General features: G+C 35.3%; 1 protein-coding gene and 1 long non-coding RNA gene across 2 annotated transcripts; both read right to left on the reverse strand.

Moving 5' to 3' along the window:
- Positions 1-12,776: 12,776 nt before the first annotated feature.
- On the reverse strand, positions 12,777-26,952 carry LOC140171747 (uncharacterized). The gene is made up of 2 exons (XR_011861640.1): positions 26,805-26,952; positions 12,777-13,193 (listed from the first exon to the last, which is right to left on the reverse strand). It is a non-coding gene; the product is annotated as an uncharacterized lncRNA (long non-coding RNA).
- Positions 26,953-33,108: 6,156 nt separating this feature from the next.
- LOC140171749 (uncharacterized) lies at positions 33,109-43,429 on the reverse strand. Its single transcript, XM_072195067.1, has 2 exons — positions 42,918-43,429; positions 33,109-35,618 (listed from the first exon to the last, which is right to left on the reverse strand). The coding sequence occupies exons 1-2, from the start codon at positions 43,065-43,067 to the stop codon at positions 35,439-35,441; spliced, it is 330 nt and encodes a 109-aa protein (XP_072051168.1). The 5' UTR covers positions 43,068-43,429; the 3' UTR covers positions 33,109-35,438.
- Positions 43,430-58,955: the final 15,526 nt, after the last annotated feature.

Here is a 58,955-nt window from a genome sequence, read left to right on the forward strand (position 1 = left end):
AAGGCGTCCAGTAGAGTTATTATATTAGCAATCATTTCATTGAGTAAATCAAGCGACCTACAATGGGTTATTGAGTTACCATTTCCTCTGGAAATTATGGTGGTTAACACCTGAGCAGGGTTTGTGGGAAGTCATTTCATTTGATATTTACATGGGGGTTAAAGTCACCTGGTACATGGTGTAAAGTAACTAAACATCTACCCCCCTCTAAATAAAGGCCATGGAATATGCAATCAAAGCAGAATTTATTTCTGCGCTTTATGACACCTCGTTTGTTGCAATGGTCCCAAAGTTATGTCGCAGCGTACATTTAAATGAAATTCAAACTCAAGATTTGAAAGTTGCAGCAAAGTCCTGTGGCCTTGTATTCAGTGTACATAGAAGAAATTGTTATCTGCGCTCATTGGATTAATCTTCTTGCGTGAATTTGGAGGAGGTCAAAACATGTAATAATCAATAAAAAATGTCATTATTCACATCAGTGGTCATTGTTTACTAAATCCTATATTAAACCTCTCAATCAGTAAATTTGAATCTAACTTTACCACTGAAAGGACAACTTGCAATTGTAGGCCATTTAGGACCTTGTTAGTCAGAAAACAACATTGAAATCTTTATGTTTCAATTATTTGACATTACGTGAATAATAATCACTGATGTGCATAATAACAATTGTTATTGGTTATCGCATGTTATGATCCCCTTGCATGAAACAAAAAAATAATCCAATTAGAGCTGAATCAGCTGATAAGATTTCCTTCAATAAATACCGAATACAGGCAATAAGATTTTGCTGCAACTTTCATTAAAATATAGGCTGCGGCATCAATATTGGAACCATTGGAACAAATGAGGTGGCATAATGCGCAGAAATAAATTTTGCTTCGACTGAAATATTCTAAATTTGGCGTACAATCAATGGTTTAGGAAAATGGCCATTATTTAAAGGAATGCAATTATGTTTGGTAGATGTTAATTTCATTGGTCAAAAAATTATGGTTATAAAGCAACATACATAGGTGGGTCCATTAATGCACCATTTCATTTGGGTGCTTCCTTTATAAGCGGTTAAAGCGACCTACATACTTACTGAAGTTACGAATTCATTGGCAGTATTACGTAATGTTAAAGGTGTTATTGCAATAATTTCATTGATTAAAGATTGTGAATCAAGCGACCTAAAAATGGTTACTTAGTTGGGGTAATTACCGTAAAACCCCGTCTACAAGCATATATCGCGTTTTTTATGAAAGCTAAATTAATTCGATGGAAGCGTTAATATACCAATATAATAGATTGGTCTTAAAATAATACTTGTTTGTATATGCTGAGATCCGTAATTTATTTGTTCAAATTCCATAATGGCGCCTGGATTAATGTAGCTTTTATCAGAGGCACTCTATATGCTTGTATGCTTGGGATTTTACGGTATATGGTAGTTAAGACCTGTGCAGGGTTTGTCGGGCGTCAATTTGATATTCACATGGTGGTGAAAGCGACCAAGAACATTGTATTAAGTAACCATTTGAGCCTTTGTGATTGGGTAAAGATTATGGTTATAAAGCGACTCACCTACACCGGTAGGCCAATCAAGTCACCATGTCATTTGGGTTCATATAATAATGATAGTAATTAAACGACTTATGTGGTATTTTACGTGGTAGAGATTTAGTTATTTTGGGTACACATACATGTTTATCAATAACTTCATTCACAGACCTGCTCAAGTTTCAGGGAAAATGCATTATAGTTTAGATATTTTTTGTATATTTCTCAATAGGACTATTATTGAAATTACAAATACCTTATTAGTACATTACAAGCAGAAAATAAAGTAATTTATTATATTTTATCTGAGGTTCACATATTTATTATATAATTATTTGATATCATAATATTGAAATCAAGTTCGAATTCAAGTAACCTGCATATTGCCAAGTAGTCAAATCTCCATTATATTTCAGATCAAACAAATCCTTGAGCTGTTGACATTAGATTAAAAGCACGAGATTCAAAAGAGGAAATTGTGAAGTGAAGGGTAAGCAAAATGAAAAGAAAAATGAGCCATCCCGGTATCACGTGTCATAGCTTTTAAGAATGACATATTCCGGTTACACAAGTGAGGCCAGGTACTCTACTGAGAGTGACACCAAATGGATATTGCTTACGTCTACTCCGTAATACATTCATTATTGAAACAACAAACGGTCTATTACATACGTTTTAAGCAAACATAAACCTCTTATTATGTTTATATTATCTCTACAATGTTATCTTTGTACTGAACCTAATAGCTATGGAGCTCTTTAAATGTTTTGTGAGTGGTAAACATTGATAATGTTGGATCTCGTTGATGAAGATAATGATAACGATGATGATGGTGAGGATCATGATGATCATGAAGATCATGATAGTGATGTTGTCAGGACAACTCCTTTTGGTCATCCAAAGTCAAAATTAGAGCTCTCTCTCCATCCAGCAGTCCAGTGGTTTTCCAATTAAAACTACCAGCGTCACATTGATTTTAATTCCACTTTGCGGAAATGTTGTATATTATTTTGTAAAAGATTGATTAAATGTACTATGGCAGTATTAGGCTATTATTGAGATAATGAGGTTACTTCCACCCCCCCCCCCACACACACACACACCCACACACTTGCGCTAACTGTGATCTAAGTGTTTTGCTTGTTTATATGTTTGTTTGCAAATATGTCATTAACATCGCTATTTGAAGTTGATCATTTTAATTTTGCGATCCCTCCCATTATTTCGCACAAATACGAAATAATGTAAAATAATGTTAGTTCTAGGACTGACTATCATTCCTGTATGATATCCGATAAATGGAAAATTAGAATCCGAATTATACAAGCAAATTGGTGAAATACTCAAAACCTTCGGTCTTCCACTTCTTTCTTAGTACACGTAATATCCCGAAGTATGCTGTTACTCATTTTATCCAGAGCTTTGATGCTTCTATCGGCAGACATATTGCAGAGAACGTAATAGTATAAAATCACAGTCATTGTCTTATGTTTATAAGGGCCTCACTTGCTTCTTTAATAAAATTAATACTGACGACATGACACTTGTCATTCTCTTCCATCTATGTTATATCCAATCAGTTTAAATGGCCCCTTGTTCAAGGCAGTCAGGTAAATTTCTTTAATTTAAAATTACCCACGAATACTTAACTAAAACAGGCAAGAACTAAAGAAAACGGTGTACTCGTAATGGTATGGTGGATTGTTATGAGGAACAAATTTCACACCTTATCTATGCTAGCTTTAGGAGCTACAGTAGCCTTATTTAAACCCGAATCGCTCATGTCTCAATAAACATTGTTAAAGGGAAAAGTTGTCCCACTGGATGCAGTATTTTGCATCCTGATTTTACTCACCTGTGCGGGTGGAGGAGGTCCTGTTGCAGGATACAAAGGACATTGCGGCTGTCCTATATTATAAGCTGGTGGTTGTGTTCTGGGTACCATCCCGGGGGGGGAGGCACCCAACCAGCGGGCTTAGGTCGTACATATAATTCTCCCCGGTGTAGTGTGGGTGTTAGTGGGTGTTAGTGGTTACGTATGGGGTGTGTATTTTATGAAACGTGGTGTGTCGGCTTTACCGAAAAAGGTAAACATAGTACATAACACACTTGATATTGTAACACACTTCACATCATGTTTTATTCTCCGTGTAAATCATTCTTACAACATTTATTGATTCAAACATTTAATTGAAACAAAATATAAAACTTTTTGTTTTGCTACTAACTTTTATTTTAAAAAAATTATGATACATCATAATACAGACTTGACATTTAATATGGAATACTTTTTCGCAAAATTCCAAGACTGGTCTGGTAGAGGTCTGCATAAACGGCACGGGCTAAATATTAATTGGGGTGTGTCGGGATATGGTGTAAAATAATTAGTTTGCATTATGGTGCTCACATTAGCCTAAACTGAATTGCACCTGTGATCTACCAGTTTTTAAAAGCGGGGGAGCTTTAAAAATATGGCTCTAAAAAGTGGTACGCACTCAGAAAATTTGAATGGTCCCCTGGGGCCAAATGTTATAAACTTACTGTACACACAGAAAACAGTGTGAGTTCATTTGACAACCAGGAATCCGCACAGTTGTTTTTGTACCGTAAGTTTATAATATTTGACCCCAGTGGGCCATTCAAACTTTCTGAGTACCTACAGCTTTTAAGAGCCCTATTTTTAAGCTCCTCCCCTGTTCAAAAACTTGGTACATTGTAAGTGTATTTCAGCTGTGATGAATGCCAATTGCTGACGAAGTTTAAGAAATGTCACCTCAAACCCCTATAAATTTGATAATAACAGAACCATGTTGTATAAAGTCCGAAATTGTGTACCCTACAAAGCTCAAATTCAGCCTTCCAAAATCCGCCATTTTAGGCAAATTTGCTACATTATGAGCAACATAATACAAACATATGGAAAGCACATGTTCTATCAAACAATTATCTTACACCATCTCCCGACACACCATAATTAATATTTAGCCTGTACGGTCTATACAGACTCCGTCCAAACCAGTCTTGGAATTTTGCGAAAATATTCCATATTAAATGTCAAGTCTGTACATCTAACGACTAGAAATTTACATGAGGCTGGTCCAATTTCGTCACTACATTTCAAGTTGGCATTTAAATCCCTCATTTAATACTGTGTAGATAAGTCGGTTAACACACTGTAGACTCAATTTGTATTGCTATATAAAAAACAAAACATTCAAACTTAATATTTCAAAGGGTCAACAAGAAATAATTTTATATAGGCTTCGTACTAATACCAACCCAACCATTTTGAAGTGGAGAAAATTTGTGAATGATGTTGTTGATTTGATCTTACTGTTGCACGAACATGCTTTTGTATTACATCTTTAAAGCTCTTGTTTCCGTAGTCAGATCGCCGGTCATATTTACCTTGCTTTTGGTGTCTTTAAGTTTTGTTTGTGAATCATATTGCCAGCATTTGTCAGCATTAGCCAACTCATAATTTATAATGTCAAAGTTCATAATTTATAGAGCTCAAAATTCAAATAATGTGGAATTATAAATTACTATAAACGGTCCAAATATGACTCTTAAAGCACCCTATGCGATCCCGTATGCGGCCATCTTGGATGTGACCAACAATTCAAATTATTATTATTATTTTTTATTTATTTATTTTGTTTGCTTGTTTGTTTTTTAAACATGTACTGCCAGCAATCATTATCAACGTATATTTGTTCAGCATATCATAGGCTAATTACATTTTCTGTGAACAAAATATTTAATTAAATCGGTATTTAAAAAATGTCTATACAAATCAATATCAAAAACATGAAGGGCTAGTATCCCAGTATAAGTATATAAAATAAATCTCCCGATTAGAATGCTAATATACCTATATAGTATTGTATAAAAATGTGTAGAATGGCAGCGCCATCTATTGATAAATTGGTGACGTTCTGTCTGCTACGGAATAAACTGCATATACCATTATATAGGGGTGCACTACACTAAATCCTTCCGCATTCGGTGTAACCCTTCATAGTTCCGGTAAAAAAATAGCGCCTATGCGAAATATATCGGCGTCCCGAGGAACCAAATTTGAGTGACTCTTGGTTGTTTTGATAAAAACGATAGAATAGGAGCTCAACATTACAAATCTGTTCAGAAAATGTTCCGAATCGAATGTGCATGGGTAATAGGCCCTCGGAACAATATCATGGCCGGAACTGGTAAGAAGGCGAGAGTGTCGACTGAAATTCGGGATGGTGCTGTTCAGGAGTTCGTATCTGTCAAGTTTGTCTTAACTTGTCCCAAAAAATCAAATTTAAATAAAAGTTTAATCTTTATTTAAGACGTTGATTCGATCAAAATATTAAAAATGTTGTTACATGGGATAGAAAAACAGACTTACTTTCTTGTATTTTCCCGTACGATTATTTAGTGGTGTGCGCCCTATTGATATATGGGTGATGGTCTGTCTGCTACGGAATAAACTGCACATATATATCATTATAGGGAGCACACCACTAAATAAACGTCCTGTTAAAATAATAATAATAAATAAATAATAATTCACAGATTTAGAGAGCGCTTTTTAAATGAAGAAACAAAGCGCTATGGAAATGGAAAAATGCAAGAGGGAGGGAACATTAGGTAAATAGGTGAGTTCTTGTAGAAATACAAGAACAGCGCCACCCATATATTTTCAGCTTGCACGAATGGCACGAATACCTCCTTAGTTTCGGCGCCCAACATTTTGACCAGTTCAAGATGCACTATTTTGTAAATTTTGTAATGTTCTAAACACTGATCAATTGTATATCTTTTAATTTACTGAGTATAATTATAATAAAAAATATGGCTAATCATCAAGGGTTACACCAAGTGCTTAAGGATTTGGTGTTGTACAGCCTATGCCAACCTACAATTTGTTATTTACCTTAATTTCCCTCAGTAGACAAGCTCCTTTAATACGTTGATATAATTTAATTAACCTTGATAATGATGGCGAAAATCCCGAAATCACCCCCCCAATTTAGAACTTAACTTATAAATATATTTTATGAGCACTTAAGATCTGATTTACATTAGCATTATAGTAGGGAGATTGGAGTTGTCTTATATATATTATTATGTACATGTACATTTGGCAACACACTTATAATTACATGTAAATTTTAAGATTTATTTGTCAAAATTAGTAGTAAGCATATAAAATCATTTCATCAAAATATATAGTAACATGATTAGACATCGGTGAGTATCTCGGATAAGAATTAATTCATTTCCGTAGTTCTCGTAATACGATAACTTGACGACAAGAGGGTTCCATCTATTGTTTCGGACCAGGTTATACCATATCCTACTGTAGGGGTGTTTATTGCTTCTGCGGTTTTAGGATGACAAATATAACTTCTTCTTAGGTTCTTCTTGTTCTGGTTGTTGTTGATATCTTCTTCTTCTTCTTCTTCTTCTTCTTCTTCTTCTTCAGATAAATGTATAATGATAAATATTTACTTAAAGCAAAGGACATGTGTATTAAATATCAATGTAGTTATTAACATAATATGTGATGCGATCACGCAAAATCAGTCGGAACACAGAAATAAAAAATTTTCACTTTCTTATAGGATAGTAAAAGCATTTACAAAGCTGGATTTGCAGAAAACCCCACTGAAATTGAACAACCAGTTCCAAAGATATCAGCAATTAAAGACTTTCCAAAACAAGAGGAAACAAAAGGAAATATTTTCTTTGTTGGCTATATCTCAAAATCAATATTTCCGAGTTCCGACTGATTTTGCTTGATCGCATCACATATGACAGTGTACCCGCTTTAATCAATTGGAAAATAACATTCAATCAGTAGCTCACATTTTTCGTTTTCGATGTTGGTCGTTGAGGGGGATAAAATAAGTAGATCGATAATTTACCAAATGTTTAACGCAGCTCTCTCATTTGAGTGTTACTTTATTTCAATGAATGAAGAATGAGACGATGTCACTTTCGAATCAGATATCCGTGTTAATATATTATATTATGTCATCCTGCCAATGGCCCATCCATTCTCTCTGTAGTTAATGACGTGGGAAAATATATATTATTTTCAGGCAACATGTTACGGTGAAACTTTCTATAGGGAATACCATGGCTTTCTTTTCTTAAGGCGTTTTGTAAAAAGATATCGGTTTGTTAACTGTGCTAGGTCAGTGACGTTTTAACGAGTGACTAGGTTTCCGTTAAGCATTATGAATAATGTATCTTGTATTCTCTTGAAGAGATTAACTTTAACAACAAAGTTAACCAGACCCATGAGGAAAGCTACTGTGCCCCATCTGTGAGGTGACACACATTTAAATGTTTTATTGGCGTTCTATAGACGTGTATTGTGTAAGAATTACATTCTTTTAAATCGACATTCTTGAAGAGTAATTATGTAAATGAATATCTATTAACAAAATAATAAATAAATAAATAAATAAATAAATAAATAAATAAATAAATAAATAAATAAATAAATAAATAAATAAATAAACAAATAAATAAATTCTATCGTGACTTCAGTTTCTCCTTATTTATGAAAGCTTGAGGGTATTATACATTTATCAGTGAATACAAAGGAAAATGTTTGGGATATATATATTGACCTATATGTATATGTTATATTGTGTATGTTATAGCTAGTAATGCTATTCTTCCCGCGACACTGTTGTAGAAGCTGTTTCTGCCACAGGTAACGACCCAATTAAAGATCCAATTACTGCATTACAATGATTAGCTCTACACATTAGTAGGATAGCACTAAGACAATATTAAGACCCGCGGTACTGAGCCACGCTGCCGATATTATACAAATGATGGGTCGAATCAAGTCGTAATTCTAATTTCCTATATGTAGGGGTACGTCAGTCCGAAAATGTAAAACAATGCGCTAGTACGAAAAAAAAACATGCACAGTCCGAAAATGAGAACCACTGCAACAGTCCGACATGCCGCTAGTATAAAAATCTAAAAGCACTTATTCCGACACGCCGCTGGTCCGAATCCGAAATACACTGCGCTAGTCCTAATCTGGAATCCGACACTGCACTAGTCCGAATCGGAAAAGCATGGCGCTAGTCCGAAACTAAAAAATATAGCGCTAGTCCGAAACTGAGAACCACAGTGCTAGTCCGAATCTGAAACACACTACACTTATCCGAATTTGAAAACACTACGCTAGTCCGAATTTGAAAAACACTGCACTAGTTCGTACCACTATTCGGACTTGCGCAGTGTTTCACAGATTCGGACAATTAGCGCATTGGTTCAATGTTTCGGACTAGCGCAGTGGTTCACAAATTCAAACTAGCGCCGTACTATTTGGACTTAAGCATAAATGATTAACAGTCACTCAACTTCAGCTTTAGGCAGGTATTTTCTCTAGTGTTTACATTTATATACACGTATTATGTAAAGTGGTATTTTCCATCTATCTGCCTCTCTGAAAATTATTACTATGCGTTGGCTGCTCTGGATGAAGATTAAAATTTGTTTATCTGCCTCTCTCTTTCTCTGTACTGCATTGAGGGGGGGGAGATGGAGATGGAGAATAAAACCATACCAATACCTGCAAGAATATTATGTAGCCTTAAGTTGAAGCTGAATCACAGTTAATAATTATTAGAAATGTTTAAATGCTTAGGTCTGAAAAAAATGCGCTCGTCCGAATTTGAAAAACACTGCGCTGGTCTGAATTTGAAAAACACTGACTGCGTTAGTCCGAATCTGGAAAATATTCGCTCGCACCTTTAGAATTAGTGATTGCACGTTATACACAGGTGATGGTGAGTGCAGCCTACTTTACTGCTGGGCGGGGAATGTAACCAGCTACGAGGTTGTGTAGACACATCGCTATGGTAATTAATCTTGCTACTTAACTACTTTTACTATAAATCACAAGTAGTACCATTTCAATCCCATTCATTGATGGTATAGATGTAATGGAGGTGTGTTGAAATCAATCAAAAGACGTGCTTTTCTGTTCATATTTCCCGGGCATATTTCAAACATTCTTATGTAAATGACACCACGAATCAATTACTTCTAAATGCATAAACTTTTAATTGGTGACACCAAAACACTTGGTGGCATGATATCAAAGCAGAAGCCATTTTTATAGTTTGGAAATGAGGCATGAGGCAATGAGGCAACATAATGTTATACGAGCGTATTTTCGTTGAAAGACGGACTTTTGGAATTGTCAAAAGGTTTGCTTCTTGCATAATTAGAAAGAGTTGGCACCATTAAAGTATCGGAAGCCTAAATCTATATGAGACGAAAAGATTGATTATGAGGAGGAGCAGAGTTTAAGTTGTTATAGATAAACTGTAGTGCACCAAACAGTATTCTTGTGTGCGCTCAGCCGTATAATTCAATATGCATGTAGAAATTCCGGCTGTCAAACGCAATCTTGCCCCAGAAGCTTTGATTGGTGTTCATAGTGTTTTTGATGCATATTGCTTCTGAAGACAAAAATAAGTTTACTGGACCTCTGTCAGCATTGGGAATTTTGAGCAGTTTGAATTTTGACCACTGTATGAACTTTGGCCTGCCATATCTTAAAATGCCTAATGCTGACAGAGGTAAGATAAACTTATTTTGGATGTTGGTGGCCTTGAGAAGCAATATCCATCAAAAACTAAACTATGGACACCAAAACAACGTCATATCCACTGGCAGCCGGACTACCAGGTTAGCTCGTAATCAAAATGGAACCTTATTTTAGCTTCAATGTGTCTTGTCCCCAGCATTTTATTTTGATCTCTCTGAAACGTACCCTTCTTGTGTTAAGAAACTGTCACTCCTTGGTTGGGATTAAGTATTTTAGTTTCGAGTACATAAGTACAAAGTTTAACATACTAATTACGAATAGTATGCTTGTTAATACAAAATATAACCTGGTTAAATGTTTCATCTTATTAATAAGTGTATACAGCACAATCCGTTGACATATTGCAGTTAGCCCAAAAGGATGACATATTCATAAGACATTCAAAGTGCTAGATGACTGACAATGCTTTCCAATTATATCAAAATACTGTCTCTGACCAAGTCTACAAAACCATTTTCATAGCAATATTAACTGCTTGTTCAAAATACTGTCTTTGACCAAGTCTACAAAAACCTTTTTCATAGCAATATTTTGTAAACTGCTTGTATATGATCTGCTGAGCGAATTGAAGTAGCTATTGCGTGGGTAAGACGGCCGAAGGTTACGTGATATGGTAGACGAAGCTGCTACATCTTGAAGGCAGCTCACATGCCCATCTAACAAAGCACCTGCTATTGTTTCGCCTCTAGGAAGAAATTGTTTCAGAAAATCCATCATCTGACCTACATGTGTCTTACTAGCTCTACCTGCATCGACGATAGCTCGCAGCAAAATATTACCTCAGTGGCTACCTAATTCCTTAGCAATTTGCAAAATTGCTAAGGTCTGTTTCTGTCAAGTTCTTTGTTTCTTTCTTTCTTTCTTTCTTTCTTTCTTTCTGTCAATCTTATAATGAGCCACCGTAGCCATATGCTTTGAGCCATGTTGACCATAATTGGTCATTAGGACCATTGGGTGGGGGGACAAATGAAACATGATCAACTACAGGTCAAAGGTCATCCACTTCCTGTCAATGGCCAAAAACGTGATTTCACTAAAAATACTACTTCTTCCACAAATTATACAGCACGATGATGACACTTGGGTACATGCATCAGCTATACCCAGTGTCTAAAAGTTATTGTCCAGAATTGGGGTCAAAGGTCATTAAGGGGATACTCCCGGTATATGACCAAATACCCTAAAATGCTGCTGCTGTCGCAAATATATATGGTACAACAATGTTACTTGATCATCAGGACCAATAGCTGGTGGCACAAATGTCACGTGACCAACTCAAGGTCAAAGGTTATGGAAAGGTCATTATGGCCGAAAATGTTATTTCCTGTTATTTTTACTATAAAAACTGCTACTCCTTACACGAATTACACAGCAAGATGATGTCACTTGACACATGCATTAGCCTTGAGGTCAAAGGTCATACGAAGGTCATTATGGCTGAAGTGATTTTCTGTTCTGTTACTAAAAATGCTAAGTCATTCCACAAATTATAATATAGCATGATAACATTACACATTGTATTCATCCATTGGGGTCCAAGGTCATTGGGGTCAAAGGTCATGCAGATATTACTTCCGGTATGTAGAAAAATACTCTAATAGCGCATGACCAACGTTGCACAGAAATATTTACATGAATATTGAATAATTTTTGGTTAACAAAATAATTTCACAACTATGGAAAATAATTATGTAATATAATTAATAATTATAAGGCCAAATAAAAAAATAAACATGTTTCACGTACCCTCCCGCTTCCTTTTTTGAGGTTTCTTCAATTATATATTTATTCAGTTATAACTTTTCAAAAAATATATCTAGGAAGCAGAAATATTTCTATAGCCTTGCTAATATACAAGAAACACTTTTGGAAGGTTTTATGAAAATTAGAGGGGCCGGCCTATATCCTCAGAACAAAAATAAAAAGAGGCCTCCTCCTTTTTCCAGGCATTATTGTGTATGCTAAAACAGCTCAAATTATGGGTATTCACACCGATTTTGCCATGAAAATATATAATAAAAAGCCCCCTCTTCCTCCTTTTTTCAAAAACCCGGACTTGAAACATGCTTTTTTATTTTACTTGGCCTAATTATATGATACTACAAACTTCTGTTCTTATACATGTATATTCCAATGAATTACACCAAACTGCTGGACCTTTTGAACTCACATATGCTATAGGTGAGCTAACAAATTAACCTTGCTCCCATTGTCCCTATGGTCAATTTCAAATTACAGTGCATTTCAAAAAAGACCTCTCAGTAAAATCAGCATATTATACTACTGCTGGCTGTTTATATGCCTTAATACATGCATGCATGCTAGATAGCTGGGCTAATTAGCCAAAGGCCTAGTTAATTAGCTATTGCTAAGGTCGCGTATATGTGTATGCGCAATTAGCTCTAGTTTTTACTCTTTTTCAAGACAGAAAGTCGTTAAGCCAATCGAATTTATAGATGTAACCTGTTATGAACTCTGCAAACAGCTCAGCTAAAATTTGACCCAATTTATATTCAAAGGAAATGGATCGGGTTTCTTTTCAATCTATAAACAAATACTAGAGTTTCAGAAAAATATGATATTTTACACGTAATAAATTTCGCAATTTAATGTGTTCATTATTGATGTTGCAGGTACGGATGGTTCTGTTCATAACCATGATTACAGAAGGTACTACAATAATATTTCGTGACCTTGGGTACACCTAGACCACGACTATAGCTATAAGTATTGTATAAAAATGAGTCACTAATTCCTCGGGCAGTGATAAATACTGCAGAGAACAAGTTCATGACAAATGTTTCTGTAGAGAAATAATTCTCCATTCAAATCAATCCAAAAGGCAACATAAACACAAGGCACATATTGTCATCATACAACATTGGTTTTTATCTTGCTGCAGTCTTTGTTGTTGTGTGTAGCCATCTATTATAACGACGGTATGTTGTCCTGATGCCGGTGGGTATTCGTCTTCTGGTTGATACACTGTAGGGTCCTGGGTATGAATGACCTGCAAGTATACAACAGAAAAGCAGAACAATCATGTCAAAATGGTACACCAACAACGTTAGAAAAACAAACACAAGTTTAAAACTTCGAGACGAGACTAATCAAGTTCAAAGAATGCGAGTTAATTCCACCGCATTATACATTCGAATGCCATTGGCGATTTTGTTGTTACTTTATTTTTTACTTGTACTTATTTTGCATTTCAAAATGTCCTCCTATGCATAATGCTATTATCTTTCCATTTACAAAGACCCCAAAGCATTAATAAGGCGAATCTTAGTTATATTTCATATAATGCGTGGTACACAGACAAACTATGTCCTTCTGTTACACACAGTATATTTTCCTTTAACATAACACCCGGCAGCAGTCAACTAAAAGCCTACCATTATGAGAATCTTATTTAGCGCTATCTACAGGAGATACTGAGTTCAGACAAGCATGGTGCTTTGAAGCGAGGTAATAGACCTTGTGGTCATAGAGAGGATATCTCAAATAAGTTAGCAGAAAGATGGTGAAAATTATAGTGTTAAACGATCAATGTAACAGGTTGCGCAAGGATAGGAGGTGTTTAAATGATGTTGGTTATACAGTTGATCAACTATCACACCTGTCTTATTGGTGATATTCCTTCAATCAATACATTATTAGACATCACACATTAAGATATGCATGTGGACAGCGTAAGGGTGAGTCGTTAATTCTATACCAAAAGAAACCCGAGCGGTTTTTACTGGTGCAACCAATTTGTAGGGCTTTGCTTTAATTATGCAGTTTTCTTTCTCATTGCACTAGAGACTACAAACAAGAATTCCTTGAATTAGACACCGTAATGATCTGAAGCAGGTATGACTTCTTAGGCTGTTTCAAGCTGATGGCACCCCTTGCTAACTTAACAACGGAATTGTGTTGTTCTGATATCAACTAATTAGGACGTTATTAAATTCATTTCATTTTACTTTGCAAATACCTTTGCTTGGAAGTGTTAATTAAAAGCAACAACATTATTAATACAGTCGATTATGGTGTCACCATATGGATTCAAAGAGTTTGCAAGTTAGGTTAACCAATTCATTCTTTTAATCAAAATCAAGTATGGCTTTTGCGTCTCCACGGACCGACGTATACAGGAACGAAATATTGATACAGTATAAATAAATAGACGTCAGTCCTACTGCATTATTGGCAAACAGCTTATGTTTACCCCACATTTTGACCGGGAAAGTGTTTCAATGTCTTGTATTTTACAAGATTGTATTATGGGACGGGTTTATTAATGCCAAATATGATTCATGTTGTTTATGTTGATCGACCCTCATGTTAATAAGTAAAGTGTTGATCAAACCAATAAATTATTTGTCTTGTTACGTATACAACGAACAGTAAGTAACGCGTTTGAAGCTGATGTAAAGATATGAATGTTTTTCACCGCAACCATACAATTTATGGTTGTCAAAAAGATAACTAAGTATGCGGGAAGCGTTATTAATGTCTATTCATATTCAAAATCCTACTTGGAATGCTCTTACTGTTATTTCTTATATCAGAAAGGGTTCCAACCACTTATGCGAATATTATCAGACGATTGCCATTATGAAGAGAACGTGCGATGAAAGCAAGAGCCTGCATAGAGTATTGGGTTTATCATTTTTCCATAGACATAATACAGTTTGGAATAAAATGTGTTGTGACCTTCCAGTGACTTATAGAAATGACTTTAAAGCAAAGCCACAATTGCAAACTCATAGCTAGAAAACCGTACACATATCCGAATAATTAAACAATATTTCCTAAGGGGTGGTGCAATAATTAATAATTATGTGTACCCCCGGGTGGTGAATTCTCAAATTGGTCTGCCAAAAATCGCCCCCCCCCCCCCTTTGAAAAGAAAATACACTGAAATATACTTAATGTTAAAGGATGTTCTGATGATTTTCTTCTTCTTAGCACACTCCATTTGTTTCGTAATCTTTGTTCATACATGTACTCTCATTTGGATACTCTTTGATAATAATGCTGAAAATTGTAAAGGATAAACTTTGTAATGACCCCTTTCAAGCACTTGATATTAGACTCAATATGATTTTGAACTAATCAACTTTCCCAAGCAGCTACAATGTATTATATTGCCTCAGTTCATGGTATTCTCGTATTGAGAATGCGATGTATTGATTTATTTGCAAGGGGATGCTATGAAAACCACCACGATCTGAGCAGGAATCAACATCGTTTGCGACTTACATAATTACATATCGCTTTGTAAGTATCGCTCTGTAAGCTACACACTCTGTTACCAAGAAACCACCTGGTTTAACATTGAATCCACCATATCAAGTTAGTCATATTAGAATAATGATATATTCACAATCACATATTTCAAGCACAATACGTACATTTTCATCTTATATTAAACTTGTTTGTTCAACGTCGTCAAGGATATTATCAACTTTCAGCGAAACTATGGGTACTATTTTGTACATAAATTTCTCTAGTTTAGGTACATGAAGGTGTGTGCGTGTCATTCATACTAAGACAATAACAATATCTCTTCTATATTAAACAAGACATTAAATGTCAAGGCGCAATTGAGTGTTTAAACATTGTTTTAATGGTCTCCTATGATTTAGTGATAGGATCATTTTACTGGTGTTGAGTATAATAGTGACTTTGGCCATTGGGCACGGAAAGTCAGCGTTATACAAGCCTAAATGTCCGTTTGTAAACATGGATAAAAAACGACGATATCAAGAAGTTAAATGAACACGCTAAGACGGGGCCATTGAGGAACGATGAACAAGCAAGCTCAGCTTTTATATATATTTGCCAATGGCTAAAAGTGGACATAATCAGTGCTTCCTTTATAAACATGAACACGAGAGGGTTATTAAGTCACTATTTTATTGGGCAGTAATTGTATGGTGATTAAAGTGAACCCGGGAAGTGAACTGCAGAGTTACTAAAGTTACAAATTCATACGTAATGGTAAAGGCGTCCAGTAGAGTTATTATAAGCAACCATTTCATTGAGTAAATCAAGCGACCTACAATGGGTTATTGAGTTACCATTTCCTCTGAAAATTATGGTGGTTAGCACCTGAGCAGGGTTTGTGGGAAGTCATTTCATTTGATATTTACATCGGGTTAAAGTCACCTGGAACATGCATGGTATAAAGTAACTAAACATCTACCCCTCTAAATAAAGGCCATGGAATATGCAGTCAAAGCAGAATTTATTTCTGCGCTTTATGACACCTCGTTTGTTGCAATGGTCCCAAAGTTATGTCGCAGCGTACATTTAAATGAAATTCAAACTCAAGATTTGAAAGTTGCAGCAAAGTCCTGTGGCCTTGTATTCAGTGTCCATAGACGAAATTGTTATCTGCGCTCATTGGATTAATCTTCTTGCGTGAATTTGGAGGAGGTCAAAACATGTAATAATCAATAAAAAATGTCATTATTCACATCAGTGGTCATTGTTTACTAAATCCTATATTAAACCTCTCAATCAGTAAATTTGAATCTAACTTTACCACTGAAAGGACAACTTGCAATTATTGTAGGCCATTTAGGACCTTGTTAGTCAGAAAACAACATCGAAATCTTTATGTTTCAATAATTTGACATTACGTGAATAATAATCACTGATGTGCATAATAACAATTGTTATTGGTTATCGCATGTTTTGATCCCCTTGCATGAAACAAAAGAATAATCCAATTAGAGCTCAATCAGCTGATTCAATTAATACTGAATACCAGGCAATAAGATTTTGCTGCAACTTTCATTAAAATATAGGCTGCGGCATCAATATTGGAACCATTGGAACAAATGAGGTGTCATAATGCGCAGAAATAAATTTTGCTTCGACTGAAATATTCTACATTTGGCGTACAATCAATGGTTTAGGAAAATGGCCATTATTTAAAGGAATGCAATTATGTTTGGTAGATGTTAATTTCATTGGTCAAAAAATTATGGTTATAAAGCAACATACATAGGTGGGTCCATTAATGCACCATTTCATTTGGGTGCTTCCTTTATAAGCGGTTAAGGTTATACTAAACTTTGTAATGATCGATCCAGAATGAGACTGCATGTAGCCCCCTTTAAAATTATCTATTTCTGGAAATAAATATCGTAGAGAGAAAACGCAAACTACGTCTAAAAGCTGAAAGTGTAAGGGTTATTATTATGCTTGAATTTTCCACTTGGCTCAAGAAGAAATGTACTTTTCAAACATTTCAATTTTTTTTCAATATCCGGAGCATCAAGATTTTTGGGAACAAGGCCATAATTTCTCAGTGGAAGTGGCGATTTTGTTGGGAACTACGACGCACATTACAAACAAGTCAATAAAAGAATGTGCATATTCATTCTTGATATTGCTTGTCTCGATTTGTTTTAGTAAGCTTACATGTTGGCCGAATTTGAAGTAAAATGGCCTCCACTTGTATGTCGTTTTGTAACCAGTAATAATAATTCCGTGCACGATTTCATAGACAAAATTCTGACCTACATTATTTCTATAAACCCTCTTCTATATGCAGGTGCTATTTAAATTTTTATTTCGATAGCAGAAAATTGAGATATTTGCTATTTTTCCGACTCGCTGCTGTCAAATTGTCTAGTTTCGCGATAAAAGATACAGCGAAATCAATATTTTTTAGAACCATTTCACCTCGTTTCGGCTTGTGCTTTGAAGTACAAACTTCAAAATTGATATAGTGATTCTATATTTCAAGCTGCGTCATACTGTGTTTTTCTTACCTCTGATTGTCGCTGCTCAAGGCCAAAATTCGAAATTTTTGGACAAAAGTGGCACTCTCATTTTTTTACACACGCTGTTTACGTACGACATGTACGACAGGCTCTATTTGTGGTGTTGCCGCCGGGTGTTGCCGAGTTTGGATTTTAAAATATTTAGGTATTTTCTAGCTTAAAATCTAGCGCCAATGAACCTGGTGCATGGGAGGGAAAATGTGGGGGGGGGTAGTTAGGGCGCGAAAAAATGTGCACATTTTCATGCTTGCTGCGCTTGCAACAGGTAGATATTTAGAAATCCATTTAAGGTATGGGTATGGAAATTGGGGATCCCAAAAATTGGCATATAGGCCTAGGCATATGCAAAGGGGTGGGGGCATTTTGGCAGGCCAAGGGGAGGGGGCCACAAAATTTGGCAGTCCAGGGGTGCGGACAAGCGATTTTTGGCTGGCCGAGACAGGAGGCAAGCGATTTTTAGCGAGTCGCTTGGAAATTTTGGCTTATAGGCCTAATTAGTAGGCTAATACCGGTACTGATTGCACAGCCTTTCGAGAAAGCAATTTTTTTTTTTTTTTTCCGGGGCCGGGGGAATAAATTTTGGCAAGTCGAAAGGGAGGAAGAATGACTTTACCTAGCACACATTAAAGGGGCATTTCGTGATCCACAGCCTCATACAACCCCATAGGCCTACGTCCTTTCTCACAAGTTAAGATTTGGATACCACTCATCCCGCTCTGGCCACATGTTTAGGCATTTTCACGCAGATCAATTCATTAAGCAATGGAAAATATTGCCAAATTTGAATTTCGTTTTAAAAGCCTACTCCCCATTAAAAAAAACACACTAATTATGGGGGATTAAAAAAGTTCTGTAAAATGAAACAAAAGGCTGCCTCAATCCTAATTATTCATTTAATAGGCCAGGCCTTCATTTCTGAAAATAGCGGGAGCTCAGTTAGTCACTCTCCTATGTGTACTGAGGAGCTTGACAAGGAGCTCAATTGTATAATATCAATATTAAACCATATAATTTTCAAGAAGTGAGCAGCTCAATAAATGCCAGTGGTAAAATTATTAGGCCTACGATATTTTATTTGACTGTGATCCGTTTTAATACACGGTTGTTTGATGCATATAGAATTGGCTTCATTATTAACTAAATGCAAACTAAAGATGGCGCTATTTATCCTTAATCATATTTCTTTATTTCCAAGGGGTAGGAGATTAATACCGCCATTAAAACAGCTGGATTAGGTGAAACAAGCAACAAGGAAATTTTATAAACATATTTTATCAAACAATAAAAGGAATTATCTGTATTAAAAGCTTGAAAGAGTAATTCCAAGTAACTAAATAGCGCCACCAATTTTGTCATTAATAGATACATTTTATATCCAAAAAAGCTATAAAAAATGCTATTAAATTGAATAATTTAAAAAAAAGAGGTGAATTCAAAGTTGAGAATGACTCAAAAGCATCAGTATACATTAGCATGATATCACATTTAGCTGTGTAAGCCTAAAATTTGTTGTACCTGATGTTTTGTTTGGAAAAACTAATAAATGATCCCATCAAACATCCGTGAATAGGCTATATACACTGTATATACCTTTAAAATTTCTAAAATTGGTGGAATTGAACAAGCTCTAAATTTCTCATACGTCCAGCATAACCAAGGGCAACTGGGGGTGGGGTGGGAAAGCCCCCTATCCTAGCTATGGCCATACCCGTAGTGGCGGAACCAGAATTTTTTCGCGGGGCATGGGGGAAGTGAATTTGAGACAGGGGCACTTGGAAATCATTGCACTAAATTGCCGCAAAAAGTGGAAAATTACATAATTGTGGGGATTTTGCCTAAAAAGTGAGTGGGAAAGAAAAAATATTGGGGAAATACTGCCCCCCTAGCAGGCGCACTGCATATCCATCCATGATGCTAGAATGACGGAAGTTCTGGCGCTGAAATTCAATTTCAATATCACGAGTTTTTATCAGGGATTTTACCAAGGGAAGGCGATAGGTGTAGGATTTTGCTGATATACCAGGCAACCCGAGAAAGGAACAGAGGTGTGGCTAAATAAGGGAGTGTTCATTATAAATATTTTCCATTTTCATACTTTCGACGCCGAGAGCATAATTATTTGAAGCGTAGGCCTACATCGTGTCAGTCACATGGTCACATATTTTCTGTTGAAAGAGAAACGCACATGTCTCTGATTAGCTCGGGGATTAGCTACTGCGCGCTGCGTGCTGGCCTGTTGTTGTCGAGTGGAAATGGGAAATTTATGAATGAACTTCCGCAACTTTGCAACATCATCACGCAGCGGCGTAGCTGGGATTTTTTCCAGGAGGGGCAAGACTGTAGGCCCTATGGGGCGGGGCCCAAATCCACCAAATTTTCCCACTGGGGGCAGGGGCCCAAATAGACAATTTTTGCCAGGCTTATTGATAAATAATATATGGTAGGCCTATTGAGCTGTATTGCATATCGTTTGGATTCCCCATCTCTCTGCCCCTCCTCTCACCCTCTCTTTTTTTCCTCTTCCCCCCCCCCCTCTTTCCCCTTTTTTTCCTTGCACTAGGGGCAGGGGCCCAAATAGGCAATTTTGCAATTGCCCCCCCCAACAGCTACGCTACTGTCATCACGGTAGACATACGCGGTAGCCTACAACTACAAGAAAGGTTTACAGACAAATATAGGCCTAGTAGGCCTATCAAAATGTTATATTTTTATATTTTCTGGTGGACTCGCGGAGAATATCATGTCATGGAGGTCCCGGCGCTGGGTTGGGGGGGTCTCAAGGCATTTTGGTATGCCTACCCATGCTTGATTCAGGAGGTTTTTAGCAGGCCCGACCATTTTTTTTATAAAAACACCTCAGGGCGGGTCTCTTCAAAACATTTGTACCGCGGGGATCAAAGTCACCCACATTTGGCCTAATTGGATGCTGTTTTAAGGGCACTTTTGCCAAAATGCGCCCAAAAGTTGGTCTTCGCTGTAAACCCACCCATCATAGTCGTTGAAAAGGTAGGCCTACCCCAAAACTGTGGCACATCCACGAACCCGAGGAGAGACCTCCGCGGGTAAAAACACACCTCTAGCGGGACCAGATTTATAATTTAAAATAGGCCTACATTTTGGAAGCCAGTCATCACGACAAAACGGGCCATGGTAGTGTTAATGGTATTAACACTTTGATTTTAGGCTTACTAATGATGAGTGTAGGCCTATAAATTGCAAATTTGCACACACCCCGGGGGAACCTTCTCAAGTTGGGTAAGGATGCGATTTTAAACCAAATTTGAATAAAACAGACCCAAAATTGTATCAACTTTTGGACTGAAAAAAGTCGCAAATTTTTACTTTTTCGAGAAAATTATTGAAAAATACCCTTCTTAAACCTAATTTTCATGACACTGAGGGTCAATAAAATCATGGCTAAAAATACAACAGAGTCTAAACTAAATGGCTGAAAATGCACCCCAAATCTGCCGCACATCCCCACGACACATTTCACCTTATAGATTTTGAAAATTGTCGCAATAAAATAGGCCCGAACTTATCCCAAATTATCCGGCCCCCGAAAAAAATATTTTTTTGCAGGTGAGGTTGGAGTCTTATTATTTATTTTTATTCTCAGAGAGGATAGGGGTTGATATTTTTAGCAGGGTACAGTTTGTCTTGTTTTTGTTTTGTTTTTGACGTTGAAGTTCCAGATTCTTTTTTCATATATTATTATTCATTTATTATTTATACCCTGTACGTGGGGAAAAAGACACACGACAGCTACAGAGAAGCCACGAAAAAACTCCTGTGAAGTGCATGAAAATGCCCCGAAAATGTGCCAACCGAAACACCCGAACAGGAAGATAAAATAAAAAAACAAAACCAAAAACCCAGGATATTTCCCGAAATAAGTTCCAAATTCTTTGTCCCCACTAAAATATATTATGAACACTCCCTTATGAAGTCTGCCCTCTTCCGGCTATTCTGGTAGTAGGCGTTGACAATTACCTATATTTTTGAAGCATGTTTGAACCCGATTTGTTCTCTATTCACATTTTAACGTTGCAAGTAACATTTCAAGACCTCTATTTGTGACAGGTATTTAATTATCTTGCTAGAGATGTGCCTAAAGTTGAAATTCAATATTTCGGATCGCAAAGATCGAGAGATATAAAGTTGCTGAATATCAGTTTAACACCATGGATCATATGGGCGTCTTATATGAACGATTATGATAGCTAAGCAAAAATGGCTGGGATACAGGTTGTATAAATACTACATGAATATTCATGAACTATACAGATTCCATTCTTCTCTAATAATAAAGATGTCAATCACTCTCCTTGACGACAGTTGCTTGGCGCTTGTAAACAAATCGAATAATAGTGCTTGAAAAAAAAAAAAAAAATAGGCTAAAAACACATTTTCACACATTTTTTCCGGATTTTTTATTTCACATGATAAGTAGACATATTTTCTTACGTATAAGGTAATAATATATTTTTTCTGGAGGTAAAGCCCTTCAACACTTTGTTTAACCTTAAAGCGACCTACATACTTACTGAAGTTACGAATTCATTGGCAGTATTACGTAATGTTAAAGGTGTTATTGCAATAATTTCATTGATTAAAGATTGTGAATCAAGCGACCTAAAAAGGGTTACTTAGTTGGGGTAATTACCGTAAAACCCCGTCTACAAGCATATATCGCGTTTTTTATGAAAGCTAAATTAATTCGATGGAAGCGTTAATATACCAATATAATAGATTGGTCTTAAAATAATACTTGTTTGTATATGCTGAGATCCGTAATTTATTTGTTCAAATTCCATAATGGCGCCTGGATTAATGTAGCTTTTATCAGAGGCACTCTATAATGCTTGTATGCTTGGGATTTTACGGTATATGGTAGTTAAGACCTGTGCAGGGTTTGTCGGGCGTCAATTTGATATTCACATGGTGGTGAAAGCGACCAAGAACATTGTATTAAGTAACCATTTGAGCCTTTGTGATTGGGTAAAGATTATGGTTATAAAGCGACTCACCTACACCGGTAGGCCAATCAAGTCACCATGTCATTTGGGTTCATATAATAATGATAGTAATTAAACGACTTATGTGGTATTTTACGTGGTAGAGATTTAGTTATTTTGGGTACACATACATGTTTATCAATAACTTCATTCACAGACCTGCTCAAGTTTTAGGGAAAATGCATTATAGTTTGGATATTTTTTGTATATTTCTCAATAGGACTATTATTGAAATTACAAATACCTTATTAGTACATTACAAGCAGAAAATAAAGTAATTTATTATATTTTATCTGAGGTTCACATATTTATTATATAATTATTTGATATCATAATATTGAAATCAAGTTCGAATTCAAGTAACCTGCATATTGCAAAGTAGTCAAATCTCCATTATATTTCAGATCAAACAAATCCTTGAGCTGTTGACATTAGATGAAAGCACGAGATTCAAAAGAGGAAATTGTGAAGTGAAGGGTAAGCAAAATGAAAAGAAAAATGAGCCATCCCGGTATCACGTGTCATAGCTTTTAAGAATGACATATTCCGGTTACACAAGTGAGGCCAGGTACTCTACTGAGAGTGACACCAAATGGATATTGCTTACGTCTACTCCGTAATACATTCATTATTGAAACAACAAACGGTCTATTACATACGTTTTAAGCAAACATAAACCTCTTATTATGTTTATATTATCTCTACAATGTTATCTTTGTACTGAACCTAATAGCTATGGAGCTCTTTAAATGTTTTGTGAGTGGTAAACATTGATAATGTTGGATCTCGTTGATGAAGATAATGATAACGATGATGATGGTGAGGATCATGATGATCATGAAGATCATGATAGTGATGTTGTCAGGACAACTCCTTTTGGTCATCAAAGTCAAAATTAGAGCTCTCTCTCATCCAGCAGTCCAGTGGTTTTCCAATTAAAACTACCAGCGTCACATTGATTTTAATTCCACTTTGCGGAAATGTTGTATATTATTTTGTAAAAGATTGATTAAATGTACTATGGCAGTATTAGGCTATATAATATTGAGATAATGAGGTTACTTCCACCCCCCCCCCCCACACACACACACCCACACACTTGCGCTAACTGTGATCTAAGTGTTTTGCTTGTTTATATGTTTGTTTGCAAATATGTCATTAACATCGCTATTTGAAGTTGATCATTTTAATTTTGCGATCCCTCCCATTATTTCGCACAAATACGAAATAATGTAAAATAATCAGTGGACTTCGGGTATATATATAAATGCGCATTTATAAATGCGCACGTAACATCTACAAGTCGCCATACCGTGTTCAACGATGTAAGGTACCCGGATGTGCACAAATTCCACACGCAAAAGTATAGGCGAAAATGACAGGTTACAAGGAAAATTGGTTTTGCAAAATAGTGGCATTGATTGCAAAGGGCAAAATAATTTGACCCGAAACATAAACTCTTTATTTGGATTTTCCATTACGGAAAAAAAAAAAAATTTATGACGGAAAAGCTAGATATAGCTGATTTAAAAGTTATATTTCATTATTTCCGTGCTAAATGGGCGTGGCAATTGGCCATATTGATGACGAAATGTGATTCTTACTGGCATTAAGGTCAGAACTGGGTAGCTGCCGATGATGTTATTTGATAATGTTTGCACGTAGGGAACTTAGGGGCTGTCGTTTTCTTCGGAAGAAAGGGGTCATGGATTTATTTATTTGGGAGTCAAGATAAGTATCCCCCCCCCCTAGCGCCGCCAATGAACATAACTCTGACCCTAATTTTAACTCTAATTATAACGTAAATTGAGGAAACTATAACTTTAGCCCTTTTCGGTATAATGACCCTCTCAAACTAATATGCTAGATGTCCCCGCCCGACCTCCTCAATTCTAACTTACTCATTCGCTCGCAAATGGACAAAAAACAAATTCAAAATGTGTTTTTAAGCACCTTTTTGTGTCCCCCATGCTAAATCGGTAATCTGTACGCCCTTTGTCACCCTTTGACGTACAATTTAGAGTATAAACACGTAGATGACTGTACATGATCTAATCATCCCGGCTGGAAGACTCGTATACTATACATCACGCTCATACGGTTAGTAATGTTACAGATTTTCAAAATAGGTTGCGTTGTCAAAACTTAGAATTCACCATTTTTACGCAATCTTCTATAACTTCTACTAGAAACGTCCAATTTTTAAAATCTAAAAAATCTGAGAAAGCTAAATATATGTAGAACTTAAAATGCAAAACAATATGACCATTCAACATGCCCTTCATACCTAAAAAATTCAATCTTTCCCGGTATAGATTATTCTGGGACACCCTGTATGACAATATGACGTACAATCACGTATGTGATCCATGGTTTGAGGTTTATTCAGCTAGTAAGTTAGATCTCGTCATACACATTATTGTCGTGGTATATTGTAATTGTATACGTCAATTTTGTTCAGTTTGATTCAACCGGCTTATAAAGTTTTACTTTACACGGAAGGGAAAGTTAGCAAAAAACAATTAATTTATGAGTGTAAAAGGGGAGGGGTGGTTTTGGGGGAAGGGGGGACAAATAATATTTATAAAATTATAAGTAATGCGAGAAAAAGAGAAACCCTGCTCTACCGGCGAACGGACTTTTCAAGTAGGGTCGGTCGGTCGGTTGGTATTTAAAAAAAAAAAATTTAAATAACCCAAAAATCACAAAAATCTGTAAATAAATTTCAATTTGAGAAAATACAAAAAAAAATTGTCCTGAAATGTCCGAAATTTGGGGTCGGCATTCATTTGTACAGGAATAATTTGTTTCCCAATTTGTTCAAAATAGAACAGGGTTTTCGTTTTTCGTCAAATAAATAAATAAATAAATAAATAAATAAATAAATAAATAAATAAATAAATAAATAAATAAATAAATAAATAAATAAATAAATAAAATAAATAAATAAACATTAGTTATGTTTGTACATGGGGGTGCTGTGCAATAATCATGATCCTTTGATATCCATGATTTATCCTTGCAAATTTATAGCATCGAACCTCCAGCCAATGTTCCTTGCCAGTGCTAGCCACGAAACAAGGTCACAACTGTAGCCACTCCTTCAATGGTCGCCATTTCAGTGATTGACAGTGATGTAATGCAAATATGGCGCTGGCCATCTGGTCACGTGCGCATTTATAAAAGCGCATTTATATATACAACCGAAGTCTACTGATAATGTTAGTTCTAGGACTGACTATCATTCCTGTATGATATCCGATAAATGGAAAATTAGAATCCGAATTATACAAGCAAATTGGTGAAATACTCAAAACCTTCGGTCTTCCACTTCTTTCTTAGTACACGTAATATCCCGAAGTATGCTGTTACTCATTTTATCCAGAGCTTTGATGCTTCTATCGGCAGACATATTGCAGAAAACGTAATAGTATAAAATCACAGTCATTGTCTTATGTTTATAAGGGCCTCACTTGCTTCTTTAATAAATACTGACGACATGACACTTGTCATTCTCTTCCATCTACGTTATATCCAATCAGTTTAAATGGCCCTTGTTCAAGGCAGTCAGGTAAATTTCTTTAATTTAAAATTACCCACGAATACTTAACTAAAACAGGCAAGAACTAAAGAAAACGGTGTACTCGTAATGGTATGGTGGATTGTTATGAGGAACAAATTTCACACCTTATCTATGCTAGCTTTAGGAGCTACAGTAGCCTTATTTAAACCCGAATCGCTCATGTCTCAATAAACATTGTTAAAGGGAAAAGTTGTCCCACTGGATGCAGTATTTTGCATCCTGATTTTACTCACCTGTGCGGGTGGAGGAGGTCCTGTTGCAGGATACAAAGGACATTGCGGCTGTCCTAAATTATAAGCTGGTGGTTGTGTTCTGGGTACCATCCGGGGGGAGGCACCCAACCAGCGGGCTTAGGTCGTACATATAATTCTCCCCGGTGTAGTGTGGGTGTTAGTGGGGTGTTAGTGGTTACGTATGGGGTGTGTATTTTATGAAACGTGGTGTGTCGGCTTTACCGAAAAAGGTAAACATAGTACATAACACACTTGATATTGTAACACACTTCACATCATGTTTTATTCTCCGTGTAAATCATTCTTACAACATTTATTGATTCAAACATTTAATTGAAACAAAATATAAAACCTTTTGTTTTGCTACTAACTTTTATTTAAAAAATTATGATACATCATAATACAGACTTGACATTTAATATGGAATACTTTTTCGCAAAATTCCAAGACTGGTCTGGTAGAGGTCTGCATAAACGGCACGGGCTAAATATTAATTGGGGTGTGTCGGGATATGGTGTAAAATAATTGTTTGACAGACAATGTGCTTTCCATTAGTTTGCATTATGGTGCTCACATTAGCCTAAAATGGCGGATTTAAGGAGACTGAATTTGATTTTTGTGGGGGTAAAATTTCTGAATTTTAGCAAAACTATTCTGATATTATCAAATGTATTGAGTATGAGGCCATTTTACTGAACCGAAATACCAATAAGTGTTCGTCAGAACTGAATTGCACCTGTGATCTACCAGTTTTTAAAAGCGGGGGAGCTTTAAAAAATATGGCTCTAAAAAGTGGTACGCACTCAGAAAATTTGAATGGTCCCCTGGGGCCAAATGTTATAAACTTACTGTACACACAGAAAACAGTGTGAGTTCATTTGACAACCAGGAATCCGCACAGTTGTTTTTGTACCGTAAGTTTATAATATTTGACCCCAGTGGGCCATTCAAACTTTCTGAGTACGTACAACTTTTAAGAGCCCTATTTTAAGCTCCTCCCTGTTCAAAAACTTGGTACATTGTAAGTGTATTTCAGCTGTGATGAATGCCAGTTTGATAATAACAGAACCATGTTGCATAAAGTCCGAAATTGTGTACCCTACAAAGCTCAAATTCAGCCTTCCAAAATCCGCCATTTTAGGCAAATTTGCTACATTATGAGCAACATAATACAAACATATGGAAAGCACATGTTCTATCAAACAATTATCTTACACCATCTCCCGACACACCATAATTAATATTTAGCCTGTACGGTCTATACAGACTCCGTCCAAACCAGTCTTGGAATTTTGCGAAAAATATTCCATATTAAATGTCAAGTCTGTACATCTAACGACTAGAAATTTACATGAGGCTGGTCCAATTTCGTCACTACATTTCAAGTTGGCATTTAAATCCCTCATTTAATACTGTGTAGATAAGTCGGTTAACACACTGTAGACTCAATTTGGATTGCAAAATCAAAAACAAAACATTCAAACTTAATATTTCAAAGGGTCAACAAGAAATAATTTTATATAGGCTTCGTACTAATACCAACCCAACCATTTTGAAGTGGAGAAAATTTGTGAATGAGGTTGTTGATTTGATTTTTATGTTGCACGAACATGCTTTTGTATTACATCTTTAAAGCTCTTGTTTCCGTAGTCAGATCGCCGGTCATATTTACCTTGCTTTTGGTGTCTTTAAGTTTTGTTTGTGAATCATATTGCCAGCATTTGTCAGCATTAGCCAACTCATAATTTATAATGTCAAAGTTCATAATTTATAGAGCTCAAAATTCAAATAATGTGGAATTATAAATTACTATAAACGGTCCAAATATGACTCTTAAAGCACCCTATGCGATCCCGTATGCGGCCATCTTGGATGTGACCAACAATTCAAATTATTATTATTATTTTTTATTTATTTATTTTGTTTGCTTGTTTGTTTTTTAAACATCTACTGCCAGCAATCATTATCAACGTATATTTGTTCACCATATCATAGGCTAATTACATTTTCTGTGAACAAAATATTTAATTAAATCGGTATTTAAAAAAATGTCTATACAAATCAATATCAAAAACATGAAGGGCTAGTATCCCAGTATAAGTATATAAAATAAATCTCCCGATTAGAATGCTAATATACCTATATAGTATTGTATAAAATGTGTAGAATGGCAGCGCCATCTATTGATAAATTGGTGACGTTCTGTCTGCTACGGAATAAACTGCATATACCATTATATAGGGGTGCACTACACTAAATCCTTCCGCATTCGGTGTAACCCTTCATAGTTCCGGTAAAAAATAGCGCCTATGCGAAATATATCGGCGTCCCGAGGAACCAAATTTGAGTGACTCTTGGTTGTTTTGATAAAAACGATAGAATAGGAGCTCAACATTACAAATCTGTTCAGAAAATGTTCCGAATCGAATGTGCATGGGTAATAGGCCCTCGGAACAATATCATGGCCGGAACTGGTAAGGAGGCGAGAGTGTCGACTGAAATTCGGGATGGTGCTGTTCAGGAGTTCGTATCTCTCAAGTTTGTCTTAACTTGTCCCAAAAAATCAAATTTAAATAAAAGTTTAATCTTTATTTAAGACGTTGATTCGATCAAAATATTAAAAATGTTGTTACATGGGATAGAAAAACAGACTTACTTTCTTGTATTTTCCCGTACGATTATTTAGTGGTGTGCGCCCTATTGATAAATGGGTGACGGTCTGTCTGCTACGGAATAAACTGCACATATATATCATTATAGGGAGCACACCACTAAATAAACGTCCTGTTAAAATAATAATAATAAATAAATAATAATTCACAGATTTAGAGAGCGCTTTTAAATGAAGAAACAAAGCGCTATGGAAAAGGAAAAATGCAAGAGGGAGGGAACATTAGGTAAATAGGTGAGTTCTTGTAGAAATACAAGAACAGCGCCACCCATATTTTCAGCTTGCACGAATGGCACGAATACCTCCTTAGTTTCGGCGCCCAACATTTTGACCAGTTCAAGATGCACTATTTGTAAATTTTGTAATGTTCTAAACACTGATCAATTGTATATCTTTTAATTTACTGAGTATAATTATAATAAAAAATATGGCTAATCATCAAGGGTTACACCAAGTGCTTAAGGATTTGGTGTTGTACAGCCTATGCCAACCTACAATTTATGGTGTTTGTTATTTACCTTAATTTCCCTCAGTAGACAAGCTCCTTTAATACGTTGATATAATTTAATTAACCTTGATAATGGCAAAAATCCCGAAATCACCCCCCAATTTAGAACTTAACTTATAAATATATTTTATGAGCACTTAAGATCTGATTTACATTAGCATTATAGTAGGGAGATTGGAGTTGTCTTATATATATTAATATGTACATGTACATTTGGCAACACACTTATAATTACATGTAAATTTTAGGATTTATTTGTCAAAATTAGTAGTAAGCATATAAAATCATTTCATCAAAATATATAGTAACATGATTAGACATCGGTGAGTATCTCGGATAAAAATTAATTCATTTCCGTAGTTCTCGTAATACGATAACTTGACGACAAGAGGGTTCCATCTATTGTTTCGGACCAGGTTATACCATATCCTACTGTAGGGGTGTTTATTGCTTCTGCGGTTTTAGGATGACAAATATAACTTCTTCTTAGGTTCTTCTTGTTCTGGTTGTTGTTGATATCTTCTTCTTCTTCTTCTTCTTCTTCTTCTTCAGATAAATGTATAATGATAAATATTTACTTAAAGCAAAGGACATGTGTATTAAATATCAATGTAGTTATTAACATAATATGTGATGCGATCAAGCAAAATCAGTCGGAACTCGGCAATAAAAATTTTTCACTTTCTTATAGGATAGTAAAAAGCATTTACAAAGCTGGATTTGCAGAAAACCCCACTGAAATTGAACAACCAGTTCCAAAGATATCAGCAATTAAAGACTTTCCAAAACAAGAGGAAACAAAAGGAAATATTTTCTTTGTTGGCTATATCTCAAAATCAATATTTCCGAGTTCCGACTGATTTTGCTTGATCGCATCACATATGACAGTGTACCCGCTTTAATCAATTGGAAAATAACATTCAATCAGTAGCTCACATTTTTTCGTTTTTGATGTTGGTCGTTGAGGGGGATAAAATAAGTAGATCGATAATTTACCAAATGTTTAACGCAGCTCTCTCATTTGAGTGTTACTTTATTTCAATGAATGAAGAATGAGACGATGTCACTTTCGAATCAGATATCCTTGTTAATATATTATATTATGTCATCTTGCCAATGGCCCATCCATTCTCTCTGTAGTTAATGACGTGGGAAAATATATATTATTTTCAGGCAACATGTTACGGTGAAACTTTCTATAGGGAATACCATGGCTTTCTTTTCTTAAGGCGTTTTGTAAAAAAGATATCGGTTTGTTAACTGTGCTAGGTCAGTGACGTTTTAACGAGTGACTAGGTTTCCGTTAAGCATTATGAATAATGTATCTTGTATTCTCTTGAAGAGATTAACTTTAACAACAAAGTTAACCAGACCCATGAGGAAAGCTACTGTGCCCCATCTGTGAGGTGACACACATTTAAATGTTTTATTGGCGTTCTATAGACGTGTATTGTGTAAGAATTACATTCTTTTAAATCGACATTCTTGAAGAGTAATTATGTAAATGAATATCTATTAACAAACAATAAAATAAATAAATAAATAAATAAATAAATAAATAAATAAATAAATAAATAAATAAATAAATAAATAAATAAATAAATAAATAAATAAATAAATAAACAAATAAATAAATTCTATCGTGACTACAGTTTCTCCTTATTTATGAAAGCTTGAGGGTATTATACATTTATCAGTGAATACAAAGGAAAATGTTTGGGATATATATATTGACCTATATGTATATGTTATATTGTGTATGTTATAGCTAGTAATGCTATTCTTCCCGCGACACTGTTGTAGAAGCTGTTTCTGCCACAGGTAACGACCCAATTAAAGATCCAATTACTGCATTACAATGATTAGCTCTACACATTAGTAGGATAGCACTAAGACAATATTAAGACCCGCGGTACTGAGCCATGCTGCCGATATTATACAAATGATGGGTCGAATCAAGGCGTAATTCTAATTGATTGCATGGATACTAAGCAAGATTCGTCTGCGAACACACCAAATGAAAATGAAAAATTGCTTCATAATAATACAAAAGTCATCTTTATCTGCAAAACACATACTGATCTGGTTCTGAGAGCCTGTGAATTTCAATTTGCACTGATCGTGGATCTGCTGCTCTGGGGTCTGGAAATTGTTTATCGACCACGCAATGCAGATTTGACAATCTTGAAAATATTTTGCTCAATGCGTTTTGTATTATTAACATTATATTACTCGTAGATGGGAATTTTAGAATGTAGTGTGAACAATAGGTATCTGCAAAACAAAGTAATTTTGGAATCATTCAATTAATGAATGAGAATTCTACATCTAATATTCGCTGTAGTGCACCGCTCAGTCCGACACGCCGCTAGTTCGACATGCCGCTAGTCCGACTACACAAATTTCCTATATGTAGGGGTACGTCAGTCCGAAAATGTAAAACAATGCGCTAGTACGAAAAAAAAACATGCACAGTCCAAAATGAGAACCACTGCAACAGTCCGACATGCCGCTAGTATAAAAATCTAAAAAGCACTTATTCCGACACGCCGCTGGTCCGAATCCGAAATACACTGCGCTAGTCCTAATCTGGAATCCGACACTGCACTAGTCCGAATCGGAAAAGCATGGCGCTAGTCCGAAACTAAAAAGCATGGCGCTAGTCCGAAACTAAAAAATATAGCGCTAGTCCGAAACTGAGAACCACAGTGCTAGTCCGAATCTGAAACACACTACGCTTATCCGAATTTGAAAACACTTCGCTAGTCCGAATTTGAAAAACACTGCACTAGTTCGTACCACTATTCGGACTTGCGCAGTGTTTCACAGATTCGGACAATTAGCGCATTGGTTCAATGTTTCGGACTAGCGCAGTGGTTCACAAATTCAAACTAGCGCCGTACTATTTGGACTTAAGCATAAATGATTAACAGTCACTCAACTTCAGCTTTAGGCAGGTATTTTCTCTAGTGTTTACATTTATATACACGTATTATGTAAAGTGGTATTTTCCATCTATCTGCCTCTCTGAAAATTATTACTATGCGTTGGCTGCTCTGGATAAAGATTAAAATTTGTTTATCTGCCTCTCTCTTTCTCTGTACTGCATTGAGGGGGGGGGGGGGAGATGGGTGTGGAGAAAAAACCATACCAATACCTGCAAGAATATTATGTAGCCTTAAGTTGAAGCTGAATCACAGTTAATTAGAAATGTTTAAATGCTTAGGTCTGAAAAAAAATGCGCTCGTCCGAATTTGAAAAACACTGCGCTGGTCTGAATTTGAAAAACACTGACTGCGTTAGTCCGAATCTGGAAAATATTCGCTCGCACCTTTAGAATTAGTGATTGCACGTTATACACAGGTGATGATGAGTGCAGCCTACTTTAGTGCTGGGCGGGGAATGTAAACAGCTACGAGGTTGTATAGACACATCGCTATGGTAATTAATCTTGCTACTTAACTACTTTTACTATAAATCACAAGTAGTACCATTTCAATCCCATTCATTGATGGTATAGATGTAATGGAGGTGTGTTGAAATCAATCAAAAGACGTGCTTTTCTGTTCATATTTCCCGGGCATATTTCAAACATTCTTATGTAAATGACAGCACAAACTTACTTCTAAATGCATAAACTTTTAATTGGTGACACCAAAACACTTGGTGGCATGATATCAAAGCAGAAGCCATTTTTATAGTTTGGAAATGAGGCATGAGGCAATGAGGCAACATAATGTTATACGAGCGTATTTTCGTTGAAAGACGGACTTTTGGAATTGTCAAAAGGTTTGCTTCTTGCATAATTAGAAAGAGTTGGCACCATTAAAGTATCGGAAGCCTAAATCTATATGAGAAGAAAATATTGATTATGAGGAGGAGCAGAGTTTAAGTTGCCATAGATAAACTGTAGTGCACCAAACAGTATTCTTGTGTGCGCTCGGCCGTATAATTCAGTATGCATGTAGAAATTCCGGCTGTCAAACGCAATCTTGCCCCAGAAGCTTGTTTTGGTGCTCATAGTTTTGTTTTTGATGCATATTGCTTCTGAAGACCATGAACTTCAAAAATAAGTTTACTGGACCTCAATAGCATTGGGCATTTTGAGCAGTTTGAATTTTGACCTCTGTATGTACTTTGGCCCGCCATATCTTAAAATGCCCAATGCTGACAGAGGTCCAGTAAACTTATTTTGGATGTTGGTGGTCTTGCTAAGCAATATCCATCAAAAACTAAACTATAGACACCAAAACAACGTCATATCCACTCGCAGCCGGACTACTAGCCCGGGACTACTAGGTTAGCTCGTAATCAAAATGGAACCTTGTTTTAGCTTCAATGTGTCTTGTCACCAGCATTTTATTTTGATCTCTCTGAAACTTACCCTTCTTGTGTTAAGAAACTGTCACTCCTTGGTCGGGATTAAGTGTTTTACGATAGTTGAAGTTATGAGTTTCGAGTAATAGTACAAAGTTTAACATACTAATTACGAATAGTATGCCTGTTAATACAAACTATACCCTGGTTAAATGTTTCATCTTATTATTGTATACAGCACAATCCGTTGACATATTGCAGTTAGTCCAAAGGGTTGACGTATTCATAAGACATTCAAAGTGAAAGATGACCACAATGCTTATTAAATTAAAATACTGTCTTTGACCAAGTCTACAAAACCTTTTTCATAGCAATATTTGTAAACTGCTTGTTCAAAATACTGTCTTTGATCAAGTCTACAAAAACCTTTTTCATAGCAATATTTGTAAACTGCTTGTAAATGATCTGCTGAGCGAATCGAAGTAACTATTACGTGGGTAAGACGGCCGAAGGTTACATGAGATGGTAGACGAAGCTGCTACATCTTGAAGGCAGCTCACATGCCCATCTAACAAAGCACCTGCTATTGTTTCGCCTCTAGGAAGAAATTTTTTCAGGAAATCCATCATCTGACCTACATGTGTCTTACTAGCTCTACCTGCATCGACGATAGCTCGCAGCACAATATTACCTCAGTGGCTACCTAATTTTTACTCTTTTTCAAGACAGAAAGTCGTTAAGCCAATCGAATTTATAGATGTAACCTGTTATGAACCCTGCAAACAGCTCAGGTAAAATTTGACCCAATTTGTATTCAAAGGAAATGGATCGGGTTTCTTTTCAATCTATAAACAAATACTATAGTTTCAGAAAAATATGATATTTTACACGTAATAAATTTCGCAATTTAATGTGTTCATTATTGGTGTTGCAGGTACGGATGGTTCTGATCATAACCATGATTACAGAAGGTACTACAATAATATTTCGTAACCTTGGGTACACCTAGACCACGACTATAGCTATATGTATTGTATAAAAATGAGTCACTAATTCCTCGGGCAGTGATTATGATAACTACTGCAGAGAACAAGTTCATGACAAATATTTCTTGTAGAGAAACAATTCTCCATTGAAATCAATCCAAAAGGCAACATAAACACAAGGCACATATTGTCATCATACAACATTGGTTTTTATCTTGCTGCAGTCTTTGTTGTTGTGTGTAGCCATCTATTATAACGACGGTATGTTGTCCTGATGCCGGTGGGTATTCGTCTTCTGGTTGATACACTGTAGGATCCTGGGTATGAATGACCTGCAAATGTACAACAGAAAAGCAGAACAATCATGTCAAAATAGTATTGTACACCAACAACGTTAGAAAAACCAAACACAAGTTTTAAAACTTCGAGACGAGGATAATCAAGTTCAAAGAATGCGAGTTAATTCCACCGCATTATACATTCGAATGCCATTGGCGATTTTGTTGTTACTTTATTTTTTTACTTGCACTTATTTTGCATTTCAAAATGTCCTCCTATGCATAATGCTATTATCTTTCCATTTACAAAGACCCCCAAAGCATTAATAAGGCGAATCTTAGTTATATTTCATATAATGCGAGGTACACAGACAAAATATGTCCTTCTGTTATACACAGTATATTTTCCTTTAACATAACACCCGGCAGCAGTCAACTAAAAGCCTACCATTATGAGAATCTTATTTAGCGCTATCTACAGGAGATACTATTTGAGTTCAGACAAGCATGGTGCTTTGAAGCGAGGTAATAGACCTTGTGATCATAGAGAGGATATCTCAAATAAGTTAGCAGAAAGATGATGAAAATTATAGTGTTAAAAGATCAATGTAACGGGTTGCGCAAGGATAGGAGGTGTTTAAATGATCTTGGTTATACAGTTGATCAACTATCACACCTGTCGTAATGATGATATTCCTTCAATCAATACATTATTAGACATCACACATATTAAGTATGCATGTGGACAGCGTAAGGGTATGTCATTAATTTTATACCAAAAGAAACCCGAGCGGTTTTTACTGGTGCAACCAATTTGTAGTGCTTTAAGGGTATACGAGGTATTGTTGGTAGAAGCAGCCAAAAAACCGATTTTCATTATCTGAATCAATATATTATTGAAAAATCACACTTTGATGTTTTGCAAAAGTTCATTCTACAAATCATATACTTTCAAAACTTTTATTGTTGTTAATGAGTTATGTACGTTTTACAAAAGTGTTGTTGTTTCAGCCCTCATTACAACATATAACTCAAGAACCACAGGACCTACAAAAGTATTATCTGTGATATTTGAATTCTTCTACACGCTCGCTGTGAATTGAGCAATGCAATTTTTGCTAAAGCTCACGACCATTCGCAAGATGCTGCGAACTACATTTTTTTGTTGCTGCTTCGAGCAACAATACATCGTATACCCTTAATTATGTAATTTCCTTTCTCATTGCACTACAGACTTACGATCAAATCAGTAAAATTAAGTCGCAGATATGATTGATGATTCAAAACAACAATGATTTTAAGCAGGTATGACTTCTTAAGATGTTTCAAGCTGATGGCACCCCTTGCTAACTAAGCAACGGAATTGTGTTGTTCTGATATCAACTATTTTGTACTTGTAAAAAAATGCTGATTGTGACTGAACATGAATAACAATAATAATAATGATAATTAATTGTGCTTCATCGGTAAAAGTTGCCAGTCACGATATCTATCCACCTGTTTTTCTCGCAAAAATAATTTGGTCGTAAACTTGAGTTTATATATTTATTTAGGTTATTATATTCATTTCATTTTACTTTGCAAATATCTTTGGTTGGCAGTGTTAATCAAACGCATATCAACAAGTTTACGAACAGTACAACATTAATACAGTCGATTATGGTGCTACCATATGGATTCAAAGAGTTTGCAAGTTAGGTTAACCAATTCATTCGTTTAATCAAAATCAAGAACGGACCGACGTATACAGGAACGAAATATTGATACAGTATAAATAAATAGACGTCAGTCCTACTGCATTATTGGCAAACAGCTTATGTTTACCACACATTTTGACCGGAAAGCGTTTCAATGTCTTGTATTTTACAAGAATGTATCATGGGACGGGTTTATTAATGCCAAACATGATTCATGTTGTTTATATTGATCGACACTCATGTTAATAAGTAAAGTGTTTATCAAACCAATTAATTAATTGTCTTCTTACGTATACAACGAACATTAAGTAAAGCGTTTGAAGCTGATGTAAACATATGAATGTTTTTCACCGCAACCCTACAATTTATTTACTTGGTTGTAAAAAAGATAACTAAGTATGTGGGAAGCGTTATTAATGTCTATTCATATTCAAAATCCTACTTGGAATGCTTTTACTGTTATTTCTTATCAGAAAGGGTTCTAACCACTTATGCGAATATTATCAGACGATTGCCATTATGAAAAGAACGTGCGATGAAAGCAAGAGCCTGCATAGAGTATTGGGTTTATCATTTTTCCATAGATATACTACAGTTTGGAATAAAATGTGTTGTGACCTTCCAGTGACTTATAGAAAAGACTTTAAAGCAAAAAACACAATTGCAAACTCATAGCTAGAAAACCGTACAAATATCCGAATAATTAAACAATATTTCCTAAGACCAATAAATAAAAATCATTGGGCTTCTTTATCACACTTATTCTCAAAGTTTTGCATATCCATATGTTTTGCAACAAAACGATTCTCGTAAAAATGCTTCTACCTCCATACACCTGAGTAAACATATTTCTCAGGTGAGGAGTTACCCTAGCATTGCCTTGTCTCTACACAGTCTGTGTTTACACTACACGGTTGAGTGTATAGCATCATAAGAGCTTCGTGAGCTTGTAGCTGGTGACTAGTAGAAAATATGGCATCTGTGATTGGTTTTGTGTCGAAACCCCGAATGTTCCCTTCATCCAATCAGAAAAGTTTTTATATCGAACGAAAGCTAACACTTCCTGCTAAAACTTTTTTATTCATTACGTCAACAGATGACGCAATCCAATGTTTTATAGCAAAACGAATGTGGTAAATCTGTATAAAAAGTTTTTGACCAAGATGTAGGTTTTAAAAGTCAAAACCCCGGTTGACCCTTATTTTATGACGTTGAATGAAAGAGCACACTTATATTGTCCATATACTAGATTCATTGCAAAGAACAATGACCAATTCTCATTAAATTGTAAATCTTGTGCAAAAAGTTACTATTTTCACCTGTTTTGTCATAAGGTTGTAAAGTCAATGAACAATGTCTTTGCTTAAAGAGGGCTTAGAAATTGATACGACCCTCTTAACCCTTTGCAAAGAATTGTACCTCAATTACCTCAAGTCAATTGGTGCTGTATTTAGTGATAGTAAACGAATTGGGAGTGTACCTGTAGCGCATATAGTAAGAAAAGGGTTAACCTAATTTCTTTCTCCCACTTCGGAGCCGACAACTAAAACAAATATACTTAATGTTAAAGGATGTTCTGATGATTTTCTTTCGTCTTCTTAGCACACTCCATTTGTTTCGTAATCTTCGTTCATACATGTACTCTCATTTGGATACTCTTTGATAATAATGCTGAAAATTGTAAAGGATAAACTTTGCAATGACCCCTTTCAAGCACTTGATTTCAGACTCCATATGATTTTGAACTAATCAACTTTCGCAAGTATCTACTATGTATTATATTGCCTCAGTTCGTGGTATTCTCGTGTTGAGAAATACAATGTATTGGTTTATTTGCAAGGGGATGCTATGAAAACCACCACGATCTGAGCAGGAATCAACATCGTTTGCGACTTACATAATTATATATCGCTTTGTAAGTATCGCTTGGTAAGCTACACACTCTGTTACCAAGAAACCACCTGGTTTAACATTGAATCCACCATATCAAGTTAGTCATATTAGAATAATGATATATTCACAATCACATATTTCAAGCACAATACGTAAATTTTCATCTTATATTAAACTTGTTTGTTCAACGTCCTCAAGGATATTATCAACTTTCAGCGAAACTATGGGTACTATTTTGTACATAAATTTCTCTAGTTTAGGTACATGAAGGTGTGTGCGTGTCATTCATACTAAGACAATAACAATATCTCTTCTATATTAAACAAGACATTAAATGTCAAGGCGCAATTGAGTGTTTAAAAATTGTTTTAATGGTCTGCTATGATTTAGTGATAGGATCATTTTACTGGTGTTGAGTATAATAGTGACTTTGGCCATTGGGCACGGAAAGTCAGCGTTATACAAGCCTAAATGTCCGTTTGTAAACATGGATAAAGAAACGACGATATCAAGAAGTTAAATGAACACGCTAAGACAGGGCCATTGAGGAACGATGAACAAGCAAGCTCAGCTTTTATATATATTTGCCAATGGCTAAAAGTGGACATAATCAGTGCACCCTTTATAAACATGAACACGAGAGGGTTATTAAGTCACTATTTTATTGGGCAGTAATTGTATGGTGATTAAAGTGAACCCGGGAAGTGAACTGCAGAGTTACTAAAGTTACAAATTCATACGTAATGGTAAAGGCGTCCAGTAGAGTTATTATAAGCAACCATTTCATTGAGTAAATCAAGCGACCTACAATGGGTTATTGAGTTACCATTTCCACTGAAAATTATGGTGGTTAGCACCTGAGCAGGGTTTGTGGGAAGTCATTTCATTTGATATTAACATCGGGTTAAAGTCACCTGGAACATGCATGGTATAAAGTAACTAAACATCTACCCCCTCTAAATAAAGGCCATGGAATATGCAGTCAAAGCAGAATTTATTTCTGCGCTTTATGACACCTCGTTTGTTGCAATGGTCCCAAAGTTATGTCGCAGCGTACATTTAAATGAAATTCAAACTCAAGATTTGAAAGTTGCAGCAAAGTCCTGTGGCCTTGTATTCAGTGTCCATAGACGAAATTGTTATCTGCGCTCATTGGATTAATCTTCTTGCGTGAATTTGGGTGAGGTCAAGACATGTAATAATCAATAAAAAATGTCATTATTCACATCAGTGGTCATTGTTTACTAAATCCTATATTAAACCTCTCAATCAGTAAATTTGAATCTAACTTTACCACTGAAAGGACAACTTGCAATTGTAGGCCATTTAGGACCTTGTTAGTCAGAAAACAACATTGAAATCTTTATGTTTCAATTATTTGACATTACGTGAATAATAATCACTGATATGCATAATAACAATTGTTATTGATTATCGCATGTTTTGATCCCCTTGCATGAAACAAAAAGAATAATCCAATTAGAGCTGAATCAGCTGATAAGATTTCCTTCAATAAATACTGAAGACAAGGCAATAAGATTTTGATGCAACTTTCATTAAAATGTACGCTGCGGCATCAATATTGGAACCATTGGAACAAATGAGGTGTCATAATGCGCAGAAATAAATTTTGCTTCGACTGAAATATTCTACATTTGGCGTACAATCAATGGTTTAGGAAAATGGCCATTATTTAAAGGAATGCAATTATGTTTGGTAGATGTTAATTTCATTGGTCAAAAAATTATGGTTATAAAGCAACATACATATGTAGGTCCATTAATGCACCATTTCGTTTGGGTGCTTCCTTTAAGTTTATAAACGGTTAAAGCGACCTACATATACTTACTGAAGTTACGAATTCATTGGCAGTATAACGTAATGTTAAAGGCGTTATTATGCAATCATTTCATTGATTAAAGATTGTTAAATAGAGTTATTTAGTTGCCATTTCCTGGGGTAATTGTGTGGAGGTTAAGACCTGTGCGGGGTTTATCGGGCGCCAATTTGTGATTGGGTAAAAATGTTTATAAAGCGACTCACCTACACCGGTAGGCGAATCAAGTCACCATGTCCTTTGGGTTCATATAATAATGATAGTACATGTAGTTAAACGACTTATGTCGTAGTTAAACCTGGTAGAGATTTTGTTATTTTGGGTACACATACATGTTTATCAATAACTTCATTCACAGACCTGCTCAAGTTTCAGGGAAAATGCATTATAATTGGGATTATTTTTGTATCTTTCTCAATATGACTATTATTGAAATTACTAATACCTTATTAGTACATTACAAACAGAAAATAAAGTAATTTATTATATATTATCTGAGGTTCACATATTTATTATATATTTGATATCATAATATTGAAAAAATTGCATTCAAGTAACCTGCATATTGCAAAATAATCAAATCTCCATTATATTTCAGATCAAACAAATCCTTGAGCTGTTGACATTAGATGAAAGCACGAGATTCAAAAGAGGAAATTGTGAAGTGAAGGGTAAGCAAAATGAAAAGAAAAATGAGCCATCCCGGTATCACGTGTCATAGCTTTTAAGAATGACATATTCCGGTTACACAAGTGAGGCCAGGTACTCTACTGAGAGTGACACCAAATGGATATTGCTTACGTCTACTCCGTAATACTTTCATTATTGAAACAACAAACGGTCTATTCCATACGTTTTAAGCAAACATAAACCTCTTATTATGTTTATAATACCTCTACAATGTTAACTCTATTTTTGTACTGAATCTAATAAATATGGAGCACTTTAAATGTTTTGTGAGTGGTAAACATTGATAAAGTCGTTGGATATCGTTGATGGCGATGATGATCATGATCACGCTTTGTGGAAATGTTGTAAATTATTTTGTAAATGATTAAATGTACTACAAAACTTATACTATGGCAGTATTAGACACTTTTTTTAAATATATATAAAAACACAATAATATTGAGGAAAAGAGGTTGCTTCCACATCAACACACACACCCTACTTGCGCTAACTGTGATCTAAGTGTTTTGCTTGTTTATATGTTTGTTTGCAAATATGTCATTAACATCGCCATTTGAAGTTGATAATTTTAATTTTGCGATCCCTCCCTTTATTTCGCACAAATACGAAATAATGTAAAATAACGTTAGTTCTAGGGCTGACTATCATTCCCGTATGATATCCGATAAATGGAAAATTAGAATCCGAATTATACAAGCAAATTGGTGAAATAATCAAAATCTTCGGTCTTCCACTTCTTTCTTAGTAGGCCCTACATGTAATATCCCGAAGTATGCTGTTACTCATTTTATCCAGAGCTTTGATGCTTCTATCGGCAGACATATTGCAGAAAACGTAATAGTATAAAATCACAGTCATTGTCTTATGTTTATAAGGGCCTCACTTGCTTCTTTAATAAATACTGACGACATGACACAGTCTGTCATTCTCTTCCATCTACGTTATATCCAATCAGTTTAAATGGCCCCTTGTTCAAGGCAGTCAGGTAAATTTCTGTATTTTAAAATTACCCACAGTTACGAATACTTAACGAAAACAGGCAAGAACTAAAGAAAACGGTGAACTCATAAGCGTATGGTGGATTGTTATGAGGAACACATTTCACACCTTAGCCATGCTAGCTTTAGGAGATACAGCAGCCTTATTTAAACCCGAATCGCTCTTGTCTCAATAAACATTGTTAAAGGGAAAAGTTGTCCCACTGGATACAGTATTTTGCATCCTGATTTTACTCACCTGTGCGGGTGGAGGAGGTCCTGTTGCAGGATACAAAGGACATTGCGGCTGTCCTATATTATAAGCTGGTGGTTGTGTTCTGGGTACCATCCCGGGGGGAGGCACCCAACCAGCGGGCTTAGGTGGTACATATAATTCTCCTTGCTCCATTTTGAACGGCTACAAACAGCGCTGGATTAGTTACTAACACATTCAACGTTTTTATATTCCCTTGCAGCAGACAGATCCATACAATAACACATGGAGCGAAGTAATGATGATTTATTTCCTTGCTATTTTGCTTGATAAGTTCCAAAATCAATCAGTTGGTCCCTGCAGTGAGTCCGTTCGGTCAAGTGGCAATGGTGTGCCTTATGGCATTAATTCTCTATGGCACCAAAGCAATCGACTTTGTCCTGCCTAGCTTTATGCTTGGTAACTCGGAGTAATAAAACTGAGGCCTTGTCAAGATATAGATGCAGTCAATCAACTTGTGGCCGGCGCTCCGCGGCTAGCGAGCTTCCATCCTATAATAGCATAGACTCTAGAAAGAATCCAATCACAAATCGTCTCTCTATAATATAAAACAAACACGATAAAATATATACATTTAATCAATTAAATTACATACAAGTGATCACATACACATACAGTTTTAAATTCAATATTATAACTCTCATAAATCCGTCTACATGTCTTGAAGATTCCCAATGCTATAGTGATGACAGTTCATATTATTTTAAGTACATTTCACGACGCGTGTTTATTAAGTCTCGACCTATAAATACAATATTAAAATGTCTTTTGGCGACATTTTTGACGATATCAAAAACACGAATCTTTCTTTTCTTTTAAGATGTCACGAAATAAATTGTGCGCATGTAACGAGTATTTCTAGAATACATATATCATGGGACAGGCTCCTTTGTGTGACATGTTTGTGTCTCATTGTTCCCGTTTATGGTTTGCAGCACACGCGTGAATGTAGAAGCTAGGGGCCAATGATTCGTGACTGCATAGAGACAGACCAGCTAACATGAAGTGCAAACGTCACACTGATATAGGATATTGTACAAATATACCAAGAACATAAGAATTATTGAAAAGACTGCCCAATAATTGGGACCCAGCAACAGAGATTTGCGAGGTTGCTTACAAAATCCTTGCACAGATGATAATTTCCAAAACGGTGCTGCATGCTTTCTGCTTTTCACACGCTTTCTTCAAGAAACAGGTCTCGTTCCACACTATTCCACTTACTCTTTGGGAATTATCATGGACAGGATTTTTAGATATGACCTTGTGAAAAATATCAGTTTCTTTTTGAGCTCAGTTTACATATGGTCCTACAATAATTTTGAATTTATTACTCTATCACTGACTGTACCCGGTATATCCCCTACTCAATACTTTAGTCAGTTTGTTACATTTTCTTAATACAGGTGCTGATGTAATACAGAAAACATTGGTAACATCTTCAAACACGTACTTTTTAGATCGAAGTGGGTCTATAAATGTTATGTACATACGAGCGTAGTATAACAATTACTGTGTTTTTACTTTGCGCGATATTGATGCAACTACGTTGGTTTTTAATATCAATAATTGAAATTATCAAACTGTAAAAATTCTCTAATCAAAGTTGTCATTTCGCAGGTTTCATAGCGACTCATTTTTATAAAAAAATTTGGTTTTAAAATTAATCTTAATCCTTTTCATAAAACAACGCAAGCTATAATTAGCCGAATAAATACCTAAAATATAGATTGTCTGAAGAACAAATTTGAATGAGATTTTAAACAAGCCATGATGACTTTAAGACGACCCACCCATTTTATTACGTGTATACTATATTTTGTGTGTTGATTCCACAAAAACACTAAACCAAGTAACAATATCGCCTCTGTCAATCTATTATGCTGTATTTTGAACGATTCTTTCAAGCAAATATATAGCGACAAGATTCCCTTCGGCTTTATAGAAAGGTCTGCAGTAGACCATGCATCATTATCGCTATGCATACCCTCAAAATATAGGTGACAACTTTAACAATTTAGATGCAATTTAGCCTAAACTTTTCTGCTTATAGTCCTTTATCGGAAATTTTACATTTTTGAAGAATCAAATAAAAATTGTTATAAAACTTGACAGTTTTAATCTCAAGTTGGTCTCTCCGGAAATACACACCAGGCAGAGAGACGCATCAAAGAGGCGTACGAAGTCTTAAAGTGATGAGATAATAATGGGATACGGAGAAAAACACTTGTCAACGTATAAGCCTTCTTATAGATTGAGACCCTTATTTAGAGACAGAATAAAAAAATGTATGAAAGATCTGAAGATGGTGTTCAAAGAAGAGAGAGCAATGCTCTATATAATATAATTTTGCGATGATGTAAACATCTACCAAAAAGTAATTATCCCCTTGTAATTCAGTGTCTGATAGGATCAGACATAATTAAATGCAATAGAATATCGTGTCCATGCTTGTTCAATAATCTTTACCCCAGCTGGGTCATTTCAATTTACTATAATTTATCCTCATATTGATTTGTTTTTGTTTTCTGTGAATTCATAGCGCTGCAGGTTACTCCCAGCATCTAGGTTTTGTTTTAACAAACACAAAACACTTATTGTAGTACAATTGTGGGCCATGCATCCTAATGATGTCTTGTTTACATCGTTTCCCCTACGACTCAGATACAGAGAGAGATACAGAGAGAGAAAATGTGAGCAAGAATGAGAGAGATGAATTCGCTTATAATTTATTGACCACTTTTAAGGAACAGGAATTATTGATGATCACAGGAAGTGATGCGTGCAAGAACACATCTCCAAGAGCAAAATTTGACCCGTCAATGTCATAAATAATTCTATGCATGCAAGGGATAAACTTTCATGCACAGACACAAAGTCATTTAAATATTTTATAGATCAAGCTTTATAGCAAAGTTGGGAGCTGTTAGGGCAACATGCTTCAATATTCTTATGAACTTCAATTATCGCAATCTATTATTTTGTACATTATCATAATCAAGGTCACTTGCAAAAAAATAGGCAATGCAATCTTTCGATGTGAAATTACTTTCTTGGATCACTAATCGGCGTTCATATGGTTTTAAATGAAGCAGTTTCAAAAAGTACAGGGTGTCCAAATAAAAACACAACTCAAAGGTTTATTTATAGTCAAATATTTACATAATTGTATTGTCTTAAAAATGTTTGTCAAAACAGTCGTGAAATTAGTATCTTGCGTTATTAAGGTTATGACAATTTCGGCAAAATAGGTCCAAGTTAACTTACGAGATGGGAAATCATGAGAGTCCGAGTGAGTGTTTTACAAGACCTTTTATCAGTGGCGTAGATTTCTTTTTGACATTGGGGGATGGGGTTGGAAAACAATTATAGATTATAGAAAAGTATAGTGAATCCAGCACCTTCGTGGCACAGAATAAGTTTATGATACAAATGCGAGCGCGCGAAAAAATTTGCCATATTGAAGCTTAACTGTTGAAATATGGTGCAAAAGTGGAATAAATTTGCGCGAAGCGTGCAAAAATTTGAACTTTTGGGGCTAAAATTGCCCAATATGAGGTTAATTTGGTCAAAAACCACATACATCTGTCAACATTGGGGGATGTTTTGTATGGACCATCTCCTCTGGCAAAATGTTGGGGGATGATCGATTGGGGGATTGGGGGATGTCCCCCCGATCTACCCCCATGCCCCCCATGCCCCCGATCTACGCCTGTGCCTTTTAGCCGTACTTAAGTCGGCAGACTCAAAGCTGAAAGTCATAATCCATTACAATATAACAGCAAAATACAGATAAATTGCGGGTGATCCACGCCTATTTTCATTAATGATGAATGTATTTACCGTTGGTGCACCTGTGTATAATTTGTTACAAAACAACGCTGACGCCCTGAGGAAGGATCACAGATTCGCCTAGTGCTTCGCTAAATAGAATAACATAGCTCTGAAAAAATTTTCGCTTTATACAATTTAATGACATTTGAACCACATGACATGCTGAGATAAGTGGATCTTAATTTTATGTACATAAAAGCAGCGACATTAACAAAATTACATCAAACAAAAATGGTAGCCAAAACTATTCCTATCTTATCTTCTATGTGACTATAGATGCCGCACAATATCATCCGATGGCGTTAGTTTTGCCATCAGACGAAGTGCTCTTTATAACCTGGATTGCAATAATACTAAAGAAAAAGAATATTTTCTCAAACAATGTTAATTGCAAACCGTTTATACATTTATACATTGTCACAATTCCCTTCCGAATCAGACTTTTTTTTGTATAATGGTAAGTGAATCCCAATGATATGAAGGTAGTCTATAGATTGAATTTTTAGACTTTGTCCTAGCAAAGAAGAAGGCGGAGGGACTTAGTCTCAACGCTCGCAGGCATGTTCTATATTACTGGGCCATCTTATATAAAATCCTCTCCTCTGAAAATGTTAATTAGACAAATAAGTTCTATCGGATTTTACCATCAGCGGTTCAAGCCGCGAGGTAAACGGGAAGCTATTACGGTGAAATTCAGTGGATGCTCCATTCACATACGCCAGTAATTTACTCAACGCAATTGGCAGAGAAGATTAGGAGACATGCAAGTAAAATAACATGCAAGAAATCGCCTCAACCAATCCCCCGTGTGTGTTTGTGTATAAATCAAGAATATATTGCATACTGACCTTATCCAAACAACAGACTTACAATATCAGCTGCCACAATCAAATGGAATAAACGATACTAAATTGTTCCTTTTTCTTTTCAAAGGAAATTCTTTCAAAAGATGATGTTGAAAAAGCAGTTGTGATTTAGGGTTATATTATATTAGTGTAATTTACACAGGAATGGGTGACATTGAAATACAAAATAATAGTTGATTAAGAAGTCAATAAAATAATCGAATATTAACATTCTGCAATAACAGCTTCGGCGAAGAAGATAACGTTATTTTAATTCTAATTGGGTTCCTATACGGTAAATCTAGGAAATACGATACACACAGGAGATAGGGATTATCTAATCATAGGATTCAAACTCGGTTAGACTACTTTAAAATGTTTGGAACCAAAGAATCATATAATAATTATAATGATGACAGTAAGCAATAAATCAACTATAAAATGATTTTAAAATGTGTTTTTAATGCATAAATTAATTTAAGGATCCGAATGCTATAAATCATATAAAGACAGTCTTACAACTAAAGCCTCTAAAATGTTGACTCGTGCAATTATGGGGCTATTGTGAATGTTTTTTATTTATTTATTCTCGCTCCTTCAAATATAATACTGATAGCTGAAAGACAATGATTGGTCAAATCACTATAAGGGTATTAAAGAAGGACGTCGCCTTGATAAATAGATAAATGGAAATTGCACTGATTATAAGCTCACAACTCCTGGAAATAGGATTATGTAAAGCGCATGTGCAACAGTCTGTTTAGCACAGCTCAATTTAGCTTAATGAATCATTAGTAGATTGCATTAACTTTGACCATTTACTACCTGAATGTAAATGGAACTAATTCTCAATGGAAATCTTCTGGCTAGTATAATGTCAGCTATCTATTAGTTAATGTACAAGCCTTCGGTTAGTACAGCTGTAACAGTTACATTGTCCAAAAACCCATACAAAATAACGAAAATGTGAAATTGCGTATATCAATATGCACCAAGGGCACTTATTTTGGACTGATTAAAGTTAACCCTGAGCAGTCCGAGTTGTCAACCATGTATGGATTTTGTTATGTAAACCAAGAGTACTTCACCAGTTTAAATAATTAATATTATTCATCATTTGTTTTTAGGCTTTTTAAGTTTTATTTCACCTGGTGACTTTGCACCAATAATGATATTCTCTAAAATTGGTGTTGAAAGATATTCAAATCATAATCGTTATTTGTTCCCAACTGTGTAAATTAAACCCTTCATCTAAATGTCATTGCGTTATTGTTGTAAAATATAGAAAGTAAAGGTAAGTAACTTAAATCATATGATCGCACAAAATCACGCTTGTATATTTATATAAATATGCCGGTTCTTTTTATCCCTAATAATACTTTTTATCGGGCAGTGAAGTAAATAATACTAGAAATGAAAAGATCACCTTTCAACACAAGGAGAGTACTTTTTTTCATCTTGAAAGCTTGAAATTTTAAAACATGTTAAATTGCTTAAAAGCAAGAATTTAGCCTTAAGCTCTACGCTGAGCTGAATGGATGTATTGAATTCGTACTTAAGAACGTTGAGAGTAAATTATTCACGCATTCCTGTTTCATAAATCGTGTCATTTTTGTCCAGATGTGTAATTTTTCCGTCAATGTATTTACTACTTGAGTGAGCCGGAGAAAAATTCAAGGAATTATCATTACTAGCAAACTCATCATTTTCTTTAGTGATATAGACAATAAGCATTTGGCAAGGCAATAATTTTTGCTTGAGGTGGGTGCATACAACGTCGTGATGACGGCAGATTCCATTTCATTAAATTCAATTTCAATTCCGCGACTGAGAGGGCAACGAATTACTTTCACTCTTGAATTTAAGAACAGAAAGGTTAGAGGTTTTCAAAAACATATTTTTGACACATTAATGAAATTAGATGAGAGACTACAGTGAGGCAAAAGGGGTTATGGCGAAATGCATAAAATCTAATCAAATATATACTGCTTAGATTATTTTTATTAACATTGAACTATTTGCCATTATGAACTGTACTTTGCATGTTTTTCACTTTCCCGCAGATTTTTCACTTTACGCGTATGTCCATTATACTGTTCAAATAGCATACAACCATTATTAGTACACTTTTCTATTGTACTTTAAAACGAGCCTGATAAAATATTATTTCTAAAATACATGGGTCAAAAATAAGTTTGCTACTTATGCTTATTTGGTGAATTAAAAAACACAATTATTCTCCAATATGGTGAAAGACTGATCTGAATGAAAGCTATTATAAAATATTTATTATCAAATTGAATAATATAGCACATACTTTATCAAAGGTGTTTTGAAAAGACAAATACTATTTTCTCCTACGTATATAGGAAGAACCGGCATTAAATTGAATATATGAATACAAAAGCCACCTAAGTCCATACTTTGGCCAAATTGAGTTAAGCATGGGAAATTGTTGCTATACATAGGCCTGTTATATGCATGAAAGAACAACTCAAATTCATCCTCTGTGTCTATTGGGCATGTGAAAAATAGCATGTATGAAAGAATCACCCAATTCCATGATTTGAGTCTTGTAACACATTGATTGAAATCCAGTATGTATAAAAGTCCACTTGTAACACATTCATTGCTGGATAATGACTTTTGAACAAAAAATGGGTTTAATAAAGGAAAGTGTGTGGTTTATATTACATGGCAGAATATGCTTATCAACATTATACATACCTGTGTGCTTTATTTTGTATTATCTTACTAGTGGTAATCTCATTCTAACATTGTTGTCTTTGTATATGATTCAAAAAACCACCTAAGTCCAAAATTTAAAATGAACCCCACGAAGTCCCTGAAATGCTAATCGTCATACCTAATACAGGTTAATCCACTCATTTGCACGTAAAACTTACCATATTGACCAGGTAAATCTAACTGAAGGAATTAAAATGATACACAGGTTTTTCTTTCAAAATAACTTCGCATGGACTTAGGTGGCTTTTGTATTCATGTATTCAATTGTAAACTCAACTAGAGGCAAATGGTGGTCATAGACCACAAACCTAGCTGGGGCATGTTGGTGTTGTGGAGGTATCTGACCCCTGCAAAATGTTCCAAAAATGTTCCCCTGTCATGAGGCTTGTTGTCACCGAGTTTTGAGTCCGGTACTCCTCACAGATGTCCAGAAAATGCAATTCTAAGATTTGACCCAGATGACCTTTGACCAGACCCCTGCAAGATGTTCCATAATTCACCCCTGGTCATGAGTTGTCACCGAGTTTGAGCCCTGTACCTCTTACAGATGTCCATATAACGCAATTCTAAGATTTGGCCCCAGAATGATGTCTTTTGAGCTGACCCGTGCAAAATGTTCCAATATGTTCCACAGGTCATGAGGTTGTCACCGAGATTGAGCCCCGTATACCCCTTACAGATGTCCAGATATTGAAATTCGAAGATTTGACCCCAGCTGACCTTTGACCTGCCCCCCCGCAAAATGTTCCAACATGTTCCCTGGTCATGAGGTTGTCGCCGAGATTGAGCCCCGTACCCTTACAGATGTCCAGATATTGAAATTCGAAGATTTGACCCCAGCTGACCTTTGACCTGATCCATGCAAAATATTCCAAAATGTTACTCTTCTCATCAAGTTTATTGTCACTGAGTTTGATAAAAAAAATTCGGGAAAAAAAAAATTCGGGGAAAAAAAAAAATTCGGAAAAAAAAAAATTTCGGAAAAAAAAAAAATAAAGAAAAAAAAAAAATACAAAAAAAAAATTTTCGGAAAAAAAAAAAAAAAATTTCAAAAAAAAAATTTCGGAAAAAAATTTCAAAAAAAAAATTTCGGAAAAAAAAATTCGGAAAAAAAATTTCGGAAAAAAAAAAAATTAAGAAAAAAAAAAAAAATCGGAAAAAAAAAAATTTCAAAAAAAAAAAAATTTCGGAAAAAAAAAAATTTCAAAAAAAAAAAAAAAAAAAAATTTCAAAAAAAAAAAAAAAAAAAAAATTTCACAAAAAAAAATTTTCGGAAAAAAAATTTCAAAAAAAAAATGTTGGAAAAAAAAAATTCGGAAAAAAAATAATTTCGGAAAAAACAATTAAAAAAAAAACAATTTCGGAAAAAAAGAACAAAAATTTCTATTTCCTACGAAGCCCCGGAAGGGTCATAGTAAAATATTTATTTTTGTGACAGTGAAAAATATATTTTGACCTTTTTATCATGCTAAATAGTGAAAATATATTTTTGGTGGGCATTAAAAAATATATTTTCACCTTTTATCACACTTATTAGTGAAAATATATTTTTGGTAGCCAGCAAAAATATATTTTGACCTTTTATCATAGTAAATAGTAAAAATATATTTTTGGTGGTCAGTAAAATATATTTTGACCTTTTTATCACACTTATTAGTGAAAATATATTTTTGGTGGGCATTAAAAATATATTTTGACCTTTTTATCATACTAAATAGTAAAAATATATTTTGGGTGGTCAGTAAAATATATTTTGACCTTTTTATCATACTAAATAGTGAAAATATATTTTGGTGGGCAGCAAAAAATATATTTTTACCTTTTTATCATAGTAAATGGTGAAAATATTATTTTGGTGGTGAGTTTGAAATATTTTCTTACCTTTTTATCATATTTTATAGTGAAAATATTTTTTGGTGGGCAGGAAAAATATATTTTTACCTTTTTATCATACTAAATAGTGAAAATATTATTTTGGTGGTGAGTTTAAAATATTTTCTTACCTTTTTATCATATTTAATAGTGAAAATATATTTTTGGTGGACAGGAAAAATATTTTCTTACTATTTTAACTTACTTAGTAGTGAAAATATATTTTTGGTGGGCAGTAAAATATATTTTGACCTTTTTATCACGCTTATTAGTGAAAATATGTTTTTGGTGGGCAGCAAAAAAATATATTTTGACCATTTTATTATACTAAATGGTGAAAATATTATTTTGGTGGCGAGTTTTAAATATTTTCTTACCTTTTTATCATATTTAATAGTGAAAATATTTTTTGGTGAGTTTGAAATATTTTCTTACCTTTTTATCATATTTTATAGTGAAAATATTTTTTGGTGGGCAGGAAAAATATATTTGTACCTTTTTATCATACTAAATAGTGAAAATATTATTTTGGTGGTGAGTTTAAAATATTTTCTTACCTTTTTATCATATTTAATAGTGAAAATATATTTTTGGTGGACAGAAAAAATATTTTCTTACCTTTTTAACTTACTTAGTAGTGAAAATATATTTTTGGTGGGCAGTAAAATATATTTTGACCTTTTTATCACGCTTATTAGTGAAAATATGTTTTTGGTGGGCAGCAAAAAATATATTTTGATCATTTTATTATACTAAATGGTGAAAATATTATTTTGGTGGCGAGTTTTAAATATTTTCTTACCTTTTTATCATATTTAATAGTGAAAATATTTTTTGGTGAGCAGGAAAAATATTTTCTTACTTTTTTATCATACTAAAATAGTGAAAATATATTTTTGGTGGGCAGTAAAAATATATTTTTACCTTTTTATCATACTAAATGGTGAAAATATTATTTTGGTGGTGAGTTTAAAATATTTTCTTACCTTTTTATCATATTTAATAGTGAAAATATTTTTTGGTCGGCAGGGAAAATATATTTTGACCTTTTTATCATACTAAATGGTGAAAATATTATTTTGGTGGTGAGTTTTAAATATTTTCTTACCTTTTTATCATATTTAATAGTGAAAATATTTTTTGGTGGGCAGGGAAAATATATTTTAACCTTTTTATCATACTAAATGGTGAAAATATATTTTTGGTGGTGAGTTTAAAATATTTTCTTACCTTTTTATCATACTTAATAGTGAAAATATATTTTAATAGTGCGCTTGAAAATATTTTTTTTTACCTTTTATCATAGGCCCTACTAATTAGTGAAAATATTTTTTTTTTTTTTTTTAAAAAAATATTTTCACTAAACCAGACCTTTCCAAGTTACTGAAGGCTGACATATCAGGAAATGAACTGGGTCTAGTAATGCCAGACATGTCAGCTTCGTAATAATCTGTTCCCACAGATTACATAATCTGTTCCCACAGTTCGTAATCTGTTCCCACAGATTGCGTAATATGTGGGAACAGAATAGACCTACGTTATCTGTTCCCACAGATTATGCAATCTGCCACATATTACGTAATCTGTTCCAACAGATTATAATCTGTTCCCACAGATTACGCAATCTGTCAGATTACGTAATCAAGGTTCCCACAGATCATGTAATTTGTGGGAACAGAGAATTGCCTAATCTGTGGGAATAGATAGCGTAATATATGGGAATAGATTGCGTAATCTGTGGAACAGATTATAATCTATGGGAACAGATTACGTAATCTGTGTGAACAAATTGCGTAATATGTGGGAACAGATATGCGTAATCTGTGTGAACAGATTGCGTAATCTGTGTCACATGAAAATCAGGCCTAGTAGGCCTAATGTCAGCCTTATAGTTACCTTTGGTGAGCACGTGCGTGACAGCCAGCGCGGCAAATAACAAAAAAAGAGTATGTATACCAAAACGAGGTGTACACTATTGTTATTTCACTCCAGAAAATTGATTTCAATTCTATTCAAATTCAATTCTTTCTACACCTGGAGTCTTGCTATTCAATTCCAATTCAATCCACCTTGCTTTAGAATTAATTCAATTCGATTCCAATTCAATTTTTCATTTTCAAAATCATTTCAATTCAATTCCAATCCAATGCAGTGAAATTAACAGCTAATCAATTTCAATTCAATTCTGAGCATTCATTTCAATTCCAATTCAATTCCAATTCCAATACAGTTGCAGTTTGTGTTAATTGACCAAAGGTAGGCCCTACACTGCAAAAACTGTGTCTAGAGATAGAACTTTTTTTGTCCTCGATACACATGTAAAATCTAAACACAAATGTCAAACTTCAAAAACATCAAGTGTTTAATATTTAAACACAAGGCATCAAATTACTAAACATGTTTAGCATTTAGACATGTTTACAAATCGAGGACAAGATGGTGCCTAGAATATATGGTGTTTAATATCTAGACACTGTTTTTGCAGTGCATGTTTTAAATTTTACTACCAATTGTAAAACACTTGAGTCAGCCCCGGGGGGGGGGGCACTTCCATAGTGGATACGCATCATGTGCCTCGGGAATGACCCCCTTTTTCAAACCGGCTTGTACCCAATGACCCCCTTTTTGTGTTATGGTCCTACCTATTACCCAATGACCCCCTTAAAAAAAAATCCATGTACTCAATGACCCCCTTTTTCTATTTCCTGCTATACCCAATGACCCCCCCTTTCAATTCCCAAATTTAGGTGGTATTTGTGTTCTCCTCCAGAAATAATGAGATTTTTCACATTTCCAAGGTGGCCAAGTTGTTTTTACGCAGTTTGGCACTTATTTATGTGTACTTAATGATACTCTTTTGGCAATCCTGTACTCAATGACCCCCCATTTTACTTTTTGTTACCCCAATGACCATCCTTTTTTCAAAGTTTCATACCGAATGACCCCATTTTTATTCAGGTTGTGTACTGAATGACCCCATATTTTTGTATTGTACATTTGACCTGAATGCCCCCTACTTTTAACATGGCCGAGGCACATCCCTGCCATTTCAGATAGGGAGTGCCCCCCCCCCGGGGAGTCAGCAACACAACGTCAAAATCAAGTCACAACAACATACTTTTCACATTCAAACAATGCGAGTGATCCTTGACCTCTGGGTCCTATTTTATGAAACTTTGGAACTTCTTAGTTCTTAGGTGACTGCAAGGCCGGATTGACCTTTGGGGGGGCCTGGGCCAGGCCAAAATGCGGAGGCCCCCAAACTCACCATGAGGAAGGCATGTGCACATCAAGTGGCCAAGTTTTGTTTCATAAATAGCTCTAAATTGGTGGCCTACTTTAACATCGATAGGATATTTGCACGCAAAGCGCGCGAAAAAAAAATCAATTTTAACCACTAATTCAGCCCAAAATAAAGGTGAATTTTGCAATTTGAGCATATTTTGGTCCAAAACATCGTGTTTTCGGGCAAAAAAGAAACCTGCACATGGCCACATTGGGGCCCCCAAATTGTGGGGGCCCTGGGCCCGGGCCCATCTGGCCCAATGGTAAATCCGGCCCTGGGTGACTGACTTCGTAATATTTGTCTTAACTTCTTGTCCACCATGCACATTATTTTCTAAACTTAAGGTGTGTGGTACGATCGATAATGGGACCCTGCCCACATACTGACCTCAAAGATGTCAAAAATCAGGGTTTTGATACTATTAGATAGCTCCTATACTTGTCTCCTGCTCCACCTAAGATTTTACACCCAAAATCCTTGTACTTTTGAAAAAGTGTGAAAAAAGCTGTCAAAGATATTTAGTATTTTCTTAATGGTTTTCTCACAATTTGTTCAAATGTACAATGGCTTTTGAGCATAAAAATTAGGAGCTTGAGAAAAATAGGGGCTTTATATTAGTGCCAAAGGTTTGAGATCTTTGGCAGGTTGTGGGGATCTCATACTCACATTATCGATCATATCAAGCAATTTAAAACATTGGAAAATGCTAAGAATCAATTTGCATCATACGGTATTAGAAGATATTAGTGTCTTTATGAACATAGAACCTATAGTTTTTCCACATGACGAGATATTCTTCTAAAGAAGAACTCCAAAAAATCTCAAAAAGTTTAAATATACCTGTGTATTAGAAATGATATCATACTTTTAATTTTCTTCAATATAATTGTATTTTATGCTATCATTTTTAAATGAAAGCTTTCCAGAATACTTAGTTGCAATATGTTTTGTAACACTTTATGTTTATGTTTTGTGCCAGTTTATGGCGACTACTGTTTCTTTTTATTTATCATGTTTTGAAAGGAGTGATCTGGAATCACAGACATCTGCTTGTGAATTGAAATGCTGAATTGAAATCGAAGCTGAATTTCATTTCAATTCCACTTCATTCGTCATCACTCAACATGATTTCAATTCCAATCCAATTCAATTCTTCATTGCTCACGATGATTTCAATTCCAATCCAATTCAATTCATGCCCAAGCCCACTCATTTCGATTCCAATTCAATTCCAATGCATTGAAATGAAAATCGCCCAAAATTCATTTCAATTCAATTCGATTTCAATGCATTGAATTAACATTAGTGTACACCCCGATTGGGGTGTATGCATGGGCTTGCAAACGGGCGCTTACACCATGGAGCCTAGTATAATTATCCGTGGAGATGTAATAGCTTATACGCAGTGGCGTAGCCAGTGGGGTGGGGATGCCCCCGCTTGAAATTGGGGGTCAACAATAGAAATTTTGTGTGTAGGTCTACATGTAAGAAACAAAGAACATAGTGTCGCTCAAATACCAGTACTTCAAATATTGGACATGACTCTTCCTTTTTGGCTGTTTACGTTAGGACATTGAAGGATATTGATATATAAAGGTAAAAACACTGTGAAAAAAATGTGGAAACTTTTGCCCTAGGCTACGCCACTGCTTATAGGCCTACGTAACGCATTATTTTGTGCCGATCCCGCGGGGGGGGGGGCACTCCCATTCAGTTGACGCTTATGTAGGGCTGTTGAGACCCCCTTTTCAGCGTCGTGTCACCCAAAGACCCCATATTTGTTTACGAACACATGCTCTGTCACCCAAAGACCCCATATTTTGACCCTAAAAATGACCCTAAAGTAGTCATTTTTGACCCCCATGGCAGGGTCAACTATGCACCGAACCCATTGAAGTCATTTTGACCCGGAGATGAAGTCAAATGATTTGACCCAAATTGTAGTTAAAAATGACTACATTTAGGGTCAAAAAATTATTTGACTCCCAACAGAGTCAGTTGAAAAATAACCCTATTAGTGTCAAAAAATGACTATATCCGGGGGTCATAATTAGAAAATTACCTCTAACGTAGTTGAAATGACTACATTCAGGGGTCCCGCTTTTAAAAATGACCCCGGAACGTGGGTCAAAAATTACTATATTTGGGGTCATTTAAATATGACCCTTTTAGGGGTCAATTCAATGTGATGTCAACAACTGAAAATGACCCCTATGGTAGTCAAATTTGACTTCATCAGGGTTATTTCAAATTGACCCCCTGAATTAGTCAAAATTTTGACTACCTATCTTTAAGTGTATGAAGGATTCAGAAAAGGTATAGGCCTATAATAGTTTTACCTATTATTTAGAGATGATCTAACGGTTAAGGAGTTATGGGCAAATCCCGGGGAAAATAGCTATAACATTATGACGTCATAGGCCAAATTTTGGGGGCGAAAATGAAAATTGCTCAAACTATTTGATTTGCCTTGAGAAATCGGAAATAGAATAGTGTTCCCTATGTTTCATTGCGCCGATAATAAAGCAAAACACTAAAAAATGGGCTATAAATAGATTTTCCCGCCATTTTTGGGAGGGACATAGGAGCTATTTTTCTTAAAATATGTTCATCTAGTCAAATCCACAGAGAAACAAAGGTATCCTCTGAATGGTCACGGATCGTAAGAAAATGACTCTACTATTTTGCCCATAACCCCTTAACAGACGATAGGGGAGAGCGGGTAGTGTTCGCCCTAGGGGCAGGTTCGCCCACCCCTTGTTTCTCAGCATATGGCTATTGGCGGTATTTGGTGATTGTAAAATTAGGTGACATAGGTCATTATAAACTTCTCATAGGCCTATTAGCTACGCGACATATAGGGACGTGTTCATCGAACTGCAGCCAAAACAAAAAAATTACACCAAAAAGTATTTTTTTTCTTGCATTAGGCCTACTAGGCCAAATGTTGTATTATCATTGTATACATAAATACACAGTGGCGTGCGCGTACGTACTGCGCAGCACATTGAAAATGGGGGGGGGGCAGATCCCGTGAATGGAGTCTGATTTAGGTGTGTAAGGTGCGGTTCAGCGGTTTCCCCGAATTTCCCCGAATTATACATATGGCTTTAAGGCATAATATGGGCCGACTCAATTCTTCTCCCTTCTCTCCGTTCTTCTTTTCTTTCTCTTTTTTCATCCTTTGGGGGGCGAAAAGGCGACGCTGAGGAATTTACCTCCTTGGGGCCTGGTTGGGGGCATGCATGAAGCATAAATATTAAAATATGTCATGAGGCAAGTTGAAATCACACGCTTCATTATCATTCAGGCCTGATATCATTGTCATGAGGCGGCTTAAAATATCACAAACAAGTAGGCCTATGTTAATAAATATTATTAATACAAGCTATTACCGGGCGATAATGAACCCCACAAAACTTTCGGAATAGAGATCAC

The sequence above is a fragment of the Amphiura filiformis genome, chromosome 15 (genome assembly GCF_039555335.1).
Source record: "Amphiura filiformis chromosome 15, Afil_fr2py, whole genome shotgun sequence".
Lineage (NCBI taxonomy): Eukaryota > Metazoa > Echinodermata > Ophiuroidea > Amphilepidida > Amphiuridae > Amphiura > Amphiura filiformis.

What these genes read in the sequence shown, in the direction of transcription:
- LOC140171749 (XM_072195067.1), bottom strand. Translation starts at nt 43,067, where the DNA reads ATGGAGCAAGGAGAATTATATGTACCACCTAAGCCCGCTGGTTGGGTG. An exon ending in GACCTCCTCCACCCGCACAG is followed by an intron (nt 35,619 to 42,917) that starts GTGAGTAAAATC and finishes GTACATTTGCAG; the next exon opens with GTCATTCATACCCAGGATCC.